The sequence below is a fragment of the Hemitrygon akajei genome, chromosome 3 (assembly GCF_048418815.1).
Source record: "Hemitrygon akajei chromosome 3, sHemAka1.3, whole genome shotgun sequence".
In the NCBI taxonomy this organism is placed as follows: Eukaryota; Metazoa; Chordata; class Chondrichthyes; order Myliobatiformes; family Dasyatidae; genus Hemitrygon; species Hemitrygon akajei.
In genome coordinates, this window is record NC_133126.1 from 193,743,228 (window position 1) to 193,815,316 (window position 72,089).

Consider the following 72,089-nt stretch of genomic DNA (forward strand, 5'->3'; position numbering starts at 1 on the left):
TATGGAGCTGATGTTGAGTTTCCAGTTGAGATTCTCCGTCAGGTGAACACCAAGAAATTTGGTACTCTTTACGATCTCTACCGCGGAGCCGTCGATGTTCAGCGTGGAGTGGTCGTTCCGTGCCCTCCTGAAGGCAACAACCATCTCTTTTGTTTTGTTCACATTACAAGACAAGTTGTTGGCTCTGCACCAATCCTTAGCCGCTGCACCTCTTCTCTGTAAGCTGACTCGTCGTTCTTGCTGCTGAGACCCACCAAAGTCGTGTCATCGGCGAACTTGATGGTATAGTTCGAGCTGTGTGTTGCAGCACAGTCGTGGGTCAGCAGAGTGAACAACAGTGGACTGAACACGCAGCCCTGGGGAGCCCCGTGCTCACTATGATGGTGTTGGAGATGCTGTTCCCGATCCGGACTTACTGAGCTCTCCCAGTCAGGAAGTCTAGGATCCAGCTGCAGAGGGAGGTGTTCAGGCCCGGTGGGCTCAGCTTTCCAATCAGTTTCTGAGGGATGATTGTGTTGAATGCTGAACTGAAGTCTATGAACAGCATCCGAACTTATGTGTCTTTTTTGTCAAGGTGGGTTAGGGCAAGGTGGAGGGTGGTGGCAATCTGCCATCATATTTCACCTACTCATCTGGATAGAATTCCACCAGCCAACTTTTGCAACCTATCGATGTCCCGCTGGAATCTCTGACAGCCCTCCAGATTATCCACAAGAACACCAAACTTTGTGTCATCAGCAGCTTTACTAACCCAACCCTCCACTTCCTCATTCAGGTCATTAAAAAAAAATCAAGAAGAGAAGGGGTCCCATAACTGTTTCCTGAAGCACACCAGTGGTAAAGGAGCTCCATGCAGAATATGCACAGTGTACAACCGCGCTTTGCCTTCAGACCTCGATTGCCCAATCAGATGTTTTCTGCTGAGTCTGAGCTATTCAAGTCTTGATTGTCTAATCAACGACTTTCTGCTGAGCTATTCAAATCCTGATTGACTTAATTGCACACTCCAACAGCCAAAACTGCCAGAATCTCTCGAGTCAAAGCCTCAGAGCTTCCCTCCTTCACTGGTCCACTCACAACTGGCTGCTTTCCACAGACCGCTCCGCTTGAGCTACCCCTCTATTCATTTGTTTGAGCTTTTCAAACTACTTGGTCGCCTGACCTCGATTGCCCAATCAGCTGCTTTCAGCTGAGTCGGTGCTGTTCAAATCTTGATTGTTTAATCAACGGCTTTCTGCTAAAGCCTGGCAATCAAACAAAAAAAAGAAGATTTTTGAATTCTAAAAGCCTGAAAAGTTCAGAATTCAATGTATGAAATTTAGGATACTGACTAGATAGCACAATAGAACACAAGAAAAAATAAATCGTAATAAACGGAAAAACTGACTGCAAAGTTTCTCTAGAAATGATTAAAGGAAATTAGTGGTAAATTTGACATGGGTTCCGAGAGAATCAAAGTCGGTGGGGGGGGGGGGGGGGGAGGGTGAGGAGCAGAATTATCACGAAAAAATTACAGAGAAGTTAAAGAGTAGTTTCAGCGGCCGTGTAAACATAAACCGCAATTTAGCCCCAAGGCTTACCGCTCTCTAATAAGTGAGTATTGCATTATGATAGTCCACTCAATTACTCCAAGCAACAATTTGCTAGTTGGTATAAGGAACTTCAAACTTATTTTTTAAATGTTGCTTATAATGGAAAGAGCAGTAGATCACGTTCCAGTTTGAAATTTGAACAAAACGTGTGTAAGATAATCAAATCTTCGAGAAATAAGCAAAACGGACAAATAGTTGACCACCCGCTCGGACACCACACACACACACACACACACACACACACACACATCTGTGTTTAAAGCAGATTTCGAAAGAAAATAGTAAGTTAAAATGGAAGGTATAGCAAGTGGTAAACCAGTCAAAATGTGCCCCAGGAACTGACACCTGAGTTAATAGACTGACCTAACTATCTACACAATTCGCGCAACTTCCCGCCGTCGTTAGAATTATGGAATCTTTATTTTCAGTTTCAATTACCGGCGGTTCCATTCCATCCCTCGATACATCTGGCTGGTGCCACAGAGTCATCTACTGTGAGAATGAAAAGTCTCCTCACAGTCAAATTCTTTCACCCTCAGACCTCCTCCACTCTAGGACTACCAGTTCTGAACGCACTCGCCTCCACTCTCCCCAAAGAAACCTCGATCACCATCAAACCTTCAGACAAGTGGGAAAATGCTGTCTTAGGGATGACGGGCCTCTACCTTACTGAGGCCAGCGACAGCTCTTAGTCGCCTGTTCCCATACCTGAACTAATAGCCCACCCACTAACATCTGACCACTGTATCCCACAGCATCACTTCTGTAATTTTTGTCTCCATAGTCTCCAATTTGACTGTTCCTCACCCCACACACTTCTTCCCCCACCGCCAGTCTTGTTTTTTACTGCTACACTACAACCCCTGTATACCCATTGTTTCCCCTTGCTCCTATCCCACTGAGCTCTTCTTGCCAAACTTCTTTCTTCACCCGCACATCCTATCCATATGTCCCACATCCGGGATGGCGTGTCAGTAAGTTTAGACTCCTTGTCGTAAGTGTATTTCAACTGAGGCACACAGAACGTTCAAAAAAGACATGATAGCACCTCTACGTTCGTAGAGGGATGTGTAGATTCATCACTCCGTCTAAAACTTTGACCCCAACTTCTGTAGATATCGTTGCCCAGAAGAAAATAAAGTCTAACGAAGTGGAAGCAGACAAACCAGTTGTCTTTGTGGCCCAGCCCCACACCCCACGCCCATTTTGCCATTTTTCAGACTCAACTGATTCTTCCTCCTGGATAATCAAATAAAATTGGTTGTTTCTCAATCTTTGTTTATGTATAAGTTTTCATATATTCTATTGCATATCTCTAGTTTCCTATTAAATGCCTGCCAGAAAATAAATCTGTCATAAGAGGACAGGACGCTGGACGTAAGTGCAGGACGCAGGCACTGAAGTACTAGGGGCAGGACGGTAACAACTAAACGATAGACAAGATGTGGTGACCGTGGTGTGCGTGAGGGACGTGACGTTCAAGGTGATGCTGGGGTCTCGAGAGAGTCTTAGAGTTCAGGCAAGGCACGATCTCGGAGTTCAGGCAGGGTCTAGGAGCTCACTGGGCAAGGCCCGGACCTCCCAACAGGAACACGGGGGCCTGGGCAGGTCACGGGACACCTGGGAAGGTAGCGGGGCACAACCCGTCGACAACGAGAGATAGGTAGGGGCAGAGATCTCTGGGCGGGCCGCATAACTCCTTGGCAGGGGCCAGACCTCCCAGGCAGGAACACAGGGGCTTGAGCAGGTCGCGGGACATCAGGGTAGGTTGCGGGGCACAACCCGTCGGCAGCGAGGGATGGAGAGGGTCAGAGTCCCCCGCCGGGCAACGGCAGTCAGGCTAGGCTTGCCCGACGGAGGCAAGGGATAGGAAGGGAACTAGGTCCAGGGTGACTGCCAGACTTACTCGAAGAACTCGTCTTTAACAAGAGGAACTCCAAGCCAGGGCAACCAGAGGAACAGGACAACCCCCAACTCCACTCAGTCCCCGAGCACCCTATATACACCGCCAGCCGATGGGCATCAGGTGCGCCTCCTTGAGTCGCAACAAGCCACGATTATCCACAGGTGTGACTAATTGAGCTCAAGGGCGAAAGGAGGGACGGCTACAAGACCCGGAATCCGGAGTCTGTGGACCGGATCAAGACACGGTTTGTCGGCTCCGGACCAGACCATAACAAAATCTCACTGTAGCATATGGTGCATGTACACATAATGAAAATAAAGTTACTTTGCACTTTGAAATTTGAACCCCGCATTTTCACAGCCGTTTCGACAACTATTCAATCCCCCAATCCCACATCGTTTAATTTCACCATGAACGTCCAGTACACTTCTATTTCTCCATCGGAAAGCTCCCATGAATGTTTGCTTCTTTCCAGAACAGAGTTATCCAGATCCCCTCCTCGAATGCCCTCCTATGGCTTGTTCAACTTGTCCTTACCCTCAATAACACTCAACAATGCTCAACAACAAGCCGAATCTACGCAAACGGCTAACAACTAACATAAACCCTGGAATGCTGTTGTTTCATTCGATTCGTGGAGTGATCTGTATCTCAATTCTACCCAGGTGCGGAACCCCAACTCCTTTCAACTTTGACAATAAAATCAGTGCCACCTCCTGTGCCTGTGCCAAGCCCATCAATTGCATCATCTTTGCAACCTACTTTAACCCGCCCACGAATTTTCTGGGTCTATATCTGAAGTCTCCTCCCTCTGTCCTGATTTTTCCGGGTCCATCTGAGCAAACATATTATCTGCTGACATGCAACAAAAACCCACGGTCTCCCATAGAGAGCTTGCCTAAATCTCATTCTCCCTATCAGCTGTAAGGGATATCTCCTTTCCCTTAGTTTCTCCATGACCAGAGCTCAAAGTTCAAATCAAATTTATTATCAGATTACATAGAATTCGCCATATTAAACCCCGCGATAAATTGCCTTTCGGACATATCCAATAAATCCACAGGATAATAACCATAGCTGAATAAATGAAAGATTCATTGCACTAGCTTGGGTGTTGAAACATTTTCAAAAGACAACAAACTGTGCAAATATAAAAAAGAAATAAAATAATAGTAATAATAATAAATAGACAATAAATATGCATAACATTAGATAAAGAGTCCTTGCATGTGAGTACATAGGTTTTGAGAACATTTCAATGACGGTGCAAGTGAGGTTCCGTGAAGTTATGCCCTTCGGTTCAAGAGTCTTTGGCTGAGGGGTAATAACTGTCCTTGAACCTAATGATGTGAGTTCTGAGGCACCTGTACCTTCTCCCTGATGGCAGAAGAGAGATGAGACCATGTTCTGTTTGATGGGGGTCCCTGATGACTGATGCTGCATTCCTGCGAAAATACTTCGTGTGAATGTGCTCAATAGTGTAGAGGATTTTAACCGGCATGGACTGAGCTGTAAGCTTCACCTTTCGTAGGATCTACCTTTCAATGCGATTTCTATTTTCATACCAGGCTGTGATGCAGTTAATCAATATAGTCTCCACTACACGCATATAGAGAATATTTCAAAGTATTAAAGGTCATTCCAAATCTTCGCAAACTCCTGAGCGCTGCCGTGCTTTCTTCCTATTTGCACTTACGTGCTAGGACCTGCATAGGTCCTCCGAAACTGAGGAATTGAAAATGTCTGACCGCCTCCAACTCTGATCCTCCGATGAGGATTTCTTGTTTCCTTCTTCCGAAGATAATAGTCAGCTCCTTGGTCTTGTTGACGTTGAATAAGAGTTTGCTGTCATGGCACCACCAAGCCAGATTTAGCTACGCGTCTGTTTTCTACGTGGATGCGTCCACGCCATCAAATATTTCTTTCTATTTAATAAACCGTGTCCTTCTCACTGTTAGTAATGTTGTCTTCATGATGTCTCGATTTCCAGCATTTCTAACCTTACCCGATTGTTGAATCCCCAGACAGAACAAGGACAGAGTTTGCCCTGTTCCCATCCATCGGCCCAACAGACTTTACAATCTGTACGTTATGCATTGAAACATCCACCAGCCATAATATTATCACTTACATCTACACTTGGCCCCAGCTTCCCACTTCCTGATGCAACCTCTCTCTCTTTCTCTGGTGCATTTATTCCTTTGCACGCATCTGCCTGCCTCCCGATGCACCATCCCATATGAAATCAAAAGGTGTGATACCTGTCCTACACTCTCTTCCTCGTCATCATTCAGGGTCCTGAACGGTCCTTCAGGTGTGGCCACCATACGCATGCCTATTCCTTGGCATCATATGCCCTCTCTGCGGTCTTTTGTACATAAGTGAAACTGGCCACACATGCGTGGCCACCTCAAAAATCACTTGAGCTCCATCCACTGTGGCCCTCTGAATCTGTCTTCTGCCAACTATTGTAACTATCTAAATCCCACATAGTCATGTATGTCCACGCCTTCTTCTACTGCCAAAATGTGGCTATACGAGAGGAACAGCACTTTATATTCCAGCGAGACGCATTAACATTAAATCATCCACGTTCTGGTAAAGAGTTAATACTCTGTCCCTTCTGGACTATCCAACACCCATTACTGTGTCTCGTTCCTCTCAAACGCCATCTCCGTCTGTCCATCACGCACACACTCAACACTTTCCCCCATTGTTCCCATCTGCGTTTCCCACCGATCTCCTTGAAATTATGTTCCACCTTCCTCTCCTGCCTGATTCTGTCTTCCTCAGCCTGGTGTTACACCCAGCTATCAACTCTCAACTTCTGGTGTTATGCACATTCCCTCGTCCCGCATCTGCCTACCACGACTCCGTCGCTTATACTGCCAGTTTCATATTTGCTTCGCAAAGAACTGGTATGGTGAATAGATGTCTTTTATCACACAGAATCACTCACAGTAAAAAAGGTTTTCGCTGATTCGTTCAGCATGGAATCTGGAAGCTGCTTGTCTGATCATGGTATGTCGAATTGGTAAATTATGAAGTTTGTGTAGTATTTCACATTTACCGAGGTACAGTGAAAAACGTAGCCTGCCATCTACACCGATCATTTCATCACACCGGTACATGGAGGCAGTTCAAGGGAAAAGTAATAACTGAATGTAGATAAAGTAGAACAACTGCAGAGATAATGCAACGCAGGCGGACAACTGTGGAGAGAAATGCACAGTTAATCTCTCAGGTTAAAACACTTCATTTGAACTGAAAGATAAAGGGGCAAGAATAGGCAATTGAAAGAGGTGAGTGGAAGGGCACACCAGAAGCAATCAGTTGACATGTGGGTTCAGTGAGGAGTTATTGGGAAAGTCAAGATAAATTTATTTACTTGTAGCAGCTCTCATTGTCAATATGCTTCGTGGTGGGGACGTCTTTGACTGTGAGGAATGGGCTGAATCCACCATTAGGTTTAGAAAATAGAGCACATAATTGTTTGAAACAAACGAAGCCCTTCAGCCCACGATGTTGTGTCGATCTTTTTTAACCTACTCAAAGATTAATCAAACATGTTCCTGCTGCTTATAAGCAGCACACACAAAATGCTGGTGGAACGCAGCAGGTCAGGCAGCATCTATAGGGAGAAGCGCTGTCGACGTTTCGGGCCGAGAAGGGTCGACAGTGCTTCTCCCTATAGATGTTACCTGACCTGCTGCGTTCCACCAGCATTTTGTGTGTGTTGCTTGAATTTCCAGCATCTGCAGATTTCCTCGCGTTTGTTCTGCTACTTATACCTCAGTTTGCTATCATCCTAAATGTCCCTCATGCATTTGCCTCTGCAAAATGTCTGGCAGAGCATTTCAGCCACACCACTCTCTGTGTAAGTACCTTGCCTCTGACATCCCTGAGACCCTCTGTACTTACCTGCACTTACCCTAAAATTATATCCCTTTGTACTAGCCATTTCCTCTCTGGGGAATGAAAGCCTATAACTGTCCATTTGATCTATGCCTCATGTCATGTTATACCCGTCAATCAAGTCACCTCTCATCATCCTTCCTTCAGATGGAAATGCCCGAGCTCACTCAATCTACTTTCATAAGACATGCCCTCGCATCCTGACAGCATTCAGGTAAGTCTCCTCTGCACTTGTCGAGAGCTTACACATCTTTCTGATAATGAGGCGACTAAAACTGGATGCAGTATTCCGAGTGTGGTCTTCCCATGCGTTATTTTTAATGAAGGCCCACACATCCTAACAACATGCACAGCAAATTTTAAAGACCTAGGGACGTAGGCACCAAGTTCTATCTGTTCCTCCACACTGCCAAGAATCCTGCCATTATCTCTGTAAATACAATCTTCCAAAGTGAATGTCTTCACATTTTTCTGGTTTGATCTAAATCTGTCACATTTCTGCCTAGCACTGCACCCTAACGATTTCCTACTGCATCCTGCAAAAACCCTCTACACTATCCACAATTCCACCGTAAGGTCATAAGACAAGACGCATGGGGAGAATTAGGCCATCTGGCCCTTCAAATCTGCTCCGCCATTCAATTAAGGCTCATCCTTTATTTTTCTACTCCTCAACCCCAGTTCCAGGTCTTCTCCCCTATTGAACCTTTGATGCAATGTCCAATCAAGAACCTATCAATTTCTGCCTTAAATACTCCCAAAGACCTGGCCTCGACATCTACTTGTGGCAACGAATTCCACGAATTCACCACTCTTTAGTTAAAGAAATTTCTCCGCATTTCTGTTTTGAAAGGGCGCTCCTCTATCCTGAGGCAGTCTCCTCTTGCCCTAGACTCTCCACCCATGGGAAACATCCTCTCCGCATCTACTCTGTCTAGACCTTTCAACATCATTCGAAATGTTTCAATGAGATCCCCCTTCATCTTTCCGAATGCCAGCGAGTACAGATACAGAACCATCAAACGTTTCTCGTATAATAATCCTTTAATTCCAGGAATCATTGTGAACATCCTGTGGACACTCTTCAATGCCAGCACATCTGTTCACAGAACTGTTCACAATGCTCAAGTTGAGTCCTCACCAATGCCTGATAAAGCCTCATCATCACATCCGTGCTTTAGTATTCTAGAGCTCTTGAAATAACATGGCAATTGCATTTCTCACCACCGACTCGACCTTCAAGTTTACCTTTAGGGTATTCTGCACATGGACTCCCAAGTCCCATTGCATGTCAGATTCTTGGATTTTTCCCGATTTAGAAATACGTCTGCACATTTATTTCTACTACCAGAGTGGATGACCATGCATTTTCCAACATTGAATTTAATTTGCCACTTTCTTGCCCTTTAAACGGTCAAATCTGTCTAAGTCCTTCTGCACCCTACCCGTTTCCTAAACACTACCTCCCGCTCCATCAATCTTCTTATAATCTGCAACATCAGCAACAAAGCCATCTATTCCATCATCTAAATCATTGATATACCGCATTAAAAAGTGATCCCAACACCGATCCCTGCAAATACAACTGGTCACTGGCAGGCAACCATAAAAGGATCATTTTATTCCGACTCGATGCCTCCTACCAATCAGCCAATGCTGGTAACTTTTCTGTAATACCATGGGTTCTTAGCTTGGTGAGTAGCTCTGTATGTGGCACCTTGTGAAACGCTTTCCAAAATCCAAATATGCCACACCCACTACATCCACTTTATCTATGCTACTTGTAATCTCCTCAAAGGAATCCAGCAGTTCGTCAAGCAGGATTTTCCCTGAAGGAAACCTGTCATTATACTATCTTGCCCTGTGTCATAAGCACTGCATCACCTCATCCTTAACAATTGACTCTAACAGCTTCCCAACCACTGCAGTCAGGCTAACGGGTCTATAACTTGCTTTCTGCTGCCTTCATCGTTTTTGAAAGAGTGGAGTGACATTTGTAATTTTCCAGGCCTCTGACACCATGCTAGAGTCCAAAAATTTTTGAAAGATTATTTCTAATGCCACCACAATCTCTAACGCTACCTCTTTCAAAACACTAGCGTGCGGTACATCTGCCCCGTGTGACCTATTTACCTTTACGTCTTTCAGCTTTTTGAGCACCTTCTCTCTTGTAATAGAATCTGCAACCGCTTGTCTTCCGTCACACACTGCAACATCAGACATACTGTTAGTGTGTTCCACAGTGAAAACTGATGCAAAATTCTTATTTAGTTCATCAGCCATCTCCATGCCTCCGTTATTATTTCCCCTGCCTAACTTGCTAGCGGTCCTATATCAACTCTCATTTCTGTTTTATTTTAAACATGCTTGAAAAACTTTTACTACCCTCTTTCATATTTTTGCTAGATGCTTTCATATTTAATCTTTTCCTTATAATGATTTTTAGTTGTTGTTTGCAGATTTTAAAAACTTCCGAATCCTCTGACTTCCCACTAATTATTGCTTTGTTGTATGCCCTTGCTTTTGCTTTTACAATGGTTTTGACTTCCGTTGTCAGCATGGTTGTACTATTCTACTCTTTGAGTATTTCTTCATTTTGGGAATACATGTGCGCTGCATTTTCCTCATTTTTTTTCCAGAAACGCACAGCATCGCTGCTCTGCTGACATCACTGCCAACAGCTCTTTCCAATTTACTCTGGCCAACCCCTCCCTCATACCACTGTAATTTAACTTATTCCACTGAAATACTGCTACGCCAAACTTTACATTCTCCCTATCAAGTTTCAAGATGACCACAATCCTATTGTCATCACAATTCCCCAAGGGTTATTTTACCTGAAGTTCCCTAATAGCCTTCGGTTCATTACATAGCACGCAATCCAGTACAGTTAATCCGCTGGAAGGCTCAGCAACCAACTGCATTGAAAAGTTATACCTTAGGCGTTCAACAATTTCTCTCTTTTGAGATCCATTACCAACCTGATTTTCCCAATCGAACTGCATGTTAAAATCTCCCATGACTACCATAACATTGTCATTTTGCCATAACATCCACGAAACGTCGTGAGATCTACGAAGTTATAAACTGACCCTTCAACTTCCTCAACCAATTACTTTATAAATTTCATAAAGAACGGGGTTCCAGAGCAGTTTCCCATGCAACAACTTTTGTGACCGATGTCCAGGCAGAACACTGTTCATCTGCAACCACCTTCTGCCTACCAAGGTCAAGCCCATTCTGAATCCATACAGCAAGCTTTCCCTGTATACCCTGTCACCCGATTTTACGAATCGGAAACCTTGTCAAATGCCGTATTAAATTAAGTATACACCACATCCACTGCACTATTTTCACCATTGTGATTTGTGACCTGCCTCTCCCACCTATGCTCACTATCCCTATTTGGCATATGCTTCTCCAAATGCTGGCAATTCTTGACTCGAAAAATCCTCTCCAATAATTTGTCAAGCATTGAAGTAGAAGTCATTGGTCTACAATTCCTATCCTGAACAGAAGAATAGCAGTTTCCGTCCTTTAATCATCAGGTTCTTCTCCCATGGCCAACGAAGGCGCAAAGATCTTCGACAAAAATGCAGTAATCAGTTCCCTTGCTTCCGAAAAAAAGGTGTTTCCAATTCTTAAAGTTGGTGTTTCCATACCATACCGTGATGTATCCAGTTACGATATTCTCCACTGTGCATCTATAAAAGTTTGTGAATAATTTCGATGGCATGCCAAATCTACGCAAGCATCTGAAAAACGTAGAGGCGTTGTCGTGCATTCTTTGTGGAGGCATTTTTGCGGGTTAGTGCGGGCAAGATCTTCAGATATGATAACGCCAAGTAATGTGAAATTACTACCACTCTTTACGTCCGATTCCTGAAAGAGGACAATCTCAGGGACCGCCGAATTCTTCCTCCTGTCGTTGAAAATCAGCTCTTAGGTTTTGCTGCAATTGACTGAGAGCTTGCTGTTGAGACACCAACTAACCAGATTTGTAATTTTTGCACTTATATACCCATTCGTCACTATCTTTGAATAGTCCACAGCGGTGTCATCTTTAAATTTGAATATAGTATTGGAGATGACTTAGCCACACAGTCATAGGTAGAACGAGAGCAGAGCATGGAACTAAGCACGCGGCCTTGCAGTGCCCTTGTGCTGATGCTGTTTGGAGAGGGTTTACTCATGCTAAGCTTTACTGACTGGGGTCTGAAAGCGAGGAAATCGAGCATCCAATTGTATATTAGTCTATCGAAGCCGAGATTTTCCAGTGATTTTTTTTTCTAGATTCACTCGATTCAAAATGCTCCCCCGCACTACTTCAGTCACCTGGCCTTTCTCTTTTCCTAACATGGTTATTGGGTGCTATTATGGTTTGTAAAGTTTGCTTTTATGTTCTGTCCATCAAAGCGAGCACGAAAGGCATTGAACTTATCTTGGAACGAACCGTTGTCATTTATGTTGATTGAGTCAAAGTATACAACACTACAGCACAGAAAAAGGCACTTCGGCCCATATTGCCAAACTCTTAATCTGCCTAGTCCCATCGATCGACGTGATCCTGGATCAAATCCCTCTATATCCCTCCCATCCATGCACCTATCCAATTTTATCTTCAATGCTGAAATTCAATCCGCATCTATCACATCGGCTGGCAGTTCGTTCCTCACCCTCACCAGCGTCACCTATTCAAACATTCCCTATACCTCAATTGCTGAAGTCCTGGAACTGTTTCAATCTTATTGATATCCTTCATGTAGGTAAGTGGCCAACATTGGACACTATACTCTAAATTAGGTTTAACCAAGTCTTATACAAATTGAGCATATCATGTACCCACCACTTTGACTTATGAAGGCAATTATGCCAAAAGCTTTCGTCAGACGCTGTCTATTAGTGACGGAACTTTCGAGGCATTTAAATCTGCATTTACAGGTCCATCTGTTCCATCACATTCCTCGGTATCCTACCCCTCACGGCATAATTCCTCCCAAAGTTCAACACCTTATATTTGTCTGCATTTATTCTTTCTGCCATTAGGAGCCGATGGCACTTGGGCCATTGATCATCGTTCTGTGATTCAGGTTTAGTCTAAATTTGCTATTTTTCACAGGAGAGGGGTTTTGGCAGTTCAGATCTGGACTTGTCGTACATTCCTGGATCGGCAACCTTGAACGCCACCCATCCAGCCCTCAGTGGATTGTGAATCTTTTTATTCATCCAAGGCTTCTGGTTGGGAAACACTCTGGATAACTTTTTTGGGGACACACTCCCCCACGAGTGTCTTTCAGTGTCAAACAGAGTAAAAAGCAGATGTACTCACGAACAGAGATAAAGTATTTTTCATTTGAAACCAGACCGAGAGCTGTGAAATGTGGAAGGTCAGTTTAATGAGCAGAGCGATGTGTTTGTCACATTTTCTGTGATAAAAAACACTACTTTGATTTTCTTTCTTTTCATGATCTGGTGAAGGGTTTTTGCCAGGAAATTTTAAACCGGATTCACATTTCACAAATTCTCCTGATCTGCTGTTATGTTTCTAGCATTTTCAAGGGTTGAGATTCAGGTTACCAGTTGGCGGACAACAGAGGCGTAACATCGCGGAAAACACTAACAAGTTCAAGTATTTCCAGCATCTGCAGATTTTTTTTCTTGTATGCCTGCTGCTCGCTACCTATAACAGTATCGTCCAACATTGAGCATGTATCGTTTATCGTTCAGAGTCAATACCCTTTGGTAACCAATTGATTCTCCCGCAGATCCCATTAACATGTGTAATACTGGCAATGATGGTCCTCAAAGAAAAGGAGACATAAAGAGGTATCCAAAATAGATATGATAATGTGTTAATACTCATTCTACAAACAACATCCTCGTTGAAACTGGGAATTTTTGAGGAAATCATGTTATTACACTTCCGATTAGATACTTGCATTGTCAATTTAAAAAGAACAAAAACGCTCTCTGAATAATCCGCACAAATGCTGGAAGAACTCAGCAGGTCAGACTACACCTATGGAGGGAAATAAACAGTCCAAGATTAGTGTCAAAACCTTGTGAAAATGATTTTTGACAGCAACTTAATGGATCTCGTTATAAGGCAGAAAAAATTGACCCTCTGACGGGTGAACATGATTTAATGAGCCGACAATGCTGGTAAATTAAACAATAACCGTAAATGCAGAAAACGGCTGAATTTTAAATGTTCATTTGCCTTTTCTCTCATGAAATGCCTTGGAACTACAGTGTTAACTCTTTCGCTTTCAACAGATATGAATACGCTTTCAGAGTGCGTTTTCGAGTATTCTCCGTCTTTTGTTTCCATAAATTCACTACGTTATACATCGGAAGAGTACATTACTTCAAAAATGACACTGCAGAGAAATAATCGGTGTTCATTTGTCCACATCTTGAAGCAATCCAATAAAAACCTAAGGCGATAAGACGTCGGAGCAGGAATAATCTGTTTACGCTTTTCCCTGCTTCGGCAAAATAGCCAACATAATCGAAGACTCTACGCAACCAGAACATTGCCGCTTCTCCAATCAGTCCGTAGATTTAAAAAAAAACTGAGAACATGAAATACGAGGCTCAAGGTCAGCTTCTGCGCCGCTGTTATAAGACTATTTACCCATCCCCTACTACGACAGAATGGTCAATTGTCATTATAGTTCCCTCGTTATGGGCCTCCACTTTATTGCCTGCCTCGAAAGCACTCGCACTGCAGAAGTAACAATAATAAATTGATTCTCCAGTTCATTAATTTACCATATATTTTTGTCCTGCAGTTTTGAATTTCGTTCCTTCCGCTTCATTCGGGCAATGATATTTGCACTTGAAGAGAGAAACCGAAGTCAAGCTCTGATTCCAAATATTACACTGGGCTAAAGAATTTATGATTCATCCGATCTGCCTTGCTTCTCAGTGAAAGCAGCTTTCGAATTGTTCAACCGACGGGACGCAACGTCCCAACAGCAGACCTGTCCACCACGCTCAGCGGTCCCTGCTATCGTAGTGTAATCGGTATGCGCGCAGGCCCTGGCAGTTGCAGCGTCAATTGGTCCTTCCAAAGTCCCAATGGTAAGACAAGTTTTTTACTGCTATGGTCTCATTATCCTCTTTTCAATCTGTCGCTGTTGATCTACAGGTGTAAAACATCGACTCAAGATGCAACACGTGGAGCAACAGATGACAGAGCCTCAGGATAGAGGGGCGCCCATTTAAAACAGAAGTGAGGAGGAATTTCTTTAGCCAAAGGTGGTGAATTTGTGGAATTAGGTTCCACAGCCAGCTGTGCAAGACAGGTCGTTGGGTGTATAACAGGCAGAAATTGATCGGTTGTTCATTGGATAAGGCATAAAATGTTACGCGCAGAAGGCCAAGGAATGGGGTTGAGGAGGGACAAAAAGAATCAGCCATCATTGAATGGCGGAGCAGGCGCGATGGGCCAAAGGCCTATTTCTGCTCCGATGCCTTATGGTCTTATGGTCTTCCGCTCTTATTTCATCAAGTTGATTGTTTTTCCGCGATATTCATTGCAAGATATTAGTTGATTACTTCCAGGCATTCAAGATTTAAATGGCCACTCTCTGTGTTATATGATAATCACATTTAAATACACTTCATCACTCACCCCTCTATCGACCAGTTTCACGGAATTGTGGATTTGCATACCCAGATCGAAGTTTGTAGTTCCCCAAGTTTGTATGATGATACTTTTATTTAAAAGGAACAAAGAATTTTATCTAAGTGGAGAGAAAGTTCAAACATCACAGTTGCATAGGGACTTAGCTGTCATCTTGCAAGACTCCCAGAAGGTTACTTTACACTTTGAGTCGGTGGTAAAGAAAGCAAATACAATATTAGCATTTATTTCAAGGGGTATGGAATACAAAAGCAAGAAGATAACGCTGAACGTTGATAAGACATTAGTCAGGCCACGCTTGGAGTGTTGACAACAGTCTTGGGCCCCATATCTCAGAAAGGATTTATTGTCATTGTAGAGAGTCTAGCTGAGCTTTATGAGGATGAAGGCGTTAAAATCTAAGGAGAGTTTGTCACCTTGCGGCTTATAGTCACTGAAATTTAGCGAAAAAGTACTGGGCGATCCCATTGAATCCCACCGAATATTGAAAAAAATTTCAAAGGACTAAATAGAGCGGATGGAGAGGGAATGCTTCCTATGGTGGCAGTATACAACACTAAAGGGCGCTGCCTCAAAACTGATGGGGGACGTTTTAGAACAAAGGTAAGAAGGTATTTATTTTTAGCCGGAGAGTAGTAACTGTGGAACATGGCGGAGGCCGTCCGTCTGTATGTTTTTGGCGGAAGTTGATCGTTTCATGATTGGTCAGGGCATCAAAAGATATGGCTAGAATGCAGGGATTGAGATTGATCCGAGATACCTATGATGGAATGGCGAGCAGATTCGATGGGCTGAATGGCATAGCTGTTACCCTATGTCTTATGCTCTTATGGTCATATTGGTTGACAGAGAGGAGCTTGAGCGAAAGATCTGCTCCAAGCTGTACTATATTTCTATGGAATACGCCAGTTGTGGCACTGTGAACGTAGATACCGATCTTCGCACGAACTTTATTCCCCGACATCGAAATAATGTCGTTTTTTTACTCTGTTTCTCTTGTGATTTCTGACCGGATTAGCTATTTCGGCACGTGTGCCTGTCTCAGCAACAGGCGAAAATTTTCCTCCTTCTTTCGAACGATCCCAAGCGATTATTTCCAGGCCAAAGCATTGGCCCAACTTGTCAAGCGCTTTGGATGGACTTGGATTGGAAGGGTGAGCAGCGACACCGATTACGGCAACTTTGGGATGCAGGCCTTCACTGAGACGCTTCAGCAACTTGGGGTTTGCATTGCTTTCTCCCAGTCTTTTTACAGGAGGTATCCGAGAGAAAGGTTACTTCATGTTACTCGCGTTATTCGAACAGCATCTACGAAAGTTGTGGTAGCTTTTCTCACTCAAGCGGACATGGTCAGTTTATTTAACAAAATTGTTCGACAAAACATTTCTAGCAACCAGTGGGTGGGCAGTGAGGTGTGCATCGCAAGTTCGCGTCTATCTGCAGAGGTGACCAAAAGATTTGTTGTTGGGACCATCGGGGTCGCCGTACTTAGCGTAATTATCCAGGGATTCTAAGACTTCTTAATTGACCTTCATCCGTCTGCCTATCCCGGAAATATTTTAGTTGAATTTTGGGAAAAAACTTTCAGCTGCAGCCAGAACAGTACAGACAATAATACAGGTAGCACAACACTTGCAGCACAGCATCGTCAATGCACAGGAACGGAGAGTAAAAAGACTGTGTCCAACACCTACACGGAAACGTCTCCACTGAGGGTGACAAAGTTTACGAGGGCACTTATGCCATAGCTCACGCACTCCACAATATATTTTCGTGTAAAAGTGGCGAAGGTCAATCAGTCTTGTACAAACATTTCAGATGTTCTGCTGTGGCAAGTATGTAGAACAGATAAGTTACAGAAACACCGTCGAATTAAAATTCTTCGCTGATGTTAACCGTTGCGTGTCTAATGCCATGTTCCATCGTCCGTGTCTTCCTCTGGTGTGTTTTGCATTACATGCAATCGCTAAATTTCACAACGATGATCGGGGAAAAACATAAATTTCGATCAAAACGGAGACACCGTGGCTGCGTACGATAGTGTGAACTAGCAAGTGAATACCGAGGGGAATGCTGCTGTTTTGATAGTTGGTCATTATGACGGATCCGCTCATCAGGTCATGATAAAAAGAGCATCGATTGCTTGGACTGCTGATCGCAGTGAGGTAATGTTTCAAACTGTGGCTGTATTGTTAACAGTATTAATTGGAAGTTTAAGAAATAGCCAAACGCCAACTGCCCTTCCATATCATGGTAACATGATTGAGATTCGAAATGGAATTGAACAGATGAATTACCGGAGGTCCCCGGTTAGGCATGGCTGAGTTATAGACAGCGCTACTTAATTACGAGCTGCCATACCATTACTAAGATTATAAGTCCTCCGTATCTCACACTTTTATTCCTATGGATGCTCTGACGAGTTACCTCTCACCCCCCTCCAGCCCCTCTTCCTTTTCTTCCTCCCCCTCCCCTCTCCCCGGATGTTTCTCTTGCACGCTGGCTTCTTCCCGTACCCCACTGCCCCACACCCTCGTCCTTATTCTCTCTCTTCACCTCGCTCGATATCTTTTTCTTTCCCTTCCTCCTTCTCTCTCTCCCTCTTCCCCCCCCCCCCGTCACTCTATCCCTCACCACTTTTAGTAATTATTACATATTATCAGACTTGTGTGAGCTCATGCTATTCAGTGCGATAGTGTGGACGTGCGGCAGGCACGGCGCGTGTGCCCGTGTTTCTTTCGACTATAAGGGTGTCTGTCAAAACTGAATCTCTTTGTTACCCGAGGACTGTATGTGAAGAGACGCCTACCCTAGGCGCTTACCCGGAAGTGCGTACATAGTGTGTGTGTGTGTGTGTGTGTGTGTGTGTGTGTGTGTGTGTGTGTGTGTGTGTGTGTGTGTGTGTGTGTGTGTGTGTGTGTGTGTGTGTGTGTGTGTGTGTGTGTGTGTGTCCGAGCGGGTGGTCAACCAGTTGTCCGTTTTCCTTATTTCGCGAAGATTTGATTACCTTACACAAGTTTTGTTCAAATTTCAAACTGGAACGTGATCTGCTGTTCTTTCCATTATAAGCAACAATTTAAAAATAAGTTTGAAGTTCCTTATACCAACTAGCAAATTGTTACTTGGAGTAATTGAGTGGACTATCATAATGCAATACTCACTTATTAGAGAGCGGTAAGCCTTGGGGTTAAATTGCGGTTTATGTTTACACGGCCGCTGAAACTACTCTTTAACTTCTCTGTCATTTTTTCGTGATAATTCTGCTCCTCCCCCACCCCCCCCCTCCCGCCCCCACCGACTTTGATTCTCTCGGGACCCATGTCAAATTTACCAGTCATTTCCTTTAATCATTTCTAGAGAAACTTTGCAGTCAGTTTTTCCGTTTATTACGATTTATTTTTTCTTGTGTTCTATTGTGCTATCTGGTCAGTATCCTAAATTTCATACATTGAATTCTGAACTTTTCAGGCTTTTAGAATTCAAAAATCTTTTTTTTTTTTTGTTTGATTGCCAGGCTTTAGCAGAAAGCCGTTGATTAAACAATCAAGATTTGAACAGCACCGACTCAGCTGAAAGCAGCTGATTGGGCAATCGAGGTCAGGTGACCAAGTAGTTTGAAAAGCTCAAACAAATGAATAGAGGGGTAGCTCAAGCGGAGCGGTCTGTGGAAAGCAGCCAGTGAGTGAGTGGACCAGTGAAGGAGTGAAGCTCTGAGGCTTTGACTCGAGGGATTCTGGCAGTTTTGGCAGTTGGAGTGTGCAATTAAGTCAATCAAGATTTGAATAGCTCAGCAGAAAGTCGTTGATCAGACAATCAAGACTTGAATAGCTCAAACTCAGCAGAAAACATCTGATTGGGCAATGGACAAGATTTTTCCTGATTTCTTACATAGCTAAACTATTAAATTAATTCCTATTTTTTAAAAAATTTCCTACAATGTATCCTGTGCAAAATTCAATTTCTGTTTTTTTTCTAATTCTTTCAGCCTATTTTGTAATTCCTCTAATGTTTTATTCGTTATCTTTTTCTTATATGAAGATATCGCTATTATTTTCCCTCTTAAACAGCCTTCAGAGTATCCCATAAAATGGGAGGTGAAACCTATCCATTGTCATTGAATTCTAAGCAAAGACCAATCTCTTTTTTAATTTGTTCCTTAAAGTAGGGATCATTGAGCAGACTTGAATTTATTTTCCAAATAGTATTCTTTGGTTGTAGGTCAAAATCAACAGATAAATATATAGGTGCATGGTCATTTACATCTGTTGTCCCAATTCCATAGGTGTTTATTTTGTCTGTCTTTTCCAAATGTTATGATATAGTCGATTTTTGTATATACAGAATGAGTTTCATCCCTTCTGTTAGGGAAAAGGTCTCTCCATATATCAATTTGATCAGCATCCTCAAAATGTGTATTAACTTTCTTATGTAAGGATTTTGTTTCATATGTTTTTCTATTGCAAGAGTGTAACTTTGTTTGTAATTGTAAATTTAAGCCTCCCGCACCTGTCAGGAGAACTTCTGTTTCCGTTGCCATTATATTAGTAATTTTCCGAAAGAACCCAACATCACTTCCTGGCAGTACGTATATATTCAATAAAGTAACTGAACTTCCGTCTATGTTCCCCCTTACCAGAATATATCTGCACTCCCTATCTCCCTTTCCGAATACTTTTTTCAAAATTTAGCTTGCTTGAGTCAAGAATAGCAACTCCTCTCCTATGTCCTGATTCATATGAGGAGAAAAACAAATTAGTGAAGCCCATTCTCTTTAGTTTTCCTTGCTCATTATCACTTAAGTGAGTCGCCTGTAAATATTCTATATGATCTTGTTAGCTTTTCATTTTGGATAGAGTTCTGCTACGTTTGATTGGATTTAACAGCCGATTGACATTAAAAGGAATGAATTTTACTTTGCCCTTAAGCCATGTGCATTTATCTGTCAATATATCATTGAAATTAGCAGAATAAAGCTTAATCGATCTACTCCCTGAACAATTAATAACCAAGAAACGCGAATAATAATAATAAAAGGCAACGAATGTGTGATTCCAAGGCTGAGGTCTCTAGTAGATGACCCTGGGTTGAGCTAGAGGAAACGTCTAGCTGTGGGGGATAGCCCCTCCTACCTGTGAGTTGAGGGCCCCCAGTACAGTACCCATAAAAGTAAGTAAACAGATCTATATCCATTACACAGAAAATATATCCTTATGTATTCCTTCCATATACATATTCTCATTTAGATGGGGGGAAAGGAGTAAATGAATGAATAAAAAAGAATAATTGAGAAATATAAAATCCATATTATAATAAGTATTCCTCGAGATAGGTATATCACCGTCTATTTTTGCTTCCGTTTAGCTTCTCAACACTTTCAAAGTTAGCCAAACCTTATTGTTCTTCTGGAGGGGGTGGGGCTGTCTTGGGGAATACTCACAGTCTCTTTCTAATTTACTTCTCTTGCCCTCCTCCTGTCCACTGATTTCTCGATTCTCGCACTATTTCCCAAGCAGAGTGGGATAACAGCTCAGCCAGGTTGTCCCTCGGTTTGATCATGCTGACGGGCAATCCTCTGGCCTTCATGTCTGTAGTCGCCTCTTCCACTGTCTTATACAGTTTGATCCCATCGTCATAAAACACCCGCAGTTTAGCAGGGTACGGGGTTTGTAAACTAATCTTTCGTTGCTTTAATGTTCGCTTTACTTCAGAGTATTCTTTACGTCTCTGTAGGACCGCCGTTGGGGGGGGGGGTAATCTTGATCGAAATATATTAATTTACCGTCCAAAAACATCCTCTTCTTACCCCAGGCTCTTCGTGGAATCTCCGCCTTGGTATTGTATGGAATGAATCTAATTACTATTGAGCGTGGCTTACCTTCTGTGTCTCCAGTAGGCTGCGGTGCGAGCACGTGATGCGCCCTCTGAATATCAAGCTCCATAGTCGAGGGAAGCTGCAGCGAGTCCCGCAGCAATTTTCGCACAATCTCCGTCATAGACAAACCCTCCGCTCCTTCTGGAAAATTGTATATCCTGATATTTTCCCGCCGTGATCTTCCCTCTAGGTGAATCAGTTAACTTTCTCGTTGATATAATATTTTTTATTGTCTTACTTAATATCTGCTCCACGTTTTGCACGCGATCCACCTTCTCAATTCGTGTCTCTGCCACCGCTATATTTTGATTGACGTTGGCGAGCTCTGACTTGATATCATTTATTTGTTTTTTATATAACCATAACCATATAACAATCACAGCACGGAAACAGGCCATTCCGGCCCTCCTAGTCCGTGCCGAACTCTTAATCTCTCCTAGTCCCACCTACCCGCACTCAGCCCATAACCCTCTACTCCTTTCCTGTCCATATACCTATCCAATGTTACCTTAAATGACACAACTGAACTGGTCTCTACTACTTCTACAGGAAGCTCATACCACACAGCTATCACTCTCTGAGTAAAGAAATACCCCCTCGTGTTTCCCTTAAACTTTTGCCCCTAACTCTCAAATCATGTCCTCTCGTTTGAATCTCCCCTACTCTCAATGGAAACAGCCTATTCACGTCAACTCTATCTATCCCTCTCAACATTTTAAATACCTCGATCAAATCCCCCCTCAACCTTCTACGCTCCAATGAATAGAGACCTAACTTGTTCAACCTTTCTCTGTAACTTAAGTGCTGAAACCCAGGTAACATCCTAGTAAATCGTCTCTGCACTCTCTCTAATTTACTGATATCTTTCCTATAATTCTGTGACCAGAACTGTACACAATATTCCAAATTTGGCCTTACCAATGCCTTGTACAATTTTAACATTACATCCCAACTTCTGTACTCAATGCTCTGATTTATATCTCTTCGAGAATTTTTATCATATTTGCCGCTTTGCCTGAACGAGGCCCATCGTCAGCCTCGCTACCACGCGTTCGGGTATGAGAGCTGCACGCCTCTCGTAAACAGGCTCCGCAGGTGGTAATGTTTTTTATCTCCATTCTTATATCCCATTCTTGCCCCCCTTATCAATTCAGATATTTTCCAACGATCTTATATTTGATGGATTAACGGTGTTATGAGTGATGAACAGACCTGATGGACAATGGGGTGCAGAGTTAACCATTCCCCCCCCCCCCCACCCCCGAGAATCACGAACTATTGTTGTTGCTATGCTGCTCATGGGAGAGAGAGATGAAACACAGGCAAGAACATCTACTACAGATAAGTGGGAGAGAGAGACGGTTGATTAATTGTATTTTGACTCTTCCTGGATTATTTATCTTTCACTACAAGGACTTTACTTTGCTCGTTAACATTCCTCAGGAGACAGCAGGAGTGGCCTGATTTGATGGACACAGTCATTCAGAATTGATGGATAGCTGAGACCCCGTTAGTAGGGATAAAAGACAGATCTGGGGAGACACCCCTCAGACACACCAGTGGACACTGACTGAGTGGTGTGAACCCACAAGGAAGGTGGGGGCTTCGGAGACCGAATCAGGAGATCGGTCATAAAGCTCTCAGTGTAACGGCAGGGCCGGTGGGGACTTGTGCGTGTGTCCACTCATTCCAGAGTGACGAGTCCGCCACAGAAGAACGGTCTAGCTGAAGAACGGAGGGGTCATAGCTGAATGACCACAACGGTACGACGGAATAAGAAAGCAATGGAAGGTTTGCCTGCTGCAACTGTTACATCTCGCTCGCTCTCTCTCTCTCTCTCTCTCTCTCTCTCTCTCCAACGATTACAACACAACAACCATAACTACCTCAGCACTCATGAACTGAACTGAACTTTATACTTTTCTACGACAATTCATTTACCCCTAGACATCGATAGAGCTTGTTTATTATTGTTTATTATTATTCCTACACTTTTAGGTTTATTATTGCTAACCTGTGTTATATGTATATTTGCATTATTGGTATTGTTTTGCTTATTTCACTAATAAACACCTCTGAATATAGTACCACCAGACTCCAACGGATATTCCTTTCTCTGCTGGTCTGTCACCCAGTTACGGGGTACGTAACAACAGGGTAAAATATTTGTTTTTCCGGAGGAGCTATTGACTTAGGCTACCATTCTGGAAAATGACGTCACCGGACACGCCGTGTATCAGTTTTTCACAGCATAGTTTTAGCTTTTAAGAGACAACTTTCTTTCTGTAACATGGCATCATGATTGAGTTTGGTGATGTCACAATACAGCTGAACTACAGGCGGTCCCCAGGTTACGAAACGCCGAGTTCAAGACAGCTCTACTTAACAACGAGGTCCATAACAGTATTAAGTTCAAAAGCCCGCCGTACCTGCACGACTTCATTCCGACAAGGGGCACACCGAGTTTTTTCGAGTTACCTCAGTCAGTCCGTCAGTCTCTCTTTTGCTTTCACTCACTCTCACTCTCTCTCTCACGCTCCGTCTCTGTCCCTCTTCCTCTCGCTCACTCACTCTCTCTCTTTCTCTCTCTTTCTCTCACTCACTCTCTCTCCCTCCCCTCTCTCTCTCTCTCGTTCTATCTCTCTCGCACACACATTCCCTCTCTGTTCCTTTCCCTCTCTCTCGCTCTCTTTCTCTCTCTCTCTCTCTCTCTCTGTCCCTCACCCTCACATTCTCTCACTGCCTCTCTCTCTTTCTCTGTCTTTCTGTATTCCCTCTTCTCTCTCCCTCCCTCTATCTCTCTTTCTGTCTGTCGCGCTCTGTTTCTGTCTCTTTCACGATTCTCTCTGCCTCTCTCTTTCTCTGTCTGTCTCTCTATCTCTACCTTACTGTACCCCCACCTCTCTCTCCCCCTCTCTCCACAGCCACCCCCCCCCCCCCCCGCGCACTCTAGAAACTAGAAAGATCTTGGAGATAAAGCATCTAGCCGAGGGTCTAATATTCTGGCAGACATGCTGTTCGTCGTATAAGAAACGCATGCGGTCCTGCAGGCACCCTGTAATTACTAGGGTTGGATATATTTACTAGTTGTAAGATATTGGAAAATAATTCTATGCGTTTACAAATTGGACGCATTACACCCAGAAAGATGCACGATGTGTTTACTGATGATTTATTCTCTGCATGCAAAACTGAGTAAGATCAATCAACGTACTGATATTTCGAACCATAGAGTTATACATTAGAGAAACAGACTCTTCGTTCTAACTCACCTGTGCTGACCAAGGTGCACACCTATTTGCTCGCACGGCTCACATCCCTATAAACCTGTGTCATCCATGTGCCCTTCTAAGCATCTAAACGATTTTATTGCCCCTGCCTAAACTGCTTCCTCTGCCAGTGTTTCCGGATACCTACAAACCTCTAGAGGAAGCAAATGCCTCTCGAGTCAATTAAACTCGGTGTTGCAACTTACATTTAACGTATTCCAGTAGTGATATTTTCTCTGCATGAAGAAATTGCCCCTCAGGTCCCTTTTTAAATTTGCCGACGCGACACCTTAAACCCAGTAGCTTTTCCGTCTAACCGAGTGATATTTCCCTTCAGAAAAAAAAAACATTGATACATTTTGGTTCTTTGCTACGAAATCCCCCGAGCAGTTTGTCCCAGCAACTGTAACCCTGGAACAAGCAAAAACTGTTCGCAAGGGACAGCCTATTTGTTGCTTTGACTGCATTCCGTGCGCCGAAGGTACGATCAATAACGCCATATGTATGGACAAGTAACATATGTACTGTCCATGTGGCCGCAGGCGTCACCAGTCCGCTTAAACTTTCCCATTCCTCCTTCAAGATTCAATTGAGTGCATGAAGTGCCCCAGCGATTCCTGGCCCAACGACCTGCAAGACCAATGCATGCAGAAGCATGTTGAGTTTCTCTCATTTGCTGACACGATGCCGGTTGTTCTGACGACGCTGGCATTGATCAGGACTTGCTTCACTGCTGCGATAGGTGGTATTATCCTGTTTCACAAAGACACTCCGATCGGAAAAGCAAACAATGCTGAGCTCAGCTTCCTTCTTCTCCTCGCACTGGGCGTTTGCTTCCTCTGTTCAATTACATTCATTGGCGAACCGTCCGCGTGGTCCTGTACGTTACGCCACACCATGTTTGGTGCTAGTCTCGTCCTTTGTGTCTCCTTTGTTTTGGGAAAGAATATTGTTGTGGTGATGGCATTTCAGGCAAAACTACCCAGCAATGACGTGGCCACTGGTTTGGTCCCCTACAACAACGCCTCACTGTGTTTCTTCCTACACTGCTACAATGTTTAATATGTAACGTCTGGCTTATCAAATCCCCACTTCACCCTGTCAAAAACATGGCCTATCCGAACGAAGTGATTCTTCTCGAATGTGACATCATACTGTTACATCATATTGTTAAAGCCGGGGAGAAATACAAAGAAACATTTGATGGGGAAGAACCTTCGTAAAAGCGTTAAGTAGCACTGATATTCTACTGCCATTTCTATTTATTGTTTTTTTAATGTCAAATGCACCGATATACAGTACAAAACCAGTCTTGCATCGTGTTTATACGGATCATATCATTACTTAGCACATTAAGGTAGAACAATGTAAAGCAATAACTTTGCACAATAAAGTTTAAAAGCTACACAGAATGTGTAAAAACATAGAAACATAGAGAACTTACGGAAAATACAGGCACTTCGGCCCACAAAGCTGTGTCGAACATGTCCCTACCTTAGAAATTACTAGGCTTACCTATAGCCCTCATTTTACTGAGCTCCATATAATTATCTAAAAGCCTCTTAAAAGACCCGATCATATCCGCCTCCACTATCGTTGTCGGCAGACCATTCCACGTATTCACTACTCTCTGAGTAAAACACTGTCTATCTGAAAGGGTCCTCGACTTCTTTATTGACAGATGAATCCATGATTCAAATATTGAAAACGTAATGCATTGTCTGAAAGACTGTAGATTTAACGTGAGCAACCATTTCGGAAACATATTAACTTTATCAATGGTCCAAACAAAAAGTCTTTTTTTAAGGTAGTGGGACCAAATAGAATTTTCAAAGGACAGTCAAAACAATCTGCGTAAAGCCGTCTCATCGTTTTTAAATTAAAGAACCCCACCATCCCCAACTTTTTTTAGTTCACAGTTTACTAAGTATTTTCATTGTTTAATGAACAATACTTATATTATCTATCAATGGGAATATACATTAAACGAGTCCTTTGCAATTTTCTGCTCCATTCGTGACATTTGAGTAAGCTCAGATACATAGCAGCTTCCTCTAAATGCGCCATTTGATGTTGTGTTTGGCTGGTTGAGGCAAATATCTAAAGTACCCTGTTGTTTTACTCAACCGCCGAGTATCCACCGCCTCCGAGGTGTCGTGCATTATCTCGTCTCACTCCTGAGCAAACAGTCCTGGGCATGCGGTTAAACATGCCGTTCATCTTTTTTATCACTCTGTCTATTTGCATGGCCACCTACCGATTCTGGTGTCTACCTTTCTCTTTCAATCCTGACAAAGGTTCTTGACCCGAAACGCCAACTCTTTATTCCTTTTCATAGATGCTCCCTGAACTGCTGATATCCTCCAGCTTTCCAGCATCTACAGAAACCCAAGTGTTTATGCTGTGAGATAAGACTGGATCTGCATTCCGAAAGTGACTCTGAGGCAGCCCGATGTGAGAGGCTGCGTGAAGGGGCAAGATCTCTCTGCATGTCAACTGACATAAACATTTCAATCTCCATCCACCTCAGGCTTCCTCCAGTTCATGTGCTGAGGCACCGAAACCTTTAACTCATCCCTCAGTGGCACGTAAGAGGCGGGGATACGACTCATTTGTAGTTTTAATCCTCCTTCCCCTCTGCACCACCAGCCTCTCTCAGGCTAAACAAGAATGTCAATGACACGTGTGCCAACGTGGCTTGCGATTCTCTGTTTGAAGATGAGATCAAGCAGCTTTTCCAACAAGTCACCTGCGAAACCTTGTTCAACTCCACCTTTCCAAACACTGATTGTACCTGATAGGTATCCGCAGTGCAGGCTGAGTGGGCCACTGTCAGTAATCAGAAGGGGAAGCTTTACCAAGTGCTGGGGACTAGGAAACCCGATAAGTGCGGAAACTCTGTTTTCGTGCTCACAAACCCGAAGTACCTTACAAGATGGGTTATTTTGGCCCTGAATCATATCTTCGAATGTTAGACACACTGGCACCTGATATCAAGGGTACAACTCGGTGCTGCCTGTTCACTGAGTTTACAGACAGACTTTGGCCAGAGTCCGTATATAGGTACGGGAACACACACACACACACACACACACACACACACACACACACACACACACACACACACACACACACACACACACACACACACACACACACACACACACACACACTCACACTCCTTTTAGGTAACCCACTGGCGTTTGATCGACAGTGTTACACTCTTGGCCACGGCTGTCCGGGTCGGACAATGCAGCAGCCGGCTACCTCAGCTGCTCTGAGCTCTACCCTAACAATCGGATGATCCACAGGCAGGCAATACGGAATCCTTCCTAGACGCCGGACCGGTATCTTTCTGCTCGGGCCTTCAGTGGATGGGACGGGGGCACCGCAGTCCGTGATCATTTTGCAGCTCCTGTTCTCGCATTATCTGATCTCCAGGATGCTACCGAGATCTGCAGCGGACAGTAGTTCGGGTTAGCCCTCCGCTCCTGGCTTCAGGATCCGTCCTCCTTATACAGGACATCTTCGGAGTCTATTTTGAGAACCAACCGAACTTTTATAGGTAATCTCCTTAATCCAGTATATTTATCACACTGTTGGACACCGTCTAACTGGACCTCAAAGTGAGCACAGCCGACCTTGTCAGGGAACATAATCCTGTTCCCGGGACAAATTGGTCAACTTGAGTTTTTCCGTCGTTTCCGCACACAAGCAGGAGCTGAGCAATCAGGACGTGATCCCGAATGTCTCAGCTCCCGTCTGATGCTCTGTCCGTTCTAAGACAGAACGAGCTTCTAATTAATAATTAATCTCTCCCATGTGATTATCATGAGGAATGCTTCCCTTGATCTTGTCATTCCAGAACATTTAAAGTTCTCTTCCCAGCAGAACCACTCATCCCTCCTCCTCCTCCTCTCGGATACTTGGTTATTATCTAGCAGTGTATGGAGAATGTCCGGAGAGATAATCAGTTCCCTTCTAGGCTGATCGTTAGTTTCCTCTCCCCTTGTACGCTGCTATTGATTCTTCAACAACTGCACCGTTTTCCACTCACCTGGTTCTCTCCTTGAGTTTCGGGGAGAGTGGTGGGCCCATTTGCCTCTCCTTTTGGGTTGCCTTTCGATGTCAACAAGCTGAATTCTAGCCCATGCGCACAGTCCGACCAGCAGGAGAGACGGAGAGGGAGGGGGCAAACACGAAGGTGTAGTCTTCAAAGAAAGACCGCCAAAACCCCTTGTAATATGGAGATTGTTTTACCCAAACTATGCCGATGCTTTCCTTCCCACACCATCCCAGCCACCAGTCTGTGGGAGCACATACCCAACTGATGACGCGCCAGATATCACGTTAACCGAGGATCGGAAGGCCCTGTTGGACTTTGTTAATTAAAATCCTGCAACTCCGTTTCATTTGTGTATTGGCCAATACAACAGGGGAGATGCGTAACCTCGGTTTCTGCTCGGACCCTTTCCTAATACTGAAGTATTGACTGTACAGCTATCTACTGGAGGTAGCGCCAGAGGCGGAGTGGTGGAGAATAGACACGCGGCGAGCGTTTAGGAATCCGCGGTTGATTAAGGGCTGTCTCCAGCAGTCCAGCTCTGCCGTCATTGTCTGTTAATCGCTCCCTTTGAGACAAACTGGGCACCATTCGTCTGCGGCTGACCCAGCAGTAGTGGCGGAACTGCTGTTCACCTGTACTCCAGAAATTTGGCTGCAGGACAACATCCCATACACCATCAATCTGTACGTCTTGCCACTGAAGGACTACGCTAATATTATTTCGCAATATTAGCTTGAGAGTTTGGGTTACGGTACAGTGCATCCCAGAAATCTGAAAGATGTGGCTGAACAGATCGTGGAGGCATTGGTAATGGTCTTCAATAGTCACTAGATTTTAAATGGTTCTGGAAGACTGGAAAAAATCAAATACCACTTTGCTCTTCAAGAAGGGGGAGAGGCAGAAGAAGAGAAACTATAGGCCGGTTAGCCTGAGCTCAGTGGTTGGGAGGTTCCTCAGGTTATCAAAGCCGGGGGTAGTAGTGGGTAAATAGAGTGCCCCAAACGGCATGCGTCACGAATAGCCTCTGACAACCAAGTCCAGCTCTTGGCCTTCACGTGTGGATTAGCTACATGGCCCAGCGGAACTGTTTCCCCTGACAAGAGAAGGGGCAAATGCGGACCACTGGCGCCTCATAACCAGTTGCTTCGGGCAGGAGAGGCTAATCAGCCTAGAGAAAGAAAACGTTGATTTGAAAACACCGGTGCCTTGCGGCCAGCCCATCCATGGAAAAGTTTTCAGGAGTAAATAGGAAGAAATCCTGAATGTGGGCCATTAAGACAACTTGATGCTCTTTAGAATTTCACTTTGGCCACCTTTCCGACGATTTATAATTGTGCAAATGTGACTGGTAATACTGGTTTATATGTTCTTTCAGATGTGGTGTTGGGGTATCGATCACGTCCAGGGAGAGAATCAATATTTTACTGAGGAATATAACTCTCGCAAATTATGTCAAAGAAAAGTCGAGTTGGACTCTTTATCTTTCCCCAAACAGGCTGGTCAGATGCCATGCCTGTGTGAGCCCAACTGCTCTGTGTTTTCTCAATTCCACTTCAACTCCAGTGTTTTTTTTTTCAGTGTAGTTCACTGCCGCTCTTTAAAGACAAGGGCCCAGCATGTTCTGGGATGCGATCGGGTCCAGCATCTTCTGGGATTCAGACACATATCGCCGTCCTCTATTCGTTCTTCTCCCAGCAACTTGGAACTATACGGTGGATTAAAGCAACAGCACAAAGACTGGACGAACTCATCAGTTCAGGCAGTACCTGCTCAGGGAAGTGGACAGTCCACTTTTCAGGTCCCGACTTTGCATCTGGACAGAAAGATAGAGGAGAGATTCCAAGCATGATGAAATGAAAACTAAGGTGTGGAGCAACCGTTGGCAGTTAAGGGGGGAATTATAAGTAGATGGCCGAGGAAAAAGTGGGAATAATGACAGGGGCTTGGAGGGGATAAGGCAATCCAGTTGCTAGGCTCGTGGTACTGTGATGGGGGACAGAAAAATGTGATTGGTGATAGAGGCTGGAAGGTGATATTTGGAGCCAATAAAGAGTTACAGATGGTCAGTCTTTTTAATTTCTGTCGAGAATGTGATGTTACAGTTCTGGGGGAAACAATAAAATCTTGTGGATCAATTTCCTATTTTATCCAGCAGGAAATATATAATTAACATGAATTCACCACAAATACTTTCAACTAAGGGGCTAACCGTCATATTTCTGCAGAATGCATATTACCCACGACAACCTTATTCTGTGTTTTTAACTGAATCAGCGATCGTTTCGCTCCCTTTAATAGAGGTCATTGTGTTCACCCGCAGGACGGGGGAAGAAGTAAACAAAGAGATAGGGTTATTATCATCCCTGTGAATAACAGATTTCAGCTGCTCCCGACTGCTTTTTTTTTACTTTTACCAAAATATCAACAGGGTCGTAATCATGTTTTCCTATTTGCAACCATATAGCGTGACACCGTGTCTTTTTCTATGTCTCCAATTCCAATAAAGTGTCAATTTATTCCCTGCTGATCATCATTTCTCTAATCAGGAGAAACAACATTGCTCGCCCAAGCATGAGTTCCAATATAAAATTGCGCGGTCCTTTGTCAGCAAGTGTCAGAAAGAAACCAAATATGAGCTGTATGGTGCTTTGGGGTTTATTGTTACCTGTTGCGGTGTCAACTGGCAGCCTACTATGTAAAAAAAGAGAAATGTTTGATATGTTTAGTTTATCAAAGGAAGGAGACATCGATATCGGCGGTATTTTTGGTCTACACTCCCGTACAGCGATAAAGGATCTTTCATTTGAAACCAGACCGAGAGCTGTGAAATGTGAAAGGTCAGTTTCATGAGCCGAGCAACGGATTTATCACTTCTTTAAAAGTTAAAGGTGCTTTTATCTTCTTTTGTTTAATGTTCTATTGAAGGACCTTCGCCCTGAAACTTTAACCAAAATTCACTTTCACAGATCCTGAGCGTTTCGAACATCATCAGATTTGTGACTGAGTTGGAGGATAGGAGTTCTGAGTTTTGTGTTTGAGTTTAGCAGTTGGAGGACAGGAGAGGCATAGCATTTCGGGCAACACAATCAAATTCAGTTTCTGTTATCGTGTTATAGTGTTCTGCTATAATGTTATAGGTAGCCTGTCTGTTGCTCACTACCTATAACATTATAGTCCAGGTTTCAATCACGTATTGACCATGTATCGTTTATCATTTAGATTCAACGTATTAATTCCCCTAGGAGTGATTCTGGCCATAATTGTATTTATCGTGATGATAACATAAGGAAACATAAAAATGTATCCTTCACAGATATAGTGTCAATATATGTTCTACGATGGAAGTCCTCTTCTACATTCTGGGGGCATTTTGGGACATCGAGTAAATTATATTTCTAACTAATCACCTCATCCTTAATTTCAAAATAACAACACCGATTCTTCAGCATTATGCACAAAATTCTGCAGGAAATCAGCTGGTCAGACAACATTAATGGACGAAAATAAACTGTCGAAGATTAGTGCCGAGTCATTGTAAAAATGATTTGTTATAGCAATTGAATAAATCGCATTACAGGACAACATAAATTCATCTTCTGACAGGAAAACATTGCTAAATGTCTATCGTCAATGCTAATAGTTCCAGCAGTATTGACCCAGCTGTGGAATTTCAGATTAGTTTTACAAATTAATTTCACTAAACGATCAGGCAGTATCTGTTTTGATTGCAGTGTCCAAATGGAGTGTTTCAGCTCCCTGACATCACAATTGAAAGGTTTTTGACTGGAGTTTGTAACATTTGCTGTTTTAGTGACTTAGGAGCAGAACTCAGGGCTGTATCACCCATGGATGTAGTCTGAAAACCTGACAGTATTGATACAAATGTTAGAAAATAAAATTGAATTCATGTTACAAATTTGCTAAATACCTGTTGAATGAGGCTAAATGGCGAAAAGTAAATGTTTGTTTACGAGCCGTACCATGGGAGTCTGTGGTCACAACGGCAGCAGTCCACACAGTCCACCTAAGGGTTTCTCCCCAGACGTCGACTGTCCGCTTCCCTCTACAGATGCTGCTGACTCGCTGTTCACGAGGCAGTTCAGCTTTGACTTCAAACTGGTATTTTCCGAGGGAAAAATAATGCATGTGCTTTCAGAGTGCTGTTTTCGATTGTCAACCATCTATTAATTCCACAAATCGTCCACGTAGTACATCGGACGAGTACGTCTGCTTGAAAAAAAGACACCGCAGAGAATTAATCGATGTTCATTAGTTCTAATCTTAAAGCATTCAAATAAAACCATAAAGCCATACGATATAATCTGTCTACGCTGTTCCCTGCTTCAGTAAAATAACCAATATAATCAAAGACCGCATACAACCTAAATATATTCGCTTCTCTCATTTTGCAACTGACAGAAGTTGAAAAGTCCGAAAACATGAAATGCCAGCATCAAGGACAACTTCTTCACCACTGTTCTGAGAGTATTGAACAATAAAATGGAATCTTGACCTCACAGTTACCTCGTTATGGCTTTACACCGTATTGCATGCCTCCAATACACTTTCTATGCACATGTGACAATGATAAACCCTTTTCCCAGTTCAGAAATTTGCCATTTATCTCTATTCTGCAGTTTTGAATTTCGCACATTCCGCTTTATTCAGGCGATGATATTTGCGATAGAAGAAATAAACAAGAGTCCCGTTCTGCTTCCAAATATTACGCTGGGGTACAAGATTTATGATTCATGCGATCTACCTCGCCTTTCAGTGAAAGCAGCTTTCGAATTGTTCAACGGACAGGACGCAGCATACACTCAGCAGTCCTGTCCCCCAAGCTCACCCGTCCCTGCCATCGTGGCGGAATCGGGATCCTCACAGTCCCTGGCGGTTGCGGCGTCAATAGGTCCTTTCAGAGTCCCCATGGTAAGACAATTCTTTACTCTATGGTGTTATTATTCTCTTCTCAAACCGTCATAGGTAATCTCCAGAGGTAGTACAGCGGCTCTAGATTCAAAACATGGTACTCTTATTTTATCTGACGAAAAGGACTGACGAAGGGTCTCGGCACGAAACGTCGACAGGGCTTTTCAATACAAGATGTTAGTTTATTACTTCCGAGTGATTCAATAGTTGAATGGCTAGCCTGTATATTATATTCTATAATAAATGCCTAATGTACATGCACTGCCAGTCTTACTATCCTGCACCAACTTCAAGGAGTTATGGTTCTTAATTCCCAGAACCATGTTTCCTGTTCCCTCATGTTTCCTTTAACATTGCCTTTGGGAAAAGCTATAGAGAAGATCTTATGTATTGATGAATTAGTTGGGCAGCAACTACTGAAAATAAATCTTCCTCCATAACAATCGACCGTCAAAGCGAGTGTCATATCTTTATTGTCATCTACAGAAGTACATGTATGTACAGCTTCAGTGGAAACTTTCAGCAACATCATAGGCACATAGCGCTTGATAAACACCATTCACAGAAGAAACACAAATTAAAGAATTTATACTCAGTTCCTACAAGAATGTTAAGCATCTGCTCTTCATGTGATATAAACTGATTCAAGGAGGAAAGATGTCGGTTTGCTGGCCAACTTTTATCCGTCGATCCACATTATTATTAGAATCCAACGTCATACATTTACTGATGTTGGAGCTTGTTGCATTATATATGTGTATGCGTATGTATGATTTGTATACATATACAAATAAACGTATGCATCAACTTATAGACGTGTGTGTGTGTGTGTGTGTGTGTGTGTGTGTGTGTGTGTTTCTCCACCGCCCCCACACTCCCTCAGTTTGGGTTGCCATCAGGTGCATAGTGGAGTATTGGGTGAAATCTTTCACTCAGTGACCTAGCTTTTCTCAGCTTCAGAGAAAGATCGATGCAATTTTGCTTGGGGAACGGAGGATGCTGGACTGTGTTATCTTTCCGCGTCTTCCAAATATTTCCGCCACTGGGGGCTGGGTGAATGAGTAGAAGAGGTTTTGGTGCGGGGAAGTTGGTAGGAAGATTACTGTATTATCCGTGAATGCTCCCATCTGCTCTTCAATCTCTTTGTCACCGTACCATCAGGCAGGAAATGCCGCAGCATTAAGTCAATGAATGATAGGGTGGGAAACAGCTTCTTCCCATTGCACTTTCTGCAACCACCGAAGTCTCATCGACATGAGGCGCCAGTAGCCTTATTGTTTTTGTTCCTTGTCGCCTCTTGCGGTACATCCGGCGGAACTTTTGCCGTTTACTTAGCATTTGTCTTTTTTACGAGGCTGCGTTGCTGGTTGGATGCTCAAGCCAGCACGGATTTAAAGCGTGCAGGGAGTTGGACGGAATCGATCCCTCGAAGTCCAGTGCTGATGCCACCACCGGCTGGCTACCAGGAACTGAATACATTTTTAAAACTTGGATCATGAATGCACCGAATTATTTGTTAATGTATTTGTGGTAACATTACTTTATGTGCTATGTGTACATTATATGTAATCTATAGTGCACCTTGAACGGGAGGATTTGAAATTGAAATTAAACTTGAACTTTACTCAGTTTCCGAAAGACAATTAAATTATAACCCAAATGATAAGGTTAGGTACTCCATAAGATACCCCATGCAAGGCTTGTTTAGAATGTAAGGAGGCATGGGATCCAAGGGAACATTGCGCTGTGGATCCAGAAATGCCTTGCAAATAAAAGGCAAAGACTGGTTGTAGACGGGTTATATTCTGCAAGGAGTCTGGCGACCGTTGGTCTGCCTTAGGGATCTGTTCTGGGATCCCTTCTCCTCATGATTTTTATAAGTGACGTGGATGAGGTAGTGCAGGGATGGTTAGTATATTTTCTGCTGACATAAAGTTGGGGGACGTTGTGGATAGTGTAGAGGGCTGTCAGAGAGACATCGATAGGATGTAAATCTGGGCTGAGAAGAGGCAGATGGTGTTTAACCCAGATATATGTGAGGTGGTTCATTGTGGTACATAAAATTTGATGGAAGAATACAGCGTTAATGGCAAGTCTTTTGGCAGTATAGAGGATCGGAGGGATCTTGGGGTCCTGCTCAATAAGACACGTAAAGCTGTTGCGCAGGTTGACTCTGTGGTTGAGAAGACATACAGTGCGTTGGCCTTCTCAACAGTGGGATTGAGTTTAAGAGCCGAGAGTTAATGTTACAGGCTGTGTAGGACCCTGGTCAGAATACAGTTGAAGTACTGTGTCCATTTCTGGTCACTTCACTACAGTAAGAATGTAGAAACCATTGAAAGGGTGCAGAGAAGATTTACAAGGATGTTGCCTGGAAATGTGATAATAGGCTGAATGAACTTGGCTCTTCTCCTTGGAGCGGTGGAGGATGAAAGATCACCTGATAGAGATATATAAAATGATAAGAGTCATTGATCGTGTGAGTAGTCAGAGGCTTTTGCCGAGGGCTGAAATGCCCAACACGAGAGGGCACAGTTTTACGATGCTTGGAAGTAGCTACAGAGCACTGCAAGGGGTATGCACGGAGAGTGGTGAGCGCCTGGAATTGGCTGCAGGCGACGGAGGTGGATGCGGATACAATAAGTTCTTTTAAGATGCTACTGTACAGGTACATGGAGCTTAGAAAAATAGAGGACTATGGGTAATTTCTAAAGTAAGTACATGTTGAGACGAAGGGCCTACCTTCTGTTGTAGGTTCTTATATGTCTATGTTCTATGTTTCAAATTATTTTCGACAAAGGAAAACTCAAAATTGAAAATAGCAAATACTGACAGGGGCCGTGCAAATATGATGATCGTTTATTGATCCAGAAGTCAACTCGAAATCTTTCTCTGAATGGCTTACATTATCTCCAACATTCTCCGTATAAAATCTAAATCTCATAAATAGGGTAACTGCACACCATTTCCCCAGAGTATAGAAATGAAGATCTAGAAGGCATTGATTTAATATAAGACAGAAATATTACAAAGGAACGTGAGCACAGCCATTTCACACGTAGGACAGCTGGTGTTTAGAATGAGCTGAATCAAGCGCTTGATTCAGGTACAAATAAAAATGTTAAAAGGAGACTGGACAGGTACATAAACTGAAATGGTTTAAAGGCATATATGCTAAATGCAGGTAAATAACAGCAGCTTAGAAGGCATATCGGTTAGTATAAAGCTGTTAGACCGAAAGATCAGTGTCTATACTGCACCACGCTATGACCGTATACCTATATAGAACAGCTGAGAGGGATATAGATCAAATAGAGGTAAATGGGAAAAGCTTAGTGGGCATATAGGTTAGTAAAGAGCAGTTCTGTGTCCATGCTATGCTATAATAATATGGAATACGCCAGTGTAGCACTGTAAACATAGGTACAGATCTTCGCAGGAGGTTTATTCCCCGACACCGAAATAATGTTGCTGTCTTTTTTCTCTCTGTTTCCCTTGTGGTTTCTGACCAGGTTAGTTATTTCGCCACGTGTGCCTGTCTCAGCAACAGGCGAAAATTCCCTTCCTTCTTTCGAACGATCCCAAGCGATTACTTCCAAGCCAAAGCATTGGCCGAACTCGTCAGGCGGTTTGGATGGACTTGGATTGGAACGGTAAGGAGCGACAACGATTATGGCAACTTTGGGATGCAAGCCTTCACTGAGACGGTTCAGCGGCTCGGGGTTTGCATTGCCTTCTCCGAATCTTTCACCAGGGCGGATTCGAGAGAAAGGTTACTTCATGTTACTCGCGTTATTCGGACAGCGTCCACGAAAGTAGTGGTGACTTTTCTCACTCGAACGGACATGGACAATTTATTGCATGAAATTGTTCGACAAAACGTTTCTGGCATTCAGTGGGTGGGCAGTGAAGCGTGGATCGCAACTTCGCTTCTATCTCCAGAGGAGAACAAAAGGTTCGTTACTGGATCCATCGGAATCGCCATCCGTAAAGTGAATATCCCGGGTTTTAAATACTTCTTAACGGATTTTCACCCGTCTGTCTATCCCGGTAATCTTTTAGTTGAAGAATTTTGGGAAAAGACCTTCGGCTGTAGCCTTAAAAGTATGTACAATAACACAGGGGGCGCAACGGCCACCGCACAGCCTCGTCAATGTACAGGAACAGAAAGCCTGAAGACTGTGTCTAACACCTACACGGACGCATCTCAGCTGCGGGTGACCAACAAAGTTTACGAGGCTACATATGCTATAGCTCATGCACTTCATAATATGTTTTCGTGTAAAAGTGGAAAAGGTCCATTTGTCAACCAATCTTGTGCAAACATTTCAAATTTTCAACCATGGCAGGTAAGTAGAATTCACCAAGTTATTCAGGAAGTCGAATTAAAATTCGACGTTTATGCAAAATACTGGGTGACCAATGTCATGTTCTATCGTCTGTGTCTACCTCTAATAGGTTTTGCACTACATGCAATCGCTAAATTTCACAACTAATGTCGGGGAAAGGGTACATTTCAACAGAAACGGAGATTCGGTGCCTACGTACGATGTTGTGAACTGGCAGTTGAATAGCGAGGGGAATGCCGCAGTCTCGATAGTTGGTCATTATGACGGATCTGCACCTTCGGCTGAACAACTCAAAATAAATGAAGGATCAATAGTGTGGACTGGTGGTCGCACAAAGGTAAACGTAAAAATGAGTTTCCTATTTTCACTATATAATTTTAGCTTTTAAAAGCTAAATTTCTTTCTGTAACATATCATCATGACTGAGATTGGTGATGTCACAGTACAGCTGAACTACAGGCGGTCCCCAGGTTACGAAAGGCCGAGTTCACGACAGCTCTACTTAACAACGAGGTCCATAACATTATTAAGTTCAAAACTCACCGTACGTTCAAGACTTCATCCCAACAGGGGGCGCACCATGTTTTTTCCGAGTTACCTCAGTCTGTCCGCCAGTCAGTCTATCTCTCTCCCTCTCTCTCTCCGTCTCTCTCCCACTTTTCCCCGGTCTCTCCCTCTCTCTCTCTCTCTATCTCCCTCGCTCTCCCTCTCTCGCTCTCTCTCACGCACTCTCACTCACGCTCTCTCTATGTCCTTCTTCCTCTCTCTCGCTCCCTTTCTCTATCTCTCTCTCTTTCTTTTCTTCTCACTCTCTGTCCCTCTCTCTCAGGCTCACTCACTGCCTCTCTCTCTTGCTCTTTCTTTCTCTCTTTCTGCACCCCCACCTCTATCTCCCTCTCTTTCCCCCTCTCTCTATCTCTCTCCCTCCCTCTCTGTCTCTCCTCTCTCTGTCTCTCTCTCTCTCTCTCTCTCTCTCTCTCTCTCTCTCTCTCTCTCTCTCTCTCTCTCTCTCTCTCGATCTCTCTCTCTCTCTCTCTCTCTCTCTCTCTCTCTCTCTCTCTCTCTCTCTCTCTCTCTCTCTCTCTCTCTCGATTTATTTTGTTTCTTCCTTTCTCCACTGTTAGTAATTACAATAGATTGATGCTATTCAGTTCAATAGCGCATGCGGTGATACAGAAGCACTGTCATTACCAGGGGGTCCAAATATTTCCTAGTTGAAAAATATTGGAAAAATACGCGTACAATTTGGACGAATTACACCCAGCAAAATGCACGACGAGTCTACTGATGATTTATTCTCTGCATACAAAAGTGAGTAAGATCTAACAACGTACTGATATTTCGAGCCATTCAGTTATACATTAGAGAAACAAACTCTTCAATCTCACTCACCCGTGCTGACTAAGGTGCACACGTATTTGCTTGCACGGTCCACATCCCTATAATCCTGTGAATCCATGTACCCATCCAAGCGTCTAAACAGTTTAATTGCACCAGCCTAAACCTCTACCTCTGCCAGTGTTACCAAATACCTGCAAACCTCTGGATGAAGTAAATGCCTCTCAAGTCAATTAAACTCTGTATTGAAACTCACATTAAACCTGTTCCGGTAGTGATATTTTCTCTGATTGAAGAAAATGCCCCTCAGGTTCCTTTTAAATTTGTCGACGCTACACATTAAACCCAGTAGGTTTTCCGTCCCACAAAAAAACATTAATACATTTTTGTTCTTTGCTACCAGGCTCCCCGGGCAGTTTGTTCCAACAGCTGTTCCCCTGGAACAAGAAAAGCAGCTCGCAAGGGACAGCCTATTTGTTGCTTTGATTGCATTCAGTGCGCCGAAGGTACGATCAGTAACGCCACAGGTATGGACAAATAACTTATGTATTGTTCATGTGGCCGCAGGCGTCACCAGACCTCTTATAAATCAGCTTTTCCTTTCTTCCTTCAAGATTCAATTGAGTGCATGAGGTGCCCCAGCGATTCCTGGCCCAACGACCTGCAAGTCCAATGCATACAGAAGCAGGTTGACTTTCTCTCATTTACCGAGGTGATGGGGGTTGTTCTGACGACGCTGGCATTGATCGGAACTTGCTTCACTGCCACGATAGGCATCATTTTCTTACTTCACAAAAACACTCCGATCGTGAAGGCCAACAATTCGGAACTCAGCTTTCTTCTTCTCCTCGCGCTGAGCCTGTGCTTCCTCTGTTCAATCGCATTCATTGGCGAGCCGTCGGCGTGGTCCTGTATGTTACGCCACACCATGTTTGGTATTACTTTTGTCCTTTGTGTCTCCTGTGTTTTGGGCAAGACGATTGTTGTGGTGATGGCATTTCAGGCAAAGCTACCCAGTAATAATGTGGCCAAATGGTTTGGTCCCCTACAACAGCGCCTGACTGTGTTTCTTCTTACACTGCTGCAATGTTTAATATGTACCGTCTGGCTGATCAAATCCCCACCTCTCCCTGTCAAAAACATGGTTTATTCGAATGAAGTGATTCTCCTCCAATGTGACGTTGGGTCCGAAGTAGCATTTTACTGCGTCTTGGGTTACATTGGCTGCCTGTCATTGGTTTGTTTTACCGTTGCCTTTTTGGCACGAAATTTGCCAGATAATTTCAACGAGGCGAAATACATCACATTTAGCATGCTGATATTCTGCGCTGTTTGGATATCTTTCATTCCAGCTTACGTCAGTTCTCCAGGGAAATTAACTGTGGCAGTGGAAGTGTTCGCAATTTTGGCTTCCAGTTTCGGCTTACTTTTCTGTATCTTTGCACCTAAATGTTACATCATATTGTTAAAGCCGGAGAGAAATACGAAGAAACATTTGATGGGGAAAGTGCCTTCGTGAAGGCTTTAAGTGGCATTAATGTTAATTAACTGGTCCTTGTTTATTATTGTCACAAGTACCTCAATACATTTGAAGCTGGTCTTGCATACTCTTCATACGGATCACGTCACGACACATTGCATTGAGGTAGAACAAGATAAAACAATGACAATGCAAATAAAGTTTAAAAGAGACAGATAAAATGCAGTACAGGTAAACATTAAAGCACAAAATCATAACGTCGTGAATATGAAGTTCCGAAGTAAATTTGTTGATACAGAGTACTTCTGATACAACCGCTTCCTCTGTAAACGCTTGTCCGTTTAGTTCACCTGCTCTTCTTCAAAGTAGCTTCCATTGAGGATTCTAAGTAGGGAATATTGATTCTGTACTTTGCCGGCATTCTTTTTGTTACAGTGCAATAAGTATCTATTTAATTCGTTCCCAATCAAAAGGCGTCCTCGATTTACTTATTCGGGGGTAGATCTACGAATCAAATATTGAGAATGTAATGCATTGGCTGAAAGGCAATAGATTTATAGTGAGCAGCTATATTGGAAACTTACTAGCATTATCATTTTACCAAATAGACGACGGGACAAAATTGATATTTTAAAGGACAGACACAATGGGACAGATTCCACCGGGTCTCTAATTTTTCTTTTAGAAAACAGAACCACACACCAACCACCACCCTCTGTCTTTATTTCACAGCTCACCAAAGTGACTTCATTGTATAATGAACAACGTGCATATTCGTTGCCAAAGGAGATTTGAATGAAAAATGCGTCCTTGGCATATTTTCTCCTCCATCTGCAACATTAAAGTGATATTAGATACAGAACAAATTTCCTCTAAATGCAGCATTTGATAATGCGTTGCTCTGGCTTAGGAGAATATTAAATAAGCGCAGCTGCTTCATTCAACCGTGAGTCATCACAGGCCCACACAGGACAAAAGGTTTTCTCATCTCGGTGCTATATGGCCAACATGGCCATGCAAACTACCCGCACGTGCCATCACGCCTGCGGTCCCACAGTGCCAGGTCAATTATAAAACCTTCGGTTTTGAACCAAACGGCACAACCCCAACCACAACAGTTTACCAACATTGTGGTTGCTTTGATGATCTTACAGCAAAATGGACTTCCTTATTTATTTGTTCTTACTGAATTTTCTTCTAAATTTTATTTTAATATATTCTCTTGAAAATTCTGTTTCTATGATGTCATGTGATTTTGCGAGGAGAAAGGAGCTAGATTGCTGCGGGTGGTCAGTGGTAAAAGGGGTAGATCAGTGAGATCATAGGCAGAAGTGAATTGCTTATTGATATTGGCAGGGCAAGTTTTTTTTAAAGTATAGGGCATTCTGGACATTTGAAATATAAAGATATCAGGATGAACGTACATATGTGATATGACCAAAGATGTTCCGGTCAATGCGGTGCACTATGATGAACACACGCACGTATTCTGCTATCTGAGTTACTGTCGTCTTTCTGTCAGCCAGAACGAGTTTGACCCTTCTTCTTTAACGACCTTGTTGCACGGTTAGAGATTGGCTGGCATGACGCTGTGGGCTTTACTGAACCAGGGTTGAAGGAAAGTTCATAGCTGAGAGCTTATCATTCAAGGATACACATTCTATCGAAAGGACAGGCAGGTAGGCAAAGAGGTTGGCGTGACTCTGTTGGTAAAAAAAATGTAATTAAATCCTTAGAAAGAGGAGACAAGATCGGAAGCCATAGTGGGTAGAGTTAAGAAACTGCAATGGATTAGAACCTGATGTGCGTTATATAGAGGCCTCATAATACTAGCCGGGATGTGGGCTACAAACTATAACGGGTCGTTAAAAAAAGGCATATCAAAAAGGCAATGTTACGATAGTCTTGGGGGATTTGAATTTGCGTATTGGTTGGGGAAATCAGGTGGGTGGTCAATCCCAAGAAAGATGCCTACATGATGTTTTTTTTTTTCAGAGCAACGGCTGTTTGAGCCTGCTGGGGAATCATTTGTTCTGGATTGCGCATTCTGTAATAACCAGAATTTTATTTGCGGAGCTCAAGGTAAAAGAACGCTTCAGAAGCAATAATAGTAACATAATTAAATTAACTCTGCTGTTTCAGAAGGAGAAGCTGAAGTCGAGTGTAAATGCATTACAGTGGAGTAAAGGGAATTAGAAGCTCATCAGAGGGGAAGTGGCTAAACTTGATTACAAGTGGGCACCAGCAGGGATGACTACTGAGCAGTAGTTGCTGCACATTCCGGGGGCAATTAGGAAGGCGCATGATCGCTGCATCCCAGAGACGTGGATGAAAAGTGAAGTCATAGCCAACATAAAAGGGTGGCATAAAAAAGAGTACAGATTAATGGAAAGTCACAGGATTCGGAGCAAGAAGGCTGCAAGTGAACTGCTGATTTTTCGGAGCGAGGGAGTTCTTTTCCTACTCGGGTTAAAGAGACGCGAGACTGTGCAGGCGCGTGACGTCAGCCAGTAGAGAGCTGAAGGTTTAAAAGAAGGCCGCCATATCCAGCAGGCAGCGGAGTGAGAGGCAGCAGCGTGGTAGGGCTTTGGCTCAACGGGCCTAGGCAGTAACGGGACGAGGCGAGGTAGGAAGTATGTGTGTGAGGCCAGTTTTCTCTGTTCAGTGTCAGATGTGGGGGTTCTGGAGTCTCCCAGCCTTCAGGACGGGCAAATCGGCACCAGGTGTTTCGAGCTGCAAATCCTGAGGGATCGAGTTAGGGAACTGGAGATGCAGCTCGATGTCCTTCGCCTCGTCAGGGAGAGCGAGAAGGTGATAGGTGTTACACGTAGATGTTCATGCCGGGGCAACAGGAGACAGACAGGCGGGTCGTAGTCAGGAGGTGGAAGTCCAAGAGCCAGGTACTAGAGAGTACCCCTGTGGCTGTTCTCTTTGACAATAACTGTTGGGGGGGTGCAGCCTACCTGGAGGAAACGGCAGTGGTCATACCTTTGGCACAGACGCTGGCCCTGTGGCTCAGAAAGCTAGGGAAGGCAGTAGTGATATTGGACTCTATAGATAGGGGGTCAGACAGCCGATTTTGTGGATGCTGGAAAGAAAGTCGATGGTAGTTTGCCTCCCAGGTGTCATGGTCCGGGATGTTTCCGATCGTGTCCAAGATATCCTGCGGTGCGAGGGAGAACAGCCAGAGGTCATGGTACATTTTAGTACCAATGACATAGTTAGGAAAAGGAAAGAAGTCCTGAATAACGACTACAGAGAGTAAGGAAGGCAGTTGAGCAGCAGGACAGCAAAGGTAGTAATCTCGAGATTACAGCCTGTGCCACGCAACAGTGAGAATACAAATAGGATGAGGTGGAGGATAGATGCGTGACTGAAGGTTTAGAGCAAGGCGCAGGGATTCAGATTTCTGGATCATTGGGACATCTTTTGGGGCAATTGTGACCTGTACAAAAAGGACAGGTTGCACTTGAATCCTAGGGGGACCAATATCCTGGCGGGGAGGTTTGCGAAGGCTACTGGGGAGAGTTTAAACTGGAATAGTCGGGGGGGGGGGGGGGGTAGGAACCGAACTGAAGAGACTTGGCAAGAGGATAAATAGAGAAAGATTCCAAACAGTGCGAGAGGGGGAACCGGTCGGTGATAGAGAAGGTTCACTGTCAGACTGAAGGATTGAGATCTGTCTGTATTAATACAAGGAGTGTTGTGAACAAATCGGATGAGTTTAGAGCGTGGATCAGTACTTGGAGATACGATGTGGTGGGAATTACAAAGACTTGAATGGCTCAGGGACAGGATTGGTTACTTCAATTGCTGGGTTTTAGATGTTTCAGAAAGGACAGGGCGGGAGGGAAAAGAGGTGGGGGCGTGGCACTGTTCATCAGAGATAATGTCACGGCCGTAGAAAAGGTGGACGCCATGCAGGGATTGTATACGGAGTCTCTGTGGGTGGAGGTTAGGATCAGGAAGAGGTCAATAACATAACCGGGTGTTTTTTTAGGCCGCCAAATACTAGCAGGGATATCGAGGAGCAGATAAGGAAACGGATCCTGGAGGGTGTAATAATAACAGAGTTGTCGTGATGGAAGATTTTAATTTCCCAAATATCGACTGAAATCTCCCTAGAGAGAATGGGTTAGATGGGGTGGTGTTTGTTCGGTGTATTCAGAAAGGTTCCTTGACACAGTATGCAGATAAGCCTACAAGAAGAGAGGCTGTACTTGATTTGGTATTGGGAAAAGAACCAGGTCAGGTGTCAGATCACTCAGTGGGAGAGCATTTTGGAGATAGTGATCATAATTCTATCTCTTTTAGATTAGCATTGCAGAGAGAAAGGAACAGACAGGTTAGAAAACGTTTAATTGGAGTAAAGGGGACTGACAGGCTATCAGGCAGGAAATTGGGGGCTTAAATTGGCAACAGCTGCTCTCAGGGAAAAGTACGGGAAAATGTGGCAAATATTCAGGGGATATTCAGGAGTTCTGTATATGTAAGTTCCAATGAGACAGGGAAGTTATGGTAGGTTACAGGAACCGTGGCAAACAAAGGCTGTAACAAATCTAGTCAAGAAGAAAAGAAAAGCTTATAAATAGTTCAGAGAGCTAGGTAATGAAAGAGATTTAGAAGATTCTAAGGCTACTAGGAAGGAGCCTAAGAAGGAAATTAAGAAGGAAATCAGGAGAGCCAGAAGGGGCCATGAGAAGGTCTTGGCGGGCGGGATTAAGGAAAACGCCAAGGCATTTTACAACTATGTGAAGAGCAAGAGGATAAAACGTGAAAGAAAAGGACCTATCAAGTGTGACAGTGTGAAATTGTTTATGGAACCGGAGGAAATAGCAGGAGTACTTCATAAATATTTTACTTCAGCATTCACAATGGAAAATGATCTTAGTGATTATAGTGATGACTTGCAGCAGACTAAAAAGCTTGAGCATGTAGATATTAAGAAAGAGGGTGTGCTGGAGCTTTTGGAAAGCATCAAGTTGGATCACTTCCCGATCCGGACGAAATGTGCCCAAGCTACTGTGGAAGGCAAGAGAGGGGATTGCTGAGCCTTTGGCGACGATCTTTGTATTATCGATGGGGACGGGAGAGGCTCCGAGGGATTGGAGGGTTGAGAATGCTGTTCTTTTATTCAAAAAAGGGAGTAGAGATAACCCAGAAAATTATAAGCCAGTGAGTTTTGCCTCAATGTTTGGTAAGTTGATGGAGAAGATCCTGAGAGGCAGGATTTATGAATGTTTGGAGAGTAATAATATGATTAGTAGTAGTCAGCCTAGTTTTGTAAAGGGCAGGTAGTTACAAAACACATTGATGAAGGAAGAACAGTAGATGTAGTGTATCTGGATTTTAGCAAATCATTCGATAAGGTACCCCATGCAAGGCTTACTGAGAAAGTAAGAAGGCATTGGATCCAAGGGGACATTGTTTTGTGGATCCAGAGCTGGCCTGTCTTCGAAGGCAAAGAGTGGTTGTAGTCGGGTAATATTCAGCATGGAGGTCGGTCACCAGTGGAGTGCCTCAGGGATCTGCTCTGGGACCCTTACTCCTCGTGATTTTTTATAAATGACCCGGATGAGGAAGTGGAGGGATGGGTTAGTAAGTTTGCTGTTGATACAAAGGATAGAGAACATCTCTATCTAACACCTCTGGATAGTTTGGAGGGCTGTCATAGTTTACAACGGGACATTGATTGGATGCAAATCTGGGCTGAGAAGTGGCAGATAGAGTTCAACCCAGATAAGTGAGAAGTGGTTCATTTTGGTAGGTCAAATATAATGGCATAATATAGTATTAATGGTAAGATTCTTGGCAGTGAGGTCAGAGGGATCTTGGGGTCCGAGTCCATAGGAAGCTCAAAGCAGCTGCGCAAGCTGACTCTGTGATTTTGAATGCGTATGGTGTATTGGCCTTCGGGAAACGTGGAATTAACTTAGGAGCCGAGAGGTAATATTGTACCTATATAAGACCCTAATCAGACCCCACTTGGAGTACTGTCCTCAGATTTGGTCGTCTCACTGTAAGAATGACGTGGAAGCCATAGAAAGGGTGCAAAGGAGATTTACACAGATGTTGCCCGGATTGGGGAGAATGCCTTATGAGAATAGATTGAGTGAACTCGGCCGTTTCTCCTTGGAGCGAAGGAGGTTGAGAGGTGACCTGATAGAAGTGTACAAGATGATGAGAGGCATTGATCGTGTAATTCGTCAGAGGCCTTTTCCCAGGTTTGAAATGGTTTCAACAAGAGGACACAGGTTTAATGTGCTGGGGAGTAGGTACAGAGGAGATGTCCGGGGTAAGTTTTTCACTCAGAGAGTGGCTAGTGTGTAGAATGTGCTGCCGGCAACGGTGGTGGAGACGAATACGATAGGGTCTTTTAGTTAGCTTTTAGATAGGAACATGGAGCTTAGTAAAATAGAGGGCTATACGTAAGCCTAGTAAGTTCTAAGATAGGGACATGTTCGGCACAACTTTGTGGGCCGAAGGGCCTGCATTGTGCTGTAGCTTTTCTATGTTTCTATGGACTGGGGATTTTTAGAAACCAAAAGATAGCAGCAAGCGGTGAAAAGATGCTATATGAAAGCAATCTAGGCAACAATATCACAGAGGATACCACAACTTTCTTCAGATATATAAAGAGTAAATGGGATGAGAGAAGCTGAAGCGGTAGTAATGGAGCAAAGGCAATGGCAAACGAGCTGAATAAGCATTTTGCCTCTCTGGAAGACTTTAACTGTTTGCCAGAAGTTCGAAGGTGTCAGGGTGGAAAGGTAAGTGCAGTTGCTGTTTCTAGAGAGAAGATCCTTGGGATTCTGAAAGGTCTGAAGCTAAATGTTATCGGGACCAGATGGAGCACATTCAAGTGTCCTGAAAAACAAAACATAGCTGAGGACAATATGGAGGCATTAATAAAGGTTATTCCACAATTGTAGATTGTGCTATGGTTCAGGAGGACTAGGAATTGCATGTGTCACTCCACTCTGCAGGACGGGAGACGAAACGAAACTATAGGCTAGTTAGCCTGACTTCAGTATTGGGGAGACGTTGGAGTCGATTGTTAAGGATGTGGTTTCGGGGTACGGAGGCACATGAGAAAATAGGCCAAAGTCGGCATTATTACTTTCAGAGAAATTCTTGCCTGACAAACATGTTGGAATTCCTTGAGGAAATAACAGGCAGGATAGACGAAATGGAATCGGTGAATGTTGTATACTTGAATTTTAAAACGGCCTTTCACAAAATGCTGCATGTCAGCTTGCCTAACAAAATAAGGGCGCATATATTAGAGGCAATATACTCGCGTTGATAGAACATTGGCCGATTAGCAGGAAACAAAGAGTGGTGATAAAGAGAGCCTTTTCTAATTGGATGCCAGTGAACATTACTGTCTCCCAGGGGGTCAGTTTTGGAATGGCCTTTTTTATGTTGTACGTCAATGATTGTGATGACCCAATTTATACCGTTGTGTACACGTATATAGACAGTACTACGATCGCTGGGAGTGTGTGCGTGGTGTTGTGGAAGCAAGGAGTCTCGAGAAGGACTCAGACAGATTGGGAGAATGGACAAAGAAGTGGCAACTGGAATAGAGTGTCGGGAAGTATAAGGTCATGCACTTTGCTCGAAGGAAGAAAAGCATAGACTAGTTTCTAAACGAAGAGAAATTCAACAACCTCGGTGGAACCTCCTGCAGGATTCCATAAAAGTCAATTTGCAGGCTGAGACGGTGTTGATGAAGGCAAATACAACGTTAGCATCCATTTTTAAGGGACTGAAATATAAAGCAAGGATGTAATGCTCAGGCTTTACAAGACAATGGTAATGTCTCATTTGGGGTATTGCGAGAGGTCCTGTGCCCCTTATTTAACAACGGATGTGCTGACATTGGAGAGATTTCAGTGGAAGTTTATGAGAATGATTCCCGGAATGAAAGGCATATGAGGAGCGATTGATGGACCTGTGCCTTTACTCGCTGGAGTTTAAAAGAATGTTAATATCCTTGAAACCAATCGAATGTTTAAAGGTCTAATGTAGTGTATATGTAGAGATGTTTCCTGTCGTGGCGGAGTCTAAACCAGCCTGCACATCCTGAGAACACAGGGAAGTTCTGTTAGAACAGAGATAAGAAGGTATTTCTTTAGCCAGTGGGAAGTGAATCTGTGGAATTAGTTGTCATATGCGCCCGCAGAGACCAGGTCAATTGGTATATTTACGGCGGAAGTTGATAGTCTCTTGATTGGTCAGGACGTCAAAGGTCATGGGGATATGACAGAAGAACTGCTTGAGAGGGAGATAGATCCGCCATGATGGAGAGGCATAGTAGATTCAATTATCTGAGTGATCTGATTCATCTCCGACGTCTTATCATCTTATGGTTTTATGGATTATCAGGCCAACCGCCGTTTACAGCGGATGAGACGGTGACTGCACGGTCTGCAGTTCGGGTTATCTGATCTCCAGGGTGCTGCTGAAAACAGCAGCAGATACTGGTTTGGGTTAGCCGTCTCCTGGCCTCACAAACCGTCCTCCTCTTACATTATTGATGTTTCAATACTGCCAGGCCATACTAGAAGCCCGCAAGACAACGCCCAGTCATCTCACATTTGAAGACGAGCTGATCCTAAGTAAAGAAATCTCTATTCCAACATATTCGTCATACTGCTGGACCTCGGGGTGAGGAGAGGTACCCTGTGAAGGAACAGATTTCAGCTACCGGGACAAACTGATCAAAGTGAGAGTTATGCACAAAAGCCATCTTCTCATAAAAACAGGAGATGAACGGTCAGGAGGTGAAACAGGGTATTCCAGAACTAGATTGATGTTTTGGTCGTTCAAAGACGGAAAACCGGTCAGATTACTAAATCTCAGCCTCATGATGTTCATGGGGAATGCTCACTTTGCTCATGCCAGTCCGGGATTTTTCTCTTCTCTTCCTCTCTCTTCATCATCTAAGACACTTGATTGATCGCCAACAGTCCCGGATGATGATTAGTTCTAAACTAAGCTGGCCCTTTGTCCCTTGGTCTGTTGTACGCTCCTCTCCGTTATTGATATACTGTTCCGTTTTCCTCTCGCTTCGTTACCACTTGAGATTTTTGAAGACTGGACGGCCCTTTTGTTTTTCATTCTGTGTTCTGTTTGGGGGTCAGCAAATACAGTTCGCCCAGTGGGGGAGACGGAGAGGGAGGGGGAAACACGAGGGCTGCTGACTAAAGAGGGAACGCCAAACCCATTATCATATGGAGGTCAAACTTGAAAGCATTTTCCTCTAATTTTGCCGATGCTTCCTTGCCGTTGATTCTCCACAGCCTCTCAGCCAAGATTTCCTCATGATCACAAGACACTGATGGACTGGTAATACAATTAGTGCATGTCATTTTAATTCGTTTAAAGGCGAGAACGACGACGGGGGTCATGCGTGAGCACGGTTGATGCGCGGAATAGGCTCTCATGCTGCGGTGCCTCCTGTTATAACGACTGGGCGAAGGTGGCGCTGGGGTGGTGTAGGAAAGAACACAGTTCCGGTCGACGCGCTGGAATCCATAGTGGGTTGAAGCTGGCCTCTGTTGGCCAGCTCTTCCATTGGTGCTGCTCTCCATTGTTCGTTCTCTGGAAGACAAGCTATATTACCATGATCTGCTACTGACCCAGCGCTACTGAGAAACTGCTGCGTATTTGTTCTTCTAGATTCATGTCTGCAGAACTATCAATCTTCAGGGCACGCTACTCAGCTTCTGCGAATATTATTTTGTTCCTGTATGTGCTATATTTACTTCGTGTGCTACGTGCTGAGTGTGACCGTATGCATTATGTTCAGCACATTTTGTCCAGACGGATTATTGACTGACAATTAACCTTGAACTGCTTTGCCACCTGGCCTACCTTGCGTAGCCCCTTTTCACCTACTGTGCACTTGCACTGCAAAAGCCCTCTAATCCACAAAACTTGTCAATGCCGTCCCATTCACAATATAGTCTTGTGAGTGTCCGACGTACATCACTTCATACCCATCAAATTCGAAAGCTTGCTGCCATTCCTCAGTCCATTCACCTACATGATCAAGATCACCCGCTTCGCTATCAGCTAAACACACAAATTATCATGAATACCCCCTTACTATCAATATTATTCCTGGTTATCGACTATCACAGTTAGCACCCTGGGACAGGACTGAGGAAGGTTTGAAATCATTAATGGGTATTGGGTTTCTGTGCGGCTGTAGGGCGCGATCTGGGATTGGGGACCATTGTGACCAGGCTCTGAACTGAGCTGGATTAAACGGCGAAGGAACACATCGCCTGGAAGACTGCTTCAGTGATTCGTTGTGCTTCAACGTTTGAGAAACAAGTTGATTTGACGAACTCTGGCGTTTTTGATGATTAGTGCAACAAGTAATGTGGCGCAGCAGGGTTCTGATTGTCTCAGAATGGGAATATCATAAACGATGGGATCCATCTAATGAGTCTATACGGACTCTGAGTAAAGGAGTTCGAGTTCGTCCCTCTCAGCCACCCTCTGTCCACAGCCCTTAACCTTTGTCCCTTCAGATAATTACCTTGCTTTCTTTTCCCGGCAGGGTTGAATCTGTCACCCCGACTTCATCTGCTGTTCGCTCTGTTCCTCTTTTCGGGCGTCAAAGTCAATATTATCATCTGCATAAGTACATGTACGTACAGATACAGTGAAAACCTTACATCACATGAACATTGCGCCTTATACACAAGCTTCGCTAGAGAAACATAAATTAAACAGTTTTTTGACAGTTCCGACAAGAATGTCAAGCACCTGCTAATCGCGTACCATGAACTCTTTCAGACAGGAAATTTGTCGATTTGCTGACCAAATGTTACCGGTCAATCCACAAACTAACAGAATCTGCCGTCATACAATTGCTGTCTGTGGGTGCTTGGAACCCAGGTTCCTTCGTCCACAGTAAATATTACATTTAATTTGGCCAGGACACACTTGGAGGTGCATAGAAGAATAAACAGCTGAAACAAAATCTTCTACATCCTTAATTTGCTGGCGGTAGATGGACAATAACATGAAAAGAAATAAAATATACCTTACTTTAACAAGTGATCTATTCACTTCCTACTTTGTTATTTTGATAATCATTTAGAAAACACTTAGGTACCTTGAATGCTTATCATGACCACTGGATGCTCCAAACTCGTTATAATTGCAGTTGATGTACATTTACCATTCTAGTGCAGAAAACTCAGACTCACTTGCATACAGTAAGCTCTCATAGAAAGCAATGTGATTACAACCAGATGTGAAGAGATGAATTTAAATCTCTCACTGTATTAGCGAATTTACAGAAGTTTTTTAGGCTTTGCTTGCTTGATGTGGGCTATATATTGGCCCGGTCTCCTATCGGATGACTCTCCACTTTTTCAACTATTAGACTGGGATTTGTATGTCTAAATGACGGATGAAGTGGCATTACGGATTGATGTGGACCTCCAAGACAGCGCTTCTAGTATTTTAAAGATTTAAGATTATGTTTATTTGTGACATGTACACGGAAATATGCGGTGAAATGCATCATTTATGTGCAATATATGCTCGGGAGAGGCCGCAAGTCTCCTCACGTTTCCGGCACCAACATAGCATGCCCTCAATTATTAACCTTAACTAAAACGTCTTTGAGGAAACACCCGGAGGAAATCCAGGCAGTCACGGGGAGAATATACATAATTACAGATAGCGGGGTGGGAGGGGGTATTAAACCCTAATCTTACATATGAAGATGTAAAGCGACACGCTGTATATACGCTACTGCTGGGCCGGAGTTCTTCCTATCAGGTGTACTATATGTCGGATTATTGTGAATTGTGTGGATGGGAAGGGGATACATTGAAGATTTTGAAAATGTTTGAAGATAGAAAAGGTAATAAATGGTAAATTAGGTACATGGTAAAATCTCTTTGATTTGTTGAGCTAAAGAAGTTAAGAGAAGAGAGAACCTAGCAGACCTGAAATACATAACAGAGTACAACACACAGTTCCAGATACTATATATCAGTAACAGCGTGCTATCAGTCGAGTCGGCTTAGAAAATATTCAATAGCATTTACATGATAATTGGAATTGGATTTTTATTGTCACACATATAGTACAAAACATTTCCAGCATTCTTCTACGAATTTTCGCATCTTGTCATGGTAGGTTGGCTGGTGACATCCTGAGATCCCGAGAACGATGCCGTCCGGAACATAGACACTGGTAAAGTTACAAATGGTGGTAATGTCAAGGGGAGGTTCCAGACAAGACCAAGACCTCTGCATTTAAGTTAAACATAGAACTGGAAAATAGAATAGTACAGCACATTACAGGCCCTTCGGCCCTCAGTGTTGTGCTGATCCTAAAACCCTGCCTCCCATATAACCCCCCACCTTAAATTCCTCCATATACCTGTCTAGTAGTCTCTTAAACTCCACTAGTGTATCTGCCTCCTAACTGACTCAGGCAGTGAATTCCACGCACCAACCGTTCTCTGAGTAAAAAACCTTCCTCTAATATGCCCCTTGAACTTCCCTCCCCTTACGCTAAAGCCATGACCTCCTGTACTGAGCAGTGGTGCCCTGGGGAAGAGGCGCTGGCTATCCACTCTATCTATTCCTCTTAATATCTTCTACACCTCTATCATTTCTCCTCTCATCCTCCTTCTCTCCAGAGAGTAAAGCCCTAGCTCCCTTAATCTCTGATCATAATCCACACACTCTAAACCAGGCAGCATACTGGTAAATCTCTTCTGTGCCCTTTCCAATGCTTCCACATCCTTCCTATAGTGAGGCGACCAGAACTGGACACAGCACTCCAAGTGTGGCCTAACCAGAGTTTTATAGAGCTGCATCATTAGCTCGCGACTCTTAAACTCTATCCCTCAACTTATGAAAGCTAACACCCCATAAGCTTTCTTAACTACCCTATCTACCTGTGAGGCAACTTTCAGGGATCTGTGGACATGTACCCCCAGATCCCTCTGTTCCTCCACACTACCAAGTATTCTGCCATTTACTTTGCACTCTGGCTTGGAGTTTCTCCTTTCAATGTGTACCACCTCACACTTCTCCGTGTTGAACTCCATATGCCATTTCTCAGCCCACTTCTGCATCCTATCAATGTCTCTCTGCAATCTTCGACACTCATCTACACTATCTACAACACCACCAACCTCTGTGTCGTCTGCAAACTTGCCAACCCACCCTTCTACCCCCGCATCCAGGTCGTCAATAAAAATCACGAAACGTAGTGGTCCCAGAATAGATCCTTGTGGGACACCACACCACTCGTCACAACCCTCCAATTTGAATGTATTCCCCCAACCACGACCTTCTGCCTTCTGCGGGCAAGCCAATTCTGAATCCACCTGGCCAAACCTCCCCGGATCCCATGCCGTCTGACTTTCTGAATAAGCCTACCGTGTGGAACCTTGTCAAATGCCATCCCAAAATCCATGTAGATCACATCCACTGCACTAGCCTCATCTATATGCCTGCTCACCTCCTCGAAGAACTCTGTCAGGCTTGTTAGACACGATATGCCCTTCATAAAGCCATGCTGACTGTCCCTGATCAGACCATGATTCTCTAAATGCCCATAGATCCTATCTCTAAGAATCTTTTCCCACAGCTTTCCCACCACAGACTTAAGACTCAATGGTCTATAATTACCCGAACTATACCTACTAGCTTTTTTGAACAAGGGGACAACATTCGTCTCTCTCCAGTCCTCCGGTACCATTCAAGTGGACAATGAGGACATAAAGATCCTAGCCAGAGGCTCTGCAATCTCTTCCCTCGCCTCGTGGAGCAGCCTGGGGAATATTTGGTCAGGTTCCGTGGTCTTATCCTTCCTAGTGTATTTTAACAACTCCAACACCTCTTCTCCCTTAATATCAACATGCTCCAGAACATCATCATCACCCATATGGTCCTCACCGTCATCAAGTTTCCTCTCATTGGTGAATACCGAAGAGAAGTATTCATTGAGGACCTCGCTCACTTCCACAGCCTCCAGGCACATCTTCCCACTTTTATCTCTAATCGGTCCTACCTTCACTCCTGTCATCCTTTTGTTCTTCACATAATTAAAGAATGCCTAGGGGTTTTCCCTTATCCTACTTGCTAAGGCCTTCTCATGTCCCATTCTTGCTCTTCTCTGCCCCTTCTTAAGCTCCTTTCTTGCTACCCCATATTCCTCAATAGACCCATCTGATGCTTGTTTCCTAAACCTCACGTATGCTGCCTTCTTCCACCTGACTAGATTTTCCATCTCACTTGTCACCCATTGTTCATTCTTTGTCTTCCTCGCTGGGACAAATTTACCCCTAACATCCTGCAAGAGATCCTTAAACATTGACCACATGTCCGTAGTACATCTTCCTGCAAAAACATCATCCCAATTCATGCCCTCAAATTCTAGCCTTATAGCCTCATAATTTGTCCTTCCCCAATTAAAAATGTTCCTGTCTTCTCTGATTCTATCCTTTTCCATGATAATGCTAAAGGCCAGGGAACGGTGATCACTGCCCCCCAGAAGCTCACCCACTGAGAGATCTGTGACCTGACCCGGTTCGTTACCTAATACTGGATCCAGTATGGCATTTCCCCTAGATGGCCTGTCAACATACTGTGACAGGAATCCGTCCTGGACACACTTAACAAACTCTGCACCATCTAAACCATTGGAACTAATCATGTGCCAATCAATATTAGGGAAGTTAAAGTCACCCATGATAACAACACTGTTATTTTTGCAGCTTTGCAAAATCTGCCTCCCAATCTGCTTCTCGGTATCTCTGCTGCTACCAGTGGGCCTATAGAATAACCCCAATAGAGTAACTGCTCCCTTCTTGTTCCTGATTTCCACCTATGCTGACTTAAAAGAGGATCCTGCTACATTATCCACCCTTTCTGTAGCTGTAATAGTATCCCTGACTAGTAATGCCACCCCTCCTCCCCTTTCTCCCCCTCTCTATCCCTTTTAAAGCACTGAAATCCAGGAAAATTGAGAATCCATTCCTGCCCTGGTGCCAGCCAAGTCTCTGTAGTGGCCACTACATCACAATTCCATGTATGTATCCAAGCTCTCAGTTCATCACCTTTTTTCCTGATGCTTCTTGCATTAAAGTACACACCATGTAGCCTTTCTACCTTAATATCTTTACACCCTTTATTCTGCTTCTCTTTCCTCAACGGCTCTCTTTGTTATTATTAAAGCAATAGCAGAATGTAGAGCAAAGTGCAGCAGCTACAGAGAAAGGGCAATACAGGTAGACAATACGGTGAAAGATCTAAATGAAGTAGATTCTGAGTTCAACAGTCCATTTTTACAGTCTTTATCACCGCTGCATAGCCACAGATGGTACATGTTATTCCTGCCCTTTGCGGGAGAGATCTATTTGCATTGATTGTCATACAGAACCATGTATTCTTTTCTCTACCATAGTATATCTAAGATAATTCGAGAAATACTCTTCGATGAGCATCACTCACCCCTTCGTTCAAAACATTATATTCTCAATGTTTGAACCACGAGTCCATGCTTCAACGAGGAAACATAGGGCTTCTTTTAATTCGGGACGAGCTGAAACATATTTATTACACAGTGACACCACCAGTTCATTCAAAGGAGATCATCAGTATTTCCCGATTACACTCCTCGATGGCAGGAGCTTCCATAAAGGAGAACAAAGTAACTATAGTGGACAAGATTTTATGTTCGAAGTTTTCTTTATCAAAAAAAAATGTGCGGCACATCCTTTTCATTAACCACCTTATGAACTTGAACTTTATTGGTTAACAACACTGCCGTTTTTTATGTTACTTTTACACTTTATTCTCCATTAGTGCTGTGTTACCTTTTCCTACCTCAATGATTTGGTCAGTATGAACAGCATGCAAGTCAAGCTTTTCATTGTAACTCGACGCATATGGCAATAATAAACCAATTCAAGCACTACATGATTTTTTTAAGAATATACTTTCCCCATCATATGCTTCTTTGAATTTCTTTCCGGCTTTAACAATATGATGTAACATTTAGGAGCAAATATACAGAACAGTAAGCCAAAGCTGGAAACCAAAATGGCAAACACTTCCACGGCCACAGTGAATTTCCCGGGAGAACTGACATAAGCTGGAATGAACGATATCCAAACAGCACAAAAAATTATCATGCTAAATGTAATGTACTTCGCTTCGTTGAAATTGTCCGGCAAATTCCGTGCCAAAAAGGCAACGGCAAAACAAACCAATGACAGGCAGCTTATATAACCCAGGACGCAGTAAAATGCCACTTCGGACCCAACGTCACATTCGAGGAGAATCACTTCATTCGAATAAACCATGTTTTTGACAGGGCGTGGTGGGGATTTGATGAGCCAGACGGTACATATTAGGCACTGCAGCAGTGTAAGAAGAAAGACGATCAGGCGTTGTTGTAGGGGCCCAAACCATTTGACCACATTATTGCCGGGTCGTGTTGCCTGAAATGCCAGCACCACAACAATAGTCTTGCCCAAAACACAGGAGACGCAGAGGACAAAAGTAACACCAAACATGGTGTGGCGTAGCATACAGGACCACGCAGATGGCTCGCCAATGAATGTGATTGAACAGAGGAAGCAAAGGCTCAGTGCGAGGAGAAGAACGAAGCTGAGTTCCGAATTGTTGGCCTTCACTATCGGAGTGTCTTTGTGAAGCAAGAAAACGCCGCCTATCGTGGCAGTGATGCAACTTCCGATCAACGCCAACGTGGTGAGAACAGTCCCCATCATCTCGGCAAACGAGAGAAAGTCAACCTTCTTCTGTACGCATAGGTCCTGTCGCTCGTTGGGCCAGGAATCGCTTGGGCACCTAATACACACAATTGAATCTTCAAAGAACAAAGGTAAAGTTGATTTAATAAGCGGACCGGAGACACCTGCGAATACTTGAACAATTAAGTTATTATTCCTCCATACCTGTTATGTTACTGATCGCCCCTTGGGCGCATGGGATGCAATCAAAGCAACAAATAGGCTGTCCTTTGCGAGCTGCTTTTCTTGTTCCAGGGAAACAGCTGTTGGAACAAACGGCCCGAGGGACCTTGTCGCAGACAAAGAAATATCACTGGGATGGGCAGTAAAAACTAAAGGGCATAGTTGAGTTGAGAGTTCAGAAAGTTGAGAAAGGAAAGATTTATATAAAGACCTGATGGGCAACTCTCCTCACAGAAAGTGGTGGGTATATTGGACAAGCTTTCGGTGGAAGTGATTGAGGCAGTTGGAATAACAGCATTTAATAGATAGTTCCATACGTCTGTTATGCGGAAAGGGCTCGGATGTGTGGGTCAAATCTTTGGCCGGTCGCTATTGTCCGACTCTAGGTCTCTGAAGTTCTCTACCTTGGCTGATTGTGCATTGACGGCGGTATCCAGAGAAATCAGTAACGCACGTGTCATCATGCTTCCGCCAGTAATTCAGGAAACGTATAAATGTATAACAGCATCGTTGAGAATAGGATATGGCATCGAAAACACATGACTGACAACAGGAGGTTCTAAAAGCGGAGTGGAAGAGAGAGAGATATATTGATAGGCAGAGATTGTGTGTCTGTGTCTGTGTGTGCAAGAGACAAAGAGACAAAAGAAAGAGAGACAGAGAGAGTGAGCTAGTTCTTAAAACGAAGATGTATACGTTGGAAATTTAATACAAAATAGAAACCAGCTTTAGTTCTGCCGTTCACTTACTTTATCAACAATGTGAGTAGCTTACCGAAGGAAGGTTGGCACTTAATTTCGAAGTTATTTTGTTCACAATACAGCCACACTTTCATACATTACCTGTCTGTGGCCACCAGTCCAAACAATCGATTCTTCATTTATAATGACTTGTTCACCTGAAGGCGCTGATCCGTCATAATTTCCGACTATCAATACAGTTGCATTCCCCTCGCTATTCACCTGCCAGTTCACAATGTCGTACATAGCCAGAGAGTCCCCGTTTTTGTCGAAATTTACCCTTTCCCCCGACTTCGTTGTGAAATTTAGCGATTGCATGTAATGCAAAACCTACCAGAGGAAGACACAGACGATGGAACATGACATTCATCAATCAATAATTTACATAGAAAAAACGATTTGAATTACTTTGTCTGCTCTACGTACCTGCCATGGCTGAATATTTGACATGCTTGCGCATGACTGATTGACAAATGGACCTTCGCCACTTTTACACAAAAACATATTGTGAAGTGCATGAGCTATAGCATAAGTCGCCTCATAAACTTTATTTGTCACCCGCAGCTGAGATGTGTCCGTGTAGGTGTTAGACACAGTTCTTAGGCTCTCGGTTCCTGTACATTGACGAGGCCGAAAGGTGGCCATTGTGTTCCCCGTGTTGCCTATTCGTTTCAGGCTGCAGCCGAAGGTCTTTTCCCAAAATTCTTCAATTAAAAGATTACCGGGATAGGCAGACGGATGAAGACTCGTTAAAAAATCTTTGAACCCTGGGATATTCACATTACGCACGGCAACCCCGATGGCCCCAGTTACAAACCTTTTGTTCTCCTCTGGGGACAGAAGCGAAGTTGCGATCCACGCCTCACTGCCCACCCACTGGATACCAGAAACGTTTTGTTGAGCAATTTCGTTCAATAAACCTGCCATGTCCGCCTGAGTGAGAAAAGCCACCACGACTTTCGTGGATGCTGTCCGAATAACGCTGATAACATGAAGTAACCTTTCTCTTGAATACCTCCTGTGGAAAGTCTCGGAGAAGGCAATGCAAACCCCAAGCTCCTGAACCGTCTCAGTGAAGGCCTGCATCCCAAAGTTTCCGTAATCGTTGTCGCTTCTGACCGTTCCAATCCAAGTCCATCCAAAACGCTTGACAAGTTGCGCCAGTGCTTTGGTCTGAAAGTAATCACTTGGGATCGTTCGAAAGAAAGAAGGAAATTCTCGCCGATTGCTGAGACAGGCACAGGTGGAGAAATAGCTAACCTGGTCAGAAAGCACAAGGGAAATAGAAGAACAGCGAAATTAGTTTGTGCTCGGTGGGAAAATGACCAGGCGAGGTCCAACAACTGACGCGTGCCACAACTGGCTTATTCGATATATTAACAGTCATGGTGTTGGACCGTGCAGCTACAGGCCTTTCGGCCGTAACCTTCATGACAAGCAACATGTTGATTATGCTTGCTTAGAAACATAGAAAACCTACAGCTTAATACAAACCCTTTGGTCCAGGATGTTGTGCCGAACATGTACTTACTTTTGAAATTGCCCAGGTTTACCCATAGTCTTCTATTTTTCTGAGCTCCATGTACCTATCCAGGAGTCTCTTAAAAGACCCTATCGTATCCGCCTCCACTATAGTCGCCGGTAGCCCATTCCACGCACTCACCACCCTCGGAATAAAATCCTTACACCTGACATCCCCTCTGTACTTACTTTCAAGCACCTTAAAACTGTGCCCTCTCGTGTTAGCCAGTTCAGCCCTGGGAAGTAGCCTCTGACTATCCACAGGATCAATGCCTCTAAACTTTTGCCATGCTTGTGCTATTGGCGTAGTTTGGCCCATGTACAAGTATCTTCATAATGCTGTAATTGTACCTAGCTGAACCTTTTCTTTTGTCAGCTGGTTGCATCTACCCGCTGCCATCTGTATAAAAGAAGTGGCCTCTCGGCTTCCTGGTAAAAATTTCTCTTCACCTGTTAAACTGATTACCTATATTCCTTAATTTCCTCTCCTCCAGAAAAAATATGCTATGAATTCGTCCCATGATCGATATCCTAATTTTATAGCGATAATGTAAGAATATTCACTCTGCGGGCAAACAGACAGAGACTTCCTCGTAATATTTCCATTAAGTGACCAATCACTTCCATTTTAGTACTGCCAGTGTTTACTACTTTTATTTTCGGGTCGCTAATATCGACAAATTTCTCTTTTCTCATTTTACTTGCTATTCCAAAATGAGAAAAAGCAGAATTCTTGCAACCATCCTCGTAATTTAGCTGTTGAATATCATCCTGACAGCCTTCCTGCATAAAGAAGTTCAAGGCACAAAAATATCAAATACTACTATACTCCAAGCGGACCACAATTTTGTCGTGGTTTGGAGGCTTGCGTGCCTCTATGCCTTCGTGACCCAGAGAACTCTGTTGGCCTGAGTCAGGGCTTTGTGCTCGAGCTCTTCGTAGGGTCACCCATGCCAAAAAGGTCAAAGAGTCTTGGCTAGAAACAGAGGTGTCCACGGGTCCTGCAGGCTCGGGGATCAGCTCAGGGTTAACAGCCCCATCTGGTCAAACAGATTACGAAAACAGCAATGAAGAATCCTTCTGCATCTGTGTTCGACGGTATTCCTGTGACTCCATCCGATAGTCGCATGGCCGACAGTAGTGGAAACCAAGATGAAGTTACTGGCCCGCTGTAAAAACACTAAATCCCGACAAGACCTAAACCAAAATTGGCCAAAGAGCGACAGAGGTAGAAGACCTTCACCGCTGCTCTAAATGCCAGTGGTGTAACTGGCTGTAAATAAGTGAAAAACTAAGTGCATAATTTTAGCAGTATTTACAGAATGCTGAAGGAAGTGAGCAGACAATGCAGCAACTATTGAAAATAATAGACAGTCGATGTTTCCAGCTGATACCCCTCATCAGCACTGGAAAGAAGATGAGAAGTTAAATCAAGAAGGTGGGGGAGGGGAGAAAGAAGTACGAGGATATAGGTGATGGGTGAAACCTGGGACGGGATGAAGTAAAGAGATGGGAAATTGATAGCTGAAAGATTGATGGTCTGGAGAATGGGGAATCTGATATAAGTGGGTAGAAGTCCATGGAAGCGGAAGGACCAACAGAAGGAGCTGAAGGGCAGGTAAGGTGATAGACGGAAACTGGAATATGAATGGTAAAGCTAAAGAGGCAATGACCAGAACCTCGAGAAAGTGATATTTATGCCATCAGGATACAGGCCACTCAGAAGGAATATAAGGTTCCGCTCCTCCAACTTGACTGCATCATCATTGCAGCAGGAGCAAAGACCATGGACCGACATGTCGGAGAATGGAAGGTCGATTTGTGGGGGATCGCGCTTTTTCTGGCCAAAGGAGCGTTGGTGCTCGTCGAAGCGGTCTTCCAATCTTCGTCGGGTCTCACCAATATCCAGACAGACACATCAGGAAACCAGATAGAGTGGATGATACTAACAGACTCACCGGTGAGGTATCACCTCACCGGATCCCTGAATAGGCGTGAGGAAGGATGTATAAGGCTAGGTATGACAATTAGAAACATTAAAAACCCTTAGCACAATACAGGCTCTTTGGCCCAGAAAGTTGTGCCGAACATGTCCCTACCTTAGAAATTACTAGGCTACCTGTATTGGGGGGGGGGGGGGTGGAATGACTAACCTGGACAACCAGCGGAAGCCGGATCTATGGCATTGAGTCTGGTTCTGCAATGCAGAAGGGACGGGGTAAGAAGAGGAGAGCGGTAGTGATAGGGGACTCGATAGTTATAAGGTACAGACAGGAGGATCTGTGGTCGCGACAGAGACTCCCGGACTGTGTTTTACCTATCGAGTGCCAGGGTGAGGGATGTCTCTGATCGCGTGCACAATATTCTGAAATGGGAGGGTAAGCAGCCAGATCTCGTGGTACACACCTGTACCAATGACGTAGGAAGAAAGAATGAGGAGGGCCTGAAGAGGGAGTATGGAGAGCATGGTAGGAAGTTAAAAAGCAGGACCTCGAGGGTGGTAATCTCAGGATTGCTACCCGTGACACGGGCCAGTGAGGGTAAGAATAGCATGCTCTGGAGGATGAACACGTGACTGAGGAACTGGTGTAGGGGGCAGGGTTTCAGATTGCAGGATCTTTGGGACCTCTTCTGGGGCAGGTGGGACCTGTACGAGAGAGACGGGTCACACGTGAACTACAGGAGGACCAATATCCTTGCAGGGAGGTTTGTTAGTGCTGTTGGGGGGAGGGGTTTAAACTAGATTTGCAGGGGGATGGGAACCAGAGTGCCCGATCTTTTACAGGTATATTAATAGCAAAAGGATAGTAAGGAATAAAATTGGTACTCTTGAAGATCAGAGTGGTTGGCTATGTATAGAACCAAAATGAATGGGGGAGATATAAAAATGTTGTTTTTTGTGTCTGTATTTACTAAGGAAACTGGCATGGAGTCAATTGAAATAAGGCAAACAAGTAGTGAGGTCATGAAAACTATACAGATTGAAGAGGAGGGGGTGCTCGTTATCTTGAGGAAAATCAGAGTAGATAAATCCTCAGGACCTGGCAGGGTATTCCCTCGGACCTTGAAGGAGACTAGTGTTGAAATTGCAGAGGCCCTGGCAGATGTATTGAAAATGTTGCTATCTACGGGTGAGGTGACAGAGGATTGGAGGATAGCTCATATTGTTCCATTATTTTAAAAAGTCTCTAAAAGTAATCCAGGAAATTATAGGCCGGTAAGTTTGATGCCGGTAGTGGGTAAACTATTGGAAGGAGTACTAAGAGATAGGATCTACAAGTATTTAGGTAGACCTGGACTTATTAGGGAGAGTCAACACGGCTTTGTGCGTGGTAGGTCATGTTTAACAAATCTATTAGATTTTTTGGAGGAGGTTACAAGGAAAGTGGATGAAGGGAAGAAAGTGGAGGTTCTCTACATGGACTTCAGTTAGACCTTTGACAAGGTCCCGCCTGGGAAGTTACTTAGGACGATTCGGTCGCTAGGTATACATGGTGAGGTAGTAAATTAGATTAGACATTGACTCAAAGGTAGAAGCCAGAGAGTGGTAGTGGAGGATTGCTTCTTGAGTGGAGGCCTGTGATTTGTGGTGTGCTACAGGGATCAGTGCTGGGTCCATTGGATCAGCAAATTAGCTGATGATACAAAGATTGGAGGTGTAGTGGACAGCGAGGAAGGTTTTCAAAGCTTGCAGAGGGATCTGGACCAGCTGGAAAAATGGGCTGAAAAAATGGCAGATGGAGTTTAATACAGACAAGTGTGAGTTATTGCACTTTGGAAAGAAAAACCAAGGTAGAGCATACAAGGTAAATGGTAGGGTACTGAGGTGTGCAGTAGAACAGAGGGATCGGGAAATGCAGATACAAAATTCCCCAAAAGTGGCATCACAGGTAGATAGGGTCGAAAAGAGAGTTTTTGGTACATTGGCATTTATAAATCAAAGTTTTGAGTATAAGAGTTGTAATGTTATGGTGATGTTGTATAAGGCAGTGGTGACGCCGAATTCGGCGTATTGTGTGCAGTTTTGGTCACCAAAAGAAGCATATTAATAAGTTTGAAAGAGTACAGAGAAGGTTTACAAGGATCAAACACGAGGAAATCTGCAGATGCTGGAAATTCAAACAACACACACAAAATGCAGGTGGAACACAGCAGGCCAGGCAGCATCTATAGGGAGAAGCGCTGTCGACCTTTCGGGCCGAGACTCTTCGTCAGGACTAACCGAAAGGAAAGATAGTAAGAGATTTGAAAGTAGTGGGGGAGGGGGAAATGCGAAATGATAGGTGAAGACCGGAGGGGGTGGGATGAAGCTAAGAGCTGGAAAGGTGATTGGCGAAAGTGATACAGAGCTGGAGAAGGGAAAGGATCATGGGACGGGAGGCCTCAGGAAAAAGAAAGGAGGGGGGAGAGCACCATGGGAGATGGAGAACAGGCAAACAACTAAATATGTCAGGGATGGGGTAAGAAGGGGAGGAGGGGCATGAACGGAAGTTAGAGAAGTCAATGTTCATGCCATCAGGTTGGAGGCTGCCCAGCCGGTATATAAGGTGTTGTTCCTCCTACCTGAGTTTGGATTCATTTTGACAATAGAGGAGGCCATGGATAGACATATCAGAATGGGAATAGGACGTGGAATTAAAATGTGTGGCCACTGGAAGATCCTGCTTTTTCTGGCGAATCGAGCGTAGGTGTTCAGCGAAACGGTCTCCCAGTCTGCGTCGGGTCTCACCAATATATAAAAGGCCACACCGGGAGCCCCGGACGCAGTATACCACATCAGCCGACTCACAGGTGAAGTGTCGCCTCACCTAGAAGGACTGTCTGGGGCCCTGAATGGTGGTGAGGGAGGAAGTGTAAGGGCAGGTGTAGCACTTGTTCCGTTTACAAGGATAAGTGCCAGGAGAGAGATCGGTGGGAAGGGATTGGGGGAACGAGTGGACAAGGGAGTCGCGTAGGGAGCGATCCCTGCGAAAAGCAGAAAGGGGGGGAGGGAAAAATGTGTTTGGTAGTGGGATCCCGTTGGAGGTGACGGAAGTTACGGAGAATTATACGTTGGACCTGAAGGCTGGTGGTGTGGTAGGTAAGGACAAGGGGAACCCTATCCCGAGTGGGGTATAAGCCTACAGACTCTCACAGCTACCTGGACTATTCCTCTTCCCACCCTGTCCCTTGCAAAAAGGCTATCCACTTCTCACAATTCCTCCGTCTCCGCCGCATCTGCTCTCAGGATGAGGCTTTTCATTCCAGGACGAAGGAGATGCCTTCCTTTTTTAAACAAAGGGGCTTCCCTTCGTCCACCATCAACTCTGCTCTCAAATGTATCTCTCCCATTTCCCGCACATCTGCCCTCGCCCCATCCACCCGCCACCCCACTCTGGATAGGGTTTTAATTCCACGTCCCATTCCCATTCTGATAGGTCTATCCATGGCCTCCTCTATTGCCAAAATGAATCCAAACTCGGGTTGGAGGAACAACACCTTATATATCGGCTGGGTAGCCTCCAACCTGATAGCATGAACATTGACTTATCTAACTTCCGTTAATGCCCCTCCTCCCCTTCTTACCCCATCCCTGACATATTTAGTTGTTTGCCTGTTCTCCATCTCCCTCTGGTGCTCTCCCCCCCCCCCACTCCTTTCTTTCTCCTGAGGCCTCCCGTCCCATGATCATTTCCCTTCTCCAGCTCTGTATAACTTTCACCAATCACCTTTCCAGCTCTTAGCTTCATCCCACCCCCTCCGGTCTTCACCTATCATTTCGCATTTCCCCCTCCCCCCCACTACTTTCAAATCTCTTACTATCTTTCCTTTCGGTTAGTCCTGACGAAGGGTCTCGGCCCGAAAGGTCGACAGCGCTTCTCCCTATAGATGCTGCCTGGCCTGCTGTGTTCAACCAGCATTTTGTGTGTGAGTTTTACAAGGATGTTGCCGGGAATTGAGAATCTGACTTACAGATAAAGGTTGAATAGGTTAGGACTTTATTCCCTGAAGCGTGGAAGAATGAGGGGAGTTTTGATAGAGGTATATAAAATTCTGATTGGCATAGACAGAGTGAGTGCAAGCAGGCTTTTTCCATTGAGGCTCGAGGAGATAAAAACTAGAGGACATGGTTTAAGTGAGAAAAGGAAGAAGTTTAAAGGGAGCATAAGGGGGAGCTTCTTCACATAGAGAGCGGTGGAAGTGTGGAATGTGCTGCAGGATGAAGTGGTAAATGCAGGCTCACTCTCAACATTTAAGAAAAATTGGGACCGGTACATGGAAGAGAGGTGTATGGAGGGATATGGGCCAGGTGCAGGTCAGTGGGACTAGGCATAAAACTGGTTCGGCACAGCCAAGAAGGGCCAAAAGGCCTGTTTCTGTGCTGTAATGTTCTAGGGTTCTGTGGTTCTATGGTTCTATTGCCCACTATTTGACTAAGCTCTGTGTACCTATCTAAATGTCTCTTAAACGACCCTAACTTATCCGCCTCCACCACTGTTGCCGGCAGCCCATTCCACGCACTCATCACTCTCTGCGTAAAAGACTTACCCCTCACATCTCCTCGGTTCCTACTCCCCAGCACCTTAAAGCTGTCTCCTCTTGTGGCAACCATTTCAGCCCTCGGAAAAAACCTCTGACAATCCACACTATCAATGCCTCTCATCATCTTATAAATATCTATCAGGACATATTTCATCCTCCGTCGCTCCAAGGAGAAAAGGCCGAGTTCACTCAACCTATTCTCATAAGACATGCTCCCCAATCCAGGCAACATCCTTGTAAATCTCCTCTGCACCCTTTCTATGGCTTCCACATCCTTCCTATAGTGAGGCGATCAGAACTGAAAACAGTACTCCAATTGAGGTCTGACCAGTGTCCCATATAGCTGCAACATTACCTCTCCGCATCTAAATTCAATTCCACGATTGATGAAGGCCAATAAACCGTATGCTTTCTTAACCACAGAGTCAACCTGCGCAGCTGCTTTGAACGTCCTATGGACTCGGACCCTAAGATCCCTCTGATCCCACACACTGCCAAAGGTCTTACCAATAATACTATATTCTGCCATCATATTTGACCTACCAAAGTGAAACACTTCACACATACCTGGATTGAACTCCATCTGCCATTCTCAGCCCAGTTTTGCGCCGTATCAATGTCCCTCTGTAACCTCTGACAGCCCTCCACACTGTCCACAACACCTCCAACCTTTGTGTCATCAGCAAACTTACTAACCAATCCCGCCACTTCCTCATTCAGGTCATTTATAAAAATCACGAAGGGCAAGGGTCCCAGAACAAATTCCTGAAGCACCCCCCTGATGACCAACCCTGATGCAGAATATGAACCGTCTACAACCACTTTTTGCCTTCTGTGGGCAAGTCAGTTCTGGATTCACAAAGCAATATCCCCTTGGATCCCATGTCGTTTTACCTTCCCAATAAACCTTGCATGGAGTACCTTATCAACTGCCTTTGCTGAAATCAATATACATGACATCCATTGCTCTTCCTTCATCAATGTGTTTTGTCACATTCTCAGAAAATCTAATCAGGCTCGTAAGGCACGACCTGCCCTGGACAAAACCATGCTGACTACTCCTAATCATACTACATTTCTCATAAATTCTCTCAGGGTCTTCTCCATCAACTTACCACCTCCTGAGGTAAGACTTAATGGTCTATAATTTCCTAGGCTATCTCTAGTCCCTTTCTTGAATAATTGAGCAACATTCCGGACCCTCCAATCCTCCGGAACCTCTCCCGTCCCCAATGACGATGCAAAGACCATCGCCAGAGGCAATATCTTCCCTCGCCTCCCACAGTATCTCGGGGTACATCTCATCCGGTCCCGGCAACTTATCCAACTTGATGCTTTCCAAAGGCTCCAGCACATTCTCTTTATTAATAGCTACATGATCAATCTTTTTCAGTCTACTGCAAGTCATCACTAAAATCACCAAGATCCTTTTTCCATAGTGAATACAGAAGCAAAGTATTCAGTTTGCTATTTCCTCCGATTCCATACACACTATCCCACTGTGACAGTGTTCCACTTGCAAGGATGAGAACCAGGACAGGTATCAGTAGGGAGGGAGGAAAGGACAAGTGAGTCGTAACAGGAGAGGTCCCTGCGGAAAGTTAGGGGGGAAGGGAAAGATGTGCTTGTGGATGCGTGGTTCCAGCTGGGTTTTTTTTTCACTTCTTCCCCTTCCTGGCATCAGCTCCCTCTTACCACATTATACTTCTTCATCCCCTGCCCCACCTTCTCGCTCTAACTTCTCATCTTCTTTCCAGTGCTGATGAGGGATCTCGGCCCGAAATTTCGATTGATTACTAATTTCCATAGACGCTGAATGCCTTACTGAGTTTCTCCAGGATTTTGTGTATCCAGCTTGGATATCCGGCATCCGCATATTTTATCGTCTTGGAGTATCATTTCAATTCAGTTTATGCCTTATTAGCAGATGTTGCTCATCTTATGATGTGTGCCTGTGATGATGCTGCAAATATTACTGCAGCTGTGCAGATCTGCATACTTGTGCATATAACAGATAAGCTTGACATTGAGGAGTGAATGTTTCTGTGGAAGATCTGTTTTAAGAGGCTGCTATCTAAGGTCGTAGTCACAGAGTTATAAAGCTGAAGCGGAATATTAGGGTCATCTAGACCATACAGAAATGATCGTCAGACAACATCCATCGGCCCACGTCTCAGTCTATTGTACTTTGTTCATCCCTCGAGTAAATATTTTTTTTTTAAATGATTCAACATCGCCTCATCTCTTTGGACTCCATGCAAAGATGACAGCGCTGATATGCAAAGGGAACAATTTGTTCCATACTCGTCTTTCGTTCTTAATACATCTGTAGACGTCCTTGGGATGCCCCTCGACTTTAGACCAACTTTTTGCCTTTTTTCAGCTGTCTTTGTTTCCATCTTAAGTGTTCACTTGCATTCATTCTTTGCTGCCATTATCTGCTCTACAGTTTTTTAGACCATAAGACCATAAGATATTGGAGCAGAATTAGGTCACATGGACAATCGAGTCTGCTTTCCATTCAATCATTTTTTCCCTTCTTCAGCCACACAGCCCGGCTTTTTTGTCGTCACCTTCAATGCCGTGTACGAAGAAGAACCTATCAAGCTCTGCCTTAAACTTGCCCAACGACCTGTCCTCCACAGCTGCTTGTTGTATCAAATTCTGCAAATTCACCACGCTCAGGCGAAATAAATTTTCTACATCTCTGTTTTAAATAGACGCACCTCTATCCAGAGTCTTTTTCCTCTTGTGCAAGACTCCCCAAACATGGGAAACATCCTTTCCACATCTATTCTTATTAGACCTTTCAACATTCAAAATGTTTCAATAAGATCTTACCTCATCATAGAACATATACAGCAGAGAAATCTACAGCAATATTACAAGCCTTTCCGCCCAGTGTTGTGCCGACCATGTAACCTACTCTAGAATCTACCGAGAATTACGCTACCACATAGCCCTCTATTTTCCTACGCTCCATGTAACTATCTAACAGTCTCTTAAAAGACCCCATTGTATCCGCCTCCACCACCGTCGCTGGAAGTTCATTGTATGCACCTACCACTTTCTGTGTGAAATACCCATTGTACCTACCTCCAGGCAGCTTAAAATTATGCCCCCTCTGTCTAGCCATTTCAGCCCTAGGAAAAAGCCTCTGGCCATGCACACGATCAATTCCTCCATTCATCCTATACATCTCTATTAGGTCTCTTCTCACCCTCCTCTCTCCATCCAGAAAAAGCCAAGTTCGCTGCATCTACTTTCATAAGGCACGCTCTCTAATCCCGGCATCATCCTCATAAATCTTCACTGTACTCCACATCCTCCTGTGGTATTCTGACCAGAAGTCAACCAAGTACTCCAAGTGGGGTCGGACCAAAGTCTTATATAGCTGTCACGTCACAGGACAGCTCTTGAACTCAATCCCACGGTTGATTCATGACATGCTAACACACCATACGCCTAAAGAACATCAACCTGCGCAGCAGCTTTGAATATCTTATGGACACGGACCCCAAGATCTCACTGATCCTCCACAGTGCCAAGACTCGTCCCTTTAATGCTATATTAAGTCTTAAAATCTGACCAACCAAAATAGACCACTTCAAACTCATCTAGGTTGAACTCCACCTAGATGAGGCTCAGCCACGTCTCAGCTCAGTTGTGCATCCTAACAATGTTGCGCTATTACCTCTGACAACCATCCAACAATCTACAACACCAAATACCTTTGTATCCTCAGCAAGCTTACTAACCCGCCTTATTTCTTCATCCAGATTATTTATTAATATTACAAAGTGGGAGGGGAGCGGTGTCTGTGGAACACCAGTGGTCACCAACTTCCATGCAGAATATGAAACATATACAACCAATTTTTGCCTTCTGAGCGCAACCCAGTTTGGATCCACAAAGCAAGGCCTCCCATGCCTCCTTACTTTCTGAATAAGACACGCATGGGATAACTTATCAGATTTATTACTGAAATCTATACTCTCTACATCCTCTGCTCTGCCTTCATCATCTTTCTAAATTCCAGCGTGTACAGACGCAGAGCATCAAACTTTCCTAGTATGATAACCCTTCCTTTCGTTCCTCCAATCATCCTTATGAACCTCCTCTGGACACTTTCCAATGCCAACACATCTTTTCTTACAGAAGGAGCCCTGAACTGTTCACAATGGTCAAGATGAGGCCTCACTAGTGCCATAGAAACTTCACGCACAATGCCATTTTACTCTCGAACTCTTTAAATGAATGTTAACACTGCATTTGGCTTCCTCACCTGCGAATTATCCTGCAAGTTATTCTTTAGGGTGCTCTGTACAAGCACTTTCAAGTCCCTTTGCATCTCAGATTTTCGGATTTATTCACCTTTAAAGAAATAGTCTGCATATATTCTCTACTATGCATGACCATGTATTTTCTACATTGTATTTCATTTGCTACCTCCTTTCCCATCCTAATCTGTCTAAGTCCCTCTGCAGTTTCTTCATACTACCAGTTCCTCCACCAATCTTCGATCGTCTGCAAACTTAGCAACTAAGCAATATGTTCTATTATATATATCATTGAAATGCAGCATAAATAGAAGCTGTCCCAACACAGACCCCTGTGGAACACCACTAGTCACTGGCAGCAACCCAAAACAGGATTTTCCAATAGATTCCCTGAAGGAAACCATGCTGAGTTTGTTCAATCTTGTCTGATGCTAGCAAGCATTCTATAACATCACACCTGACCATTGACCTTTCTTAAAGAGTGGAGTGACATTTACAGTTTTCCAGTCCTCTGGCACCATCCCAGAGGCCAATGTTTTTGAAAGATCATTACGAATGCCACCACAATCTCTACTTCTACCTCTTTCAGAACCCAGGAGTGCAGTTCATCTGTTCCGTGTGACTTAATCATCCTGACGACGTTCAGCGTTTTGAGCATCTTATCCATTGTAATCGTAACTGCACACCGTTCAACATTTCACAAATGTGCTTTACGTCTGCAGATCAACTATGATTACTTGAAAAGTTACAGGCATTCATGGGTGATCTTACCATGGGCACTTTAAAAGGACCTATTGATGCCGCGACTGCCAACGACTGCGAAGATCCCGAGTCCGCCACGATTGCGGGGACCAGTGAGCGCGATGGACAGGATGTCCCTGGGGAGGTTGGGTCCTGTCCGTTGATCATTTCGAAAGCCGCTTTCACTGACAAGCGAGCCAGACTGCATGAATCATAAATCCTGTAGCCCAGTGTAATATTTGGAAGCAGAATGGGACTTCTGTTTACCTCTTCAATCGCAAATATCATCGCCTGTGTGAGGCGGAATATTTGGAATTCCAATCTGCAAGAAGGAGATCTTTTGTAAAATAGTGAATTGGTAAATTGTTTTATTATTTTCAAATATACCGTAGTATATTTATAAACTTTTTCTTTGTATACTATCCATATAGATAAGTACATTACTGTTCATTAGGTTTCAACAAAGGAATGCTTAAACGAAATGCACAGAATGAACTGTGAGTAATAGAGAAAGTGCAGTAAAAGGAGACAATAAGTTACAAGGCCATAACAATGCAGATTTGAGGTTAAGAGATCATCATATCGTATGAGGGGGCTATTGATTGGTTTTATATCAGCGAGATGAATGCCGTCATTGAGCTTGCTGATACGGCACGTATAGACATTCTTGTCTTCTGTCGTATGGGAGGGAGAAGAACATATGTCTAGGGAAGACTCAATGATGGTACTCTAACACTACTCTGAAGCCCAAGGAAAAAGTGAATCATTATTTGTTGAAATCGAACGTTTCCGGTAATCGACCCTATAGCAGGGGAACGTCAAGCTCGTCAGTTTTAATTCAGCAATATTCAGTACTCTGTTTCTTGCATTCTATTTCCAGCATTTCTGGATAGTTGTTATTTGTTTGCAGAACATAAATGTACGT

General features: G+C 43.9%; 2 protein-coding genes across 2 annotated transcripts; one reads left to right on the forward strand and one right to left on the reverse strand.

Annotated features, from left to right (window-relative positions):
- The first annotated feature begins 32,915 nt into the window (after positions 1–32,915).
- LOC140724513 (extracellular calcium-sensing receptor-like) lies at positions 32,916–40,406 on the forward strand. The gene is made up of 5 exons (XM_073038958.1): positions 32,916–33,200; positions 36,713–37,549; positions 37,659–37,886; positions 39,291–39,414; positions 39,502–40,406. The coding sequence occupies exons 1-5, from the start codon at positions 32,943–32,945 to the stop codon at positions 40,404–40,406; spliced, it is 2,352 nt and encodes a 783-aa protein (XP_072895059.1). The 5' UTR covers positions 32,916–32,942.
- Positions 40,407–56,349: 15,943 nt separating this feature from the next.
- On the reverse strand, positions 56,350–71,452 carry LOC140724515 (extracellular calcium-sensing receptor-like). The gene is made up of 5 exons (XM_073038959.1): positions 71,195–71,452; positions 58,527–59,360; positions 58,203–58,430; positions 57,355–57,466; positions 56,350–57,254 (listed from the first exon to the last, which is right to left on the reverse strand). Exons 1-5 carry the CDS (start codon positions 71,450–71,452, stop codon positions 56,350–56,352), a joined length of 2,337 nt encoding a protein of 778 aa, XP_072895060.1.
- Between the last annotated feature and the right edge of the window lie 637 nt (positions 71,453–72,089).

Bases quoted from the DNA above. Each gene is read 5' to 3' on its own strand.
- LOC140724513 (XM_073038958.1), top strand. From the start codon at position 32,943: ATGATATTTGCGATAGAAGAAATAAACAAGAGTCCCGTTCTGCTTCCA. The intron at 37,550-37,658 runs GTAAGTAGAATT...TACCTCTAATAG, and splicing joins CAAATTTTCAACCATGGCAG to GTTTTGCACTACATGCAATC. The intron at 39,415-39,501 runs GTATGGACAAAT...TCTTCCTTCAAG, and splicing joins TACGATCAGTAACGCCACAG to ATTCAATTGAGTGCATGAGG.
- LOC140724515 (XM_073038959.1), bottom strand. From the start codon at position 71,452: ATGATATTTGCGATTGAAGAGGTAAACAGAAGTCCCATTCTGCTTCCA. The intron at 58,431-58,526 runs GTACGTAGAGCA...TTCCTCTGGTAG, and splicing joins CAAATATTCAGCCATGGCAG to GTTTTGCATTACATGCAATC. The intron at 57,467-58,202 runs GTAATGTATGAA...GTCTGCGACAAG, and splicing joins GGACTGGTGGCCACAGACAG to GTCCCTCGGGCCGTTTGTTC.